This window comes from Pseudochaenichthys georgianus, chromosome 14 (assembly GCF_902827115.2).
Source record: "Pseudochaenichthys georgianus chromosome 14, fPseGeo1.2, whole genome shotgun sequence".
Taxonomy (NCBI): domain Eukaryota; kingdom Metazoa; phylum Chordata; class Actinopteri; order Perciformes; family Channichthyidae; genus Pseudochaenichthys; species Pseudochaenichthys georgianus.
In genome coordinates this window covers 32,350,041-32,417,300 of record NC_047516.1, presented here as the reverse complement: position 1 = coordinate 32,417,300, position 67,260 = coordinate 32,350,041, and the positions used below count along the sequence as shown (strand labels likewise).

The window sequence follows — 67,260 nt, the reverse complement described above, 5'->3', positions numbered from 1 at the left end:
ACGCGTACAGAAGGACCGGAGGCCAAACGTGCGCGAGCATGTCCACGCCTAACGGTGTGTTTAAATCGCGCATTGAAAAGAACAGCTGACATTGAGCATTTTCTTTTGATGCGAACAGATCTACCGCGGCTCGGCCGTAACGCACCCACAGCTGACTCCCAACTATTGGATGTAGAGTCCAGTCTGCATATAGTGGTGCACCTCTGGACAGCAGATCTGCCCCGAGGTTCATCACTCCTGGTACGTGCGTCGCTCTCAGAGAGAGGAGACGGCTCCATAAGATCAGTTTGCGTGCATCTTTTCTGTGTTTATTACAAAAACCCAGGTCGAGCAGGTGTTTTACGAGGACATTCGTCTGCGTAATAGCCTCTTGCTCCGACTGTGCGAGAAGGAGCCAATCGTCCAGATAAGTTGCCAGGTGAATACCCTGTTATCTTAACGGGGCTATCGCGGCTTCCGTACACCGTACAAACACTCGCGGGCTGAGAGACAGACCGAAGGGAAGTACTCTGTACTCGTAACAGACACCCTGAAAGGCGAACCTCAGATATTTCCTGTGTGGGTAATATACTGGGATGTGAAAATCTTTCAGGTCGACTGATGTGAACCAGTCGTTTTGGTGCACGAGACGCAACAGATATGTGTGAGTGAGCATTCTGAATTTGTATCTTTTGAGATATTTGTTCAGAGCTCTCAAATCTAGTATAGGCCGAATTCCGTTCCCTCCCCATTTGGGAACGAGGAAATACTTTGAATCAAAGCCGCTCTGACTCTGTTCAGAGGGTATTATAGATATAGCCTTCTGTTCTAGTAGCGAGAAAATCTCTTGCTCCAGAATATGGGCCGACTCTCCCCGGGCCTGTGAATACAGAATGCCCGAGAAGTGAGGGGGGGGGGTGACAGCGAATTGGAGTCTGTAGCCCCGTGTTACTGTCTTGAAAACCCAAGCAGAATCTGTGAGCATCCTCTACTTTTCGCTTCTCAAAGTGAGCGGAGATGTCACAGCTCTGTCGTCTGCCCTCAGTGTCTCTATTTGTTGTGTTATGGAGCCCTCTAGTGTCTGAACACGGTGGTACCCAAGGTTGACAACCCCGGCCGACACTGCGCATGTGCGTGGCGGTGGTGCCTTCACAATCCCGTCTATTGTCCGCCTTTTGAGAGAGGCCGTAGCCGCTCTCAAAAGAGGGGCAGACGACAGACTGTTTATTGCTTTTATTGTTTTTCTTTTAATTTTTATTGACTGCGCCCTTGGCTTCAAGCCTGGAAACGACAGTGGAAAATGATTTATTAGGAAACAACAATGATGACATGTGTTTGACTTAAACAGGCAGCGGAACTTTCTGTCTTTGATGTTAAGTCCATTTCCCTGATGGCGCGAACTTGAGGATGACGTTCTAGCATCACTCGAGGCGACGGGAAGATGGGGGCATGGTGGCACCCCGAAAACACATGAGCATCTAACACTGGAACGTGCTCTGGAGCTGGGGAACAGGGAGGAGGCTGTCAGGCCGCCCGCTCCTTCTTCCTCGCCTGGTGGCTGAAAACCTGGGTCGGCTGCGCCTGAGCGGCAGCTGCCGGGACCGGAGTTTTTCTTGGCCAGCTCCCCCTCGCCTCGTGCCTGGGCTGGGGACCCGGGACGGGCTGTGGTCTCTGCTGCTTCGGTATCTTGAACCGGGCAGGACGTGAGGCAGCTTGAGTGAAGGCGTGCGGCGGGACCATTGAAGGTGGCGGCTGGACCCTTCCTTTTTGATTCTCAGCTGCATCGAAGCTAGAGCGGAGCCAAATATGCCCTCGGGAACAATAGGCATGTCCAGAACATCCTCTTTTTCCCGGTCTGGAAGGTTCGTCAGGTTGAGTCACCTGGCTCTCTCCTGTACCACCATAATTCCCAGTGCTTTGCCCGTGGCTTGGACTGCACAGCGCTGCACAGGGAGGCAAATGTCCGTGATCGCTGCGATCTCGTCCCACACGGCAGTCTCAGGTCTGCTCGACAAGTCTTCGCAGAGCTCCGCCTGGTAGGCGGTCAGCAGCGAGGAGACGTTGAATGCCCTGGCGGACAAAGCTGCGGCTTTATAGGCTCGTTCGGTCATCGCTGACTGGAACCGGTCTGCCTTTGCCGGTAGCATGGGGTTCCTGCTCGGTGTCGAAGCCAGCCTCGGTTGGAGGTGGGCTGCCACCAGCGGTTCCATGGGCGGCATGCGGAGCAGGCCGAGCCTCTCCATATCGTCACAGTCCAGGGAGGAGGCACCCTGGATTGGGGCCTTGCTGCTAAAAGGGCGGTCTCTCCATGAGACCGACACCTCGTCCAGCATCTCCGGAAAGACTGGAAGGAGCTGCCTCTTCGTCCTCGCTGCTTGGGGCAAGTTCTTCCCCTCGTAGCGAGATCTGGAGGTCTCCTTGGCCACTTCAGGCCATGGGATGTCCAGCCTGAACGCAGCGCGTTGACACACGGCCTGCAAGTCCATACTTAGGACGGGCAAAGCTGGTGTGCTTTCGCCCGGGAGAGCGGACATCGCTCCCGGCTTTGCAGCCTGAGCCGATGAAACGAAGATGTCATCCGAGTCCGAGTCGGACAGGAGGAACTCAGAGGTATCCTCTTCGTCCTTCATATAGTTCAACTCCAGGACATCCTCCGCGGGTGGAACCATGGTGAGGTCCAGTTGGGAGCCCCAGCTTAACACAGCGCGGGGCTCCGCTCTCGCAGCTCTTGTCCCCACCGGGTCCCAGCCTGACACGGCGTGGGGCTCCGGTTCAGCGGCTGCCGCTGTTGTTGAGTCCCAGCCTGACACAGCGCGGGGCTCAATCTCTGCGGCGGACGCCACCATGTCTTGATTGCCGGCCGGCGAATCAGCGGACATGAGGGGGTCCCGTCCCGACAAGCTAGCTTGGCGTGCTAACCGTCGGCGGAAGCTCTTAATGGTGAAGCGGGTACAATGCCCGCACGAGCCGGGGTTATCGATAGCCTCCCGGGCGTGTTCCAGCCCAAGGCAGGACGAGCAGACCTGGTGTGAGTCTGTGCCTGAGATCTTAAACCCGCAGCCGCATAGCCGAGCCTCCGAGTCCCTGACTCCTCTGGTGTGAGGGAGAGAAGGGTCCATCTTCGTTCGCCGGGGTGCCGGCGTGGAGTGGACACGCTAGTAACAGGTACGTTACTGAGAACAAAATCTGACCTTGCTGTTAGTCCGAAAGGAAAAAAGCGACGGAGTAGATTTTATTCTTTAAAGAATATTAACTGGTGTGTTAATACCTTTTTTATCTTTGACTCCTCTGGTGTGAGAGAGAGAAAAGAGAACGTCCTCGTTACCGTGGTGTCGGTGTGGAGGGAAGAAAAAGCTAGCAAGAGGTATGTTACTAGCTTGAAGAAAAAAATCAAACCTTACCGTTATTTCTTACAGAAAGAAACGGCGAGGCAGATTACAATATTAACCGGTGTGTTAATATTGTTCAGTCTTCTTGCAAAGCAAAAAAGTAACCGACAAGCGCCCATCGACCGAATGTTAGTTTTGGGTTCAGTCTGTGGACCGTTAAGCTAGCCCGGTTACTGATAATTTGAGATGTGCTCTGAAGTGAGAAGAGGTGTTTGAATGACGCTGCGTCGTAGCGCAAGCTACTTAAAGGGTGGGTGGATTCCCTGACGTTGACGTCAAGATCACCAGCCAATCAGGATTGGCGTAATGAGATTGATGCTTCTGTTTGCATATGCGTTGAGGCGCATCCCATAGTGAGACATCGAACGGAGTGTTATGAATGAGAACACATTTTCTTTGGAGAACAATCCCATCTTCATGTGGTGTTAATTGCTCTCTAATACAACTTGGTGTCAGACCCATTTTTTCGCCATTTAAAGTGAGACAGTTTTAATTAAAGCTAATACATGTGTTGTGTACAAACTAAGAGTGCAAGAAGAGTTTGCAAAGTCACAACCTTAAGAAAAGTTAAGTGCGGTCTCAGTTCAGCTCGATTTTAGAAACATGATGGTGCCCCGGAGGTCTGTCACCATACACTAATAAGTCATGGTATTTATTTTTAGCGCTTTTCCAAGTGCTTAACTCCCTCTGGATGGAACACGTTCATTTTAGCCCTTATTAACATAGTTATCAGGAATTATAATTGTGTAGTAAAAATCAAATATCATGACGGCCCAACAATGAGCCCTGTGGTATCCCAAACTAAATGTTTAATGTAAAGAATAAACGGTTTCCCACTCAATGTTTTCTGGAAATGTTTGAATTGAGACAAGTCTCAACTTTCTACCTGCCAATGTAAGTGAGGAACAGATGGTTTTACAATATGACTGAGGAAATCACCAGCGGTGTATGTCAGCTAGTGTCAAAATGTTCAAATCTATGAGTTTTGTGTACTCCATCCAAACAAGAGAGAAATGTATTTGTATTTATTTATTGATGAGCATAATTGACGAACTGATGAGTAACGATGCTCTATATCTGGTTGCCGGTGCACGTAAAAATGTAAACATATAACTACACAAATAAAGGAGGATATAATTAAAAAATACTGTCGTAAAATCACTTTTGAGATTTGTTTTTAATTAACCACATTTTTTTTACTTTTTACTATGGCAGACATTTATTTTCATGATGTTTGGAGGTTTAATCAGTAACAAATTTTGATATACTCTGGGCTTCATTTTTGAGAATTGAAAAACCTTGGCTGGACAGTTTGTGAGGACAGTCTGAATATGCACTGAAGCAAGTTTGGTGGCAATTGGGCAAAGAATGTGGGAGGAAATGGCTTTAATTAGTTTTGCAGCTTTTGAGCAAAACAGAGACCGCTGCCTCCCAATAAGTAAATTACGATGTGTTGAAAGTGCCAGATAAAAAAGGGGATTACCAAGGTCATTAACTTGTCTCCTGACTGGACCAAAGTAAACATCAGAGAATCCCTGATGGCTTTAATCTGAGGGTACCATGAATGACCATGCATTTGGCACAGCCTAAAACACCCAAAGCAATGCTGCAAACATGTATAATAATATAAGAATAATGTTGGCCTTACAATCCGAAACGTTTACTGTGAAGTCTCTGTGTGTCTCTATGGTCATCCCCTGCAGTGTTTAAAACTTGAAAAACATCATGGAGCTATCTGACTGTGAAACCCAACCACATTGGCTCCAGGGATATGATTTATGTGGTGGGTTTCCATTATGTTTGGCCTTTATTCACTTCCATTCAAATATCTTGTACAACAGGAAATGAATTCATAATTTATGGAAAAAGATAAGATGGTAAACGCTCACGCTTAAAACCAAATGAAAAACGCAGAAGTACCTTGCATTATGCCAGGGCCGAATTCACCATATACAGTTGCAAGAAAAAGTATGTGAACCCTTTGGATTCTCCACACATAGCGTTGTGTGTTCCTTCCAAACAACTCAACTTTGGTTTCATCTGTCCACAGAATATTTGGCCAGTAGTGCTGTGGAACATCCAGGTGCTCTTTTGCAAACTTCAAACGTGCAGCAATGTGTTTTCTGGACAGCAGTGGCTTCCTCCGTGGTGTCCTCCCATGAACTCCATTCTTGTTCAGTGTTTTACGTATCGTAGATTCGTCAACAGAGATGTTAGCATGTGCCAGAGATTTCTTTAAGTCTCTAGCTGACACTCGAGGATTCTTCTTCACCTCATTGAGCATTCTGCGCTGTGCTCTTGCAGTCATCTTTATAGGACGCCGGCCACTCCTAGGGAGAGTAGCAACAGTGCTGAACTTTCTCCATGTATAGACACTGTGTCTCACCGTGGACTGATGAACATCAAGGCTTTCAGAGATACTTTTATAACCCTTTCCAGCTTTATGCAAGTCAACAATTCTTAATCGTAGGTCTTCTGAAAGCTCTTTTGTACGAAGGCATGGTTCACATCTGGCAATGCTTCTTAAGAATAGAACATTCAAAACTTGTGTGTATTTTTTATAGGGCAGGGCAGCTTTAACCAACACCTCCCATCTCGTCTCATTGATTGGACTCCAGGTTGGCTGACTCCTGACTCCAATTAGCTCTTGAAGAAGTCTTTAGCCTAGGGGTTCACACCCTGCACTGTGAATGTTTACATGGTGTGTTCAATACAAACATATAATTGTTTGTGTGGTATTAGTTTAAGCAGACTGTGTTTGTCTATTGTTGTGACTTAGATGAAGATCAGAACACATTTTATGACCAACTTATGCAGAAATCCCAACCCAGTCTCACATCTAAACGTGTAATAACTACGTTGGTCCACAACGTAGGACGTAGTATTTCTACAAAAACGCCTCTGAAATTGTAGGATCCCTATGTTTTTTTTCACCATTCATTCCAATGGCTGGCGTCTATGTCACGTGATCTTCACATTTCTCCCTGCAGAAAAAAAAAACATGGCCGAACTTTGTTTTATTCTCTGTGGAAAATGCCTATTTTAAAGTTAGTTTGGCCATTAAAATGCATTTTGATGTCATTTGATGCGAGAAATATGAGTTGTTATTTCAGATTATGTGTGCAGTGGATGTACATGATCTTTAGTTTGCTAGTTATTACGAAGATTACTTCAGGAAATTGTGTCGATACAACGTTTTCATTGTTACCAAGGTGGTTGCTAGGGACGCTGCTATCGATATTATTTCTGCTATGTTGTGTAACAGTTTAATGGTGTAATCTTTATTGCTACCCCGTCAATGTATAGTGTTGGTCCACAGCGCAAACGTATTAGTTTAACAAAATCCGCATCTAAAATTGTGGCATAGATACGTTATTTTCCCCTGTGCAATTCCAGTCTCACATCTCACATCACATCGTCATAAACAAATACCGGAAACAGACTGAAAACACTTTATTCTGAGTGTGCTTGCTTTTCTCTTTGAAAGTCATCACATAACGGCATTGTAATACACGGTTCGGCTGCATTACATATTACATATCTGCCGTAGTTCGGTATTTATAGCCCTGATGAGAAGACTTCTAGACAAACATGAGGAACTGTCGACAACACTGAAAACGTGACGTGGATCATAAATATATCAGCCATTAAACAACATCTTACATTTCTTTCCAAACAATACGTCTCCTTGCAGTATCAACACTAATTCGGCTCACTTTTATATTTGATCCAATTGGTAGATAGGCTGTATTTACACCATAACGGTGCACAGCTGATATAAAGGGACACCTATTGGTTAAAGCATGTTATTGAATTTCATTATTTTTATTATTAGATATTAATAGGATCCCTATAAAGTATATTCATTACTCGTTATTCTCTACTAATAGTTGATTAAAGACTGTATGTAATGACTATTTTGCACATCCCTTTCAAGATTTCAAGATTTTCTAAGGTTTATTGACATATCATATAGGCCTACACAACTATGGTGTAGTTATGCAATGAATGAAACACTTTGTGTATACCTCCAGCAATGTTAAGCACTTATTTTAACTGATATTATACATATGTATTATACTCTTATATAAGATGTATGTAGATAGTATAAGAAATGTGCAGAATACGACAGTTTAATGGTGGAGGTACACACATATTGATAGATGTCTTGTTGTGTCACCAATGTTGAGGAACCTGCGACCAAAGTTTTTCATCTCCGGCCTTGTCAGGTATTGAACAATCAATAAAGAACACAGAATTATTAAATATAAAACACAGAATTTGTGTGATTATACTAAATGATTTACAAATAAACACCACTGCATATTTACAACTGTTACACATGCTGATGTAACGCAAATGTTTCCAACTTGGGATCAATAAAGTATATCTTATCTTAAGATGATCGATGGCTACTGCCATATTTGCAAAATGTGCCTCTGAACCTTGACAAGTGCATGTTTCAGGCTTATCAATTAACAACAGGAGGGGTCACAGACATAAGACCAGCTGTTAAATAAAGCTCTTCTGACCTTAGCTGGCATGTGGGTAATGCTGCCCATGATGGGCACAAGCAATTTTCACCCATTTATTAATTATATGTTTTACATTTGAGTGTTTCCTATCCCCTAAACCTTCAGAGATGTACACAGTTTAATACTGGCCACTTCTTATTATGGGAAATACGAACACGTCTTTTAAAACTACAACTCCCAGTAGAGGAGTGCCATAGAGCATGTTGCGAAACACAATAGCCAGCATGTGTAGTTCTGGGGACGGGGTGGTTATATAGCCTAACTGATATAATTTTTTTTAAATAAAATTGCTATTCTATGACTTTTTTATTTTGGCTATTTGTATACTTGAAAATCTTTATTTTCTGTTATTGTGAACTTCACCAAAATGATATAATCTTTTCATATGTAAATTGGTTCCGCCTTTGATTGTTTATGCATATCTTTATTTTGTACCTGCTGGGTGTATTTAGCTGTCGCACGTCCGAGTCCAGCTTCAGTTAGCGCTGATGCTCCAAGCAGGTCAGTCATGTTTTAATTTTCCCTCCATCAGTTCTGGTATCTTTTTCTAGTTAGCTCTAAAGTAATCTATATTATTGTATTTCGTAATGGTAATGTTAATGAACCCTCCGGTTTAGCTTCTTTGTGTAAATAATTTGTAGTTCTGATGTTAAAACCGAAATTTTCAGGAAGAGTAGCTAGGGGAGTGATTTGTAAAATATGCATAAAGAAAAAGTTAATCTGTGTACAGTTCTGTTTCATATGGGTGTTGAGAGATGTATCTATAGATTTAGTCCCTAATTTTGCACCATATTGATGCATTTAACTTCAACATTTAAAAAAAAATCTTCCTGGGGGAGCCTACCCCCGGACTGAGGTCCACCACCTGCCTACACCCACCGTCAAATTGTCCCACCCACATTGAGGATGCTTCCTACGCCCATGCCTGAGACACAGTTTCGTGAATATTGTTGTTTTTATGGGGTTTAACAGGTTTTAAAGTATCCCATGTGTTAGTGAATTTTTATATATTTTCCTTTAGAATAGCAGGAAATTAGTATTCAAATTTTGATTTAATTTGTGTTCCCCCTCAATGTTGACTCCATGGTTACGGCCTTGCATTATGCACTCAGTCAGATAACTCCACCAGTTTAATAAACCCTTTTTAAACTCACTCAGCAATTTCTTTGCCTCCTCCACATTCCAACCTTCGCCACCTATTAGAGCCTCGCCACCCCGCCTCAAAACTTTCCATTCCACATTCGGTTTGTTCCTCAATTTTGCAGAATGTCTTGCTAATGTGCAGCCCCAGTATTAAGACTTGGACTTCTTTTCCCACACAAATCACCGGCAGAGATTCCCTTGCCAAATTTGTGCCAATTCAAATAACCTTGAGCTGCAAATTAATATGCGGCCAAGTGCGAGACTCTTGATGAGAGGAGCATCCATACAAGAACAAAACAGTGTGTGTTCTCACTGAAGCAAGCACACTGTTTACTGGATGTCCAAGATGAATTAAACATGTATTTAAGTACCATCTGACACTTGTTAAATATGTTTTCGATTTTAAGATAATGTCATCGTGCTTACCAGATACTGTATATATGGCACTTGTATCCATTTACGAATGTGTTATTAATGGGTCTTATCCTTAAATTCCCCCGTTTGCCCAGCTTTCATGCATGTTGGAATCCAAATAATTAAAAAAGGGAAAAAGCCTATTCGTGACTAAAGTCTGAGATGAATTAAAATTCCTTTTTTGAAACTCTACTAAATATCCCCTTCATATCAAGTACAATGACTTCAAACAAAGAGTCAGAATTATTTTTAATTGCCTTTAAAAGACGATGCAGCTTTACACCTTTGATAAAAACAAATATTGAAAAACACAGAGTCACAAAAGGTATAAATCCTACAAGAGATGTCTTTAAAAGTTAAGAACTGGGACACCAAAACAGACATTAAACAGATACTCTAGCATGTACAAAGAACCAGGTTAATATGCAGTACATTGGGCACACAGTGTACCAACTAATGTCCATCAACATTATACACACACTGTAGCCTACTGTGACACAATCATATTCAAAGTGAACAGAGCAACTGGGTGGCTCATTGACTGGCAATGCCTTGAAATAAAGCTAAAACAGCATTACAAATTACAACATTCTTTAAAACCAGTGTTCATTTCAAGGATTACAAAGTGTTATCGGCAACAACAGTCTTACAATATAGTGCATTTGGGAATTGTGATAAGATTTCTGAATATTTCAATTTAATCAAAAGTTGACCATTATGTTGTTACTTAAAGGAATATCACCAAGAAAATTACCATTTTAATATAAATGAGTCACCCAGTGCTACCTTTAATGTGTTGCATGCATAAAAAAAGAGTATTGAACAGTCTTCAGGGGTAACACAGGATGAGTCGTTTTCCAGTTCTTTTACATGTTTAGATTTATATATGATATACGGAACATGTTTGAAGGACATTTCTAATGTTTAATATCACACTCCATTACTGCTTCCTTAAATAACGGTAGACACATTTATTTAAGTTGTGGGATCAATGTACATGGATCACCTGGATTGGTCCATCCCTCCGTTCATTTTCATTTAGTAAACATTGTATAAAAACACAATATGAAGATATTAACTTGCAGATGAAGAAAAGTACTTTTGACGCACAGCTGAAGGTAGTGAATGGGTCCGAAACAAAACACTGAAGCTGGCGGTTATTGCCAGCTCGTTACTGTACAACAAGATGGCATCATGCTTCCTGACAGACGGCTCATGCATTGAACAATGACAGAATACACAGGAGAGACTTCCGTGGATGTCCATGCATTGCTTTGTGTAAAGCTAAAAATGATGAATACAGTTCTACACACACACAATGCATGCATCTACAAGCTAGTGAAAGAACTATAGAATTGTTAAAAGTGTTGTATTTACAGAGTTATAAAGCATTGCTGCAGGACGTGAGCTGAAGTTATGTTGAAGTTTTGTTTGTTCTGATGATAAATACGCTAACCTTTCCACGTTTGGTTCATTTACTGACAAGATACTATGTCAGTGTGATGCACGCTCTGCTGTATGGACAAAGTGACATAATACGCTCAATTTGTGTTAAAAACTAAAAGTGATAATAGAATTCGGCTCCATGACTGAATGCTTTTCAACAGTTTTACTCAAGTGTTTTTGAGTTATCTTCAAGGCATTCCACAGATTTGTTTCCTTGGTTCTGAACTCCAAGCGTTGGCAGGGCTATTCAAGGACCTTTCAGATTGTGCATCAGAAGCCCTTCCAGTTCTAATTTGGCTGCACGTTTCTATTTGTTGTCCTTTTGGAAAATGACTGCCCTAATCTAATATCGCAGGCACTTTGAATCCACTTCTCATTGTGTGTCTGCCAGTCTCTGCTGCTGCTGCTACACACAGCAGGACGCGTCACTCCGTGCTGTCAGTTAGGGATAGCTCTGTCCGCTGACTGAGTAAACACAACTTTAGTTTTATTAATTAATCTTAAAGGGTTAGCTTTGCCTTAATGAACTTTAACTTTAGTAGCTGCAAAAGAGTCTGATACCTATTCAATGCACAATTAAAACCAAAAAGGCATGATATCTTGTTGGCCAGATCTGCAAAATTGCTTATTTTATTGTCGCTGTGCAGTGGAGGAATAAACTATGAAAGCAGCTTACAGTCCAATTTTCTCTAATTTCACTCATGCCAAGTGTCCGCCAGAACAAGTTTACCCTCGACATATTTCTAAGTTAATGCTCTAACATCAGCAAACAACTCTACACTCAGCGACAGTAAGCACGCGGTGTGTTCAGGGGAGACAGTGCAACAATGGCAACGTACCATTTAAAATGTAACTTGTTTCAGTCATAGCTGGAATTTCACATCCTTCTGTGTTTTATACGTTTTATAACTGATTGTTTGATATTTGATTTCAGAATTTGGCAAGAACAAATGGTGATGACTAGGGGAAATGCTGCTAACACTTTCTATTACGGCCATTTCTATAATTCATTATTCAAATACTAGTGTTATGTTAAAGCCTTGTGTAATTAATGTTACAAGTTCTAATAACTACTTATAATGCATTTTAACAATAATCACAATACATTTTATAACGCGTTTGAGTATCATAATGCTTCATAATTGCTGTGAACTCACTGATATTTTTCAGCAAAGGATCATTTTGAATTATAATTCCTATAGCTGTAATAAATTATAATCTTATTTTAAGGCATTATAATCATTCATTTAGATGTGACTATTAGCCAGTACAAGTGGTCCATGTTGGATTTTAGGATAGTTAACAACAAACTGAATGTTTTTAATTTATAGTTTATACTGTATTACAACTATGGGAATTGTTTTAAAATGTTATCCTTGCATAAAGAATCTTAACCCTTGTGTTGTGTTCAAAAGCTGTTACTGTTCATGGTGTTCGAGGGTCAATTTTGACCCACAATTTATCTCAATCCAAAACACTACATCATAACTAACTTATTATGCATTCATAACCGTAGAATCCTGTTATGGCCCCAAAAAATATTACACCACATATTTAAGTAAAACATGTGATTCAATTCACTCATTATATTCCCTATAGTGAAGGCAGTGGATCATTACGTTATCTGACTATAATAGACTAATATTAGAATACAATCTCCCCAAAAAAGGTTTTAATATTGTTACAGTGGATGAAGGGGGTGGGGCTGGGGTGTCTAAAGTCAAAGATGAATCTTGATTGGGCCAAATTTGACCCAGAGTCACCCAACACAATTCTGCTGGGTCTTCCCAGACCCGAACCCGAACACCGAATTATACACTTTTTTTTTTAGAGACCTTCAGACTTGGCTAAAATTGTCAAAATCAGTTTTTTTTTGTGTATATAGCTGTTGTGTTGTGTTGTCATGAAGCCTTGTTCCGATAAAAAGTTATTATATAATTTTAACTTGAAACGGGTCACGGAAGACCTGAACACAACGATTTATGAGTGACAAGCAATAATGACGTTTTATGATAGTTATGATTATGCTTATACGATCATGCTTTATGCGTTGTGATTGTTGTTATAATGAATTATTTACATAGTTGTTATATTTATGAATGCTCATAGCTATAATCATACAGTACAAGTATGTTATCAATGCTTATTACATGGCTTAGTTGAATACTCGATTCTGATTGGTCAATTCAGAACACGTGACACGTTGTTAATACCGAACAGACAGACCGCTGTCAAGGACTTATTGACCGTTGTTAAGGACGCTCACATCTTCAGAAAGAAGTCCGGTCGATTGAACTGTATACAGTTGGGAACTGGGACAAGAAAAACAGCGGAGAAGTAACGGGGCAGAAACCCTCCTTTTTACGCAGCGGTCCAGACATAGACATCAAACGGCGACACATATTCACTTGCCAGTTACTTTGTCATTAGGGCAGGGATATCTAGATACTTTCCAATGTTTGACATCATGAATTGTGCTACTTTTAAAGCAAGGAGCGATGTTTTCAAATCTTTTTCAAAGCTCCTCAAAAACGCAAGCAGGTCCTACCGTTGGCTTTTCAAACTGACAAGAGACGCTCTCACTGTTTTTCAAATGTAACAGTTTGAAAAGCAAGCAAACTGTCTGATTGTCTTTAGTTTTCCGCTGTCGTGTGATAGCAACATGGAGGATTTTAACATTCATTTTAATATATTTGGAGAGCACAGTAATTTGGAGTAATAGTTAGTGGCTGATGAGTCCCCAGTGAAGAAAAGAAAAAGACAAGAGGGACAAGAAAACAGCGGAGAAGTAACGGGCAGAAACCCTCCTTTTTACGCAGCGGTCCAGACATATACATCAAATGGCAAAACATACAGTGTGCAGTTACTTTGGCATCAGGGCAGGGATATCGAGATACTTTCCAAGGTTTGACATCATGAATTGTGCTACTTTTAAAGCAAGCAGCGATGTTTTCAAATCTGTAATCAGAAAGCTCCTCAAAAACGCTATCGAAGCAGTTCCTGCCGTTGCTACGTTAGTTCAAACAGTAACATCGGACTATTTTTCTTCGCGGATGCATGTCAATTTAAATCAATACATACAACTATTTTTTAAATCAATAAAATAATTTTCTAAATCCATAAAAGCATTTCAATTAATATTGGGAGTCATAACGTTACTTTGTTGAGAATGTGGCCATGTAATAAGCGGGATAATGTGCTGCGACGCGTTCGCGTCGGGCTCCTGATCAGCCTGTCGGTGTTCTTTTCCCCATAATGACCGCGTCGCAGCACATTATCCCTTACATCATAGACATGAGTGAATAATAATGTTACCAGAATTGAAAAATCTTGCTAAGCTTAGTTTAGTTTTTTATTTTAATTCAAACATCGTTTCTTTATTGTTTAGAGGGAATAACAGCTGCAGGCGAGTTTCATCTTCAGTTATTATGTTTTGATGTGAGATGTGAAAATGTGAGTCAAAGTGGTGGCAACAATGATGTAATGTATCATTACATATCTAGTTTTCCTTAACTTTCAATTTCACTTTTGAGTTTCTCATTAAGACATCAACTGTCCTCAGTAGATTTATCCTGGATTAACACCTGTTCAACTAAAACTACAGTACATTCTCACAGCAGGACAATATGATGTTTGACATACATTTTAAAATATGATGCAGGACATCAAGTTTGTTTTGTAATCCTTGACTTCCTTATCTTTGATTGTCTCAGCAGTGGATTTTGTCCATTCATTCGAATGCTTGATAACAGTTATCTTAAAGGTACATCTTAATTTCTGTGTTTAAGGCACTTTAGCTCTTAGAAACGACAGCGTATTAGGGCCACTGAAGGTAAACATTAATAAATGACTGAGCCATGGGAGGGGGTAATATTCTGAGAGACTTGGATATTCTCTGCAAATGTAATTCACATATTTATGAGAAGAAAACTTGAGATTACGTTTTTTTTCTTTGGTTAAGGAACCAAAACTTGTCGTTGATCCTGATGCTGAGAAACTGAACCAAACTTTCTTCTGTCCAGGCCCAATTGCTATTGAGTTCAACTGCTATGATAATATGGTGATTCTGGTATTTCATTATTGATGTATCAAATTACACTATGTTTTTAATAAACATGCAGTACATTTGTAATATACAAGTATATTTGATTAGGGCATCCACTGTCGACATAATAAATGGTAAGTGTGGTTACCATTGCAGGTGTTCTCTTTATATCTCTCTCTCCCCCAGCTCATAATGTCATTTATTTATTTTGTTACCTTAGTAATCCTAATACGCCAACATAATTAAATGCCCACCAAATTGTACTAACTACATTCATAAGCAGGAAATGAGTAGATGCACCTGAAGGCAGCATTGGAGCTGTGTTCAAACTCCAAACCTACATACTGCATGCTACATACTCACTCCTTATGTAGTGCATACTGTTTGACAAATAAACAATTAGGTGTATCATTACCAGCAGATTGTTCCCACTGTAGAAAAGTGCAGCAATTCTTCTTCTCTGCATCAAATAGGTGCATATATCAACAACTACACTGAAAGAACTGAACCGTTGACTTTAACTTAATGTATTATGTAAATGAATTTCACATAACTGTATTAGGTTAGTTGAAAGCAATAATATTAAGTTGAACCTAATACTTTTGATTTAAATGTAATATTATTGTTTTCAACCAACCAAATACAGTAATGTGGAATCTGTTGATAGAATACATTTAATTAAAGTCAATGTATCAGTTTGTCAGTGTGACCGTCCCAGTTATAGTTTAATTAAAATCCACCCAATTGAATATTTTCCAGTATTATTTGAAGGCAATTTCAATGTTTTGATATTTTAATTAAGTTAATATGTGCATTTTTTGAATATTTTATTCATGGTTATTTATTTTAATTGTCTGCACCGCCTTCTGTTAATGAACAGTTTGAAGAGCTCCAATGCATTTTGGGATGCCTGGGTATGTCCAGTAAAATCATCGTCAAAAGGTCTTGCTTATTTACGAGAAAGAGTATTTCTCACGTTCACAACATCTAAATACTCAGAAGATATATTCTTGATTCGGCATGAATCGTTATCAGTGTGCAATTTTGAGCACAGATTTTGGAAAGTAAAAGGGTATAAGTATTGGTTTGTTTCCTTATCCAATTCTCATCTGCTATTTGTGCCATCTCTTGTTCTTTTGGTAAAGTTAATACCTTGTCTAGTGTTTTAATGTCACATGCGAAAAAAGTTTTGAACCCTGCTACTTTTAGTGTCCTGTAATCGTGAACCACAGACTTATATAAAGTAACATCTCTGAAAGCGGAGCTGTCAACAGACGAGGCCTCGCAGCGCTTCAGATAAAAGCGTTAACAGTTCTGAACAAACAATCACAGTTATTGCTAAAAGGAATAAAAAAACTTGAACAACAAAATAATGATTACAGGACAGGGCTTTAAACTGACGATGTGGGGAAGCAGAACCTTCGTTAAGGTTTACGTAGGCAACAAAGATGAGTCACTTTTTGATAAATAAAAAAATCCTTCTACTGGTGAAACAAGATCGGTTTAGCCAAACCTGCCAGGATCTTTGGTACGTGGACGGAGATGATCTCTCCGATCATCTCCGGAAAGCTGACCTTCGTGTGGAGAGACTGAGCCTGGACAAAAAGGTCGAATGTAAACTGGTGGAGCTTCTTTACCGTCTGAAACAGAAGAACAAATGCCATGTTTTAGAGATTCACTACAAGCAGTGTTTCGACAATGACTCAGAAACATGACTCATTAAAATAAATTGTACACACATCTAAAGCAATAGGAAATTGAGGATTAGAGATCTGAATATGAGATCGAGTGAGGCGATCTCATATTCGCCTCACCCATTAGCCTTTTCAAAACCCTGATTAAAGGGAAGAAGTTTTTAGATTTCAGTTGTCAGATTCCCCTTATACTAACTTAAATCCCTTTTCAGTGTCCTAATAAATCACACAACATCCCTTCCAACTATTTTCAAACACAGATCACTGATTGTGAATGTGTACCAGAAGCTGTCTAATTGACTTTAGCTCCAGTTTTTTCACATTTTGAAAATTCTGCTCCTATTGAAAATCTACTGATTTATGAAAACTGAAGAAATCTGAACCAAGATAATCTAAATGCAATGGTGGTGAAGACAACAAGTCCCATGATCCCTTACTACAATCTAGTCCCTCTACTGTGACATGTCTCCATGCTCTAATGTTTAAAAAGCTCTTTATTTTTCTCATGCTGCAGCACCTCTTTTCACCCTCTGTCTCAAACCAGAGCCCAGTCTGCTCTGATTGGATAGCTGGCCGGCTCTGTTGTGATTGGTCAAGTGCTGAGAGATGCCCCGCCCCTTAGTCATATGTGTCGGAGCACTAAGCCAATTGAAGCATAAGTGTTACGTAGTGATGTCACTATTTAATGGAAGTAAACAAAGGAGTTCAATGGAGGCGTTTCAGGCAGGGGGGGAGATTGTGTGATAGAAACTCCCTCTGGAGGGAACACAGGGATTTGAGCCTTGGCAGACCATTTACATGCACAAAAACACAACACACAGGAAAGGGAAGACCCAAAAAAGCACAATAGGGCCTCATTAATACGATGCAGAGAATACCTCTACACTAGGGATGTGCATCTCCATCACTGAGGCCGATACGATGCGCATCTTGATTCGTTGCCACGAAACGATACATTAACGATACCTTTGAAACACCAGGCGATGCCATACGATTCACCCCTGTTGCGATGCAGTTCGATACGATTTGATTTAATATTATGCGATACGATGCGATTCAACACGATGCAAAAGTAATGATACAATTCAATATGGTACGACAGAGGATTTTTGTTTTATTCCTCATATGCAGCAAATCATAAATTAACAAAAAAGTGATTTACATACAGCTGCCAGCCTGATGTGCTTAACACTCATCCATATGCTGACTCACCAGTGAGCAGAAAGCAGTGGTTTCTATAGGAACAATAAAGAATACAAATAACATTTCACAAACAGCTCTTTCATAACTGCTTACAGTGAGGAAGACATTTAAACTGTTATTGGCTGTCACAGGCTGCTGTAAACTAAACACCACTCTCTGACAGAACACCTCACTGAGTGATTGAACTCATATGTCTAACTTTGAGGTTTCTCTTTTCAGCCGCAGACCCCATGTCGCCTCTTTATGTGCGTCGCTAAGTTCCTCGGACTACTTGTGTACTTTAAAGCGGCTCGGCATCGTTTACAATTTGCGAGCGATTTTTCAAGTTGACCGTCTTTCTTGAAAAATCCGAAGTGTTGCCAAACGTTTGATTTGTAGGTATTTTTCGGTGCGCTGTGTTTCTCTTTCTCCTCGACTTCCATAACTGAGACTCTCAGCCTCCGTAGTGCGAAGCAAAGATCAAAGATCGTCTCTGCGGAGTGCTGACAGGATGAGAGGATTTTATTTGAATGAATCGGTTTTTTTACCGATGCAAAGACGCCACAATCGATGCATCGCGAGTTCAACCCAAACTGTAGCCGATGTGCACTCTTTCAACCGGTGCACTCGCATCTCGAACGTTTATGCCGGTGCACCGATGCGAATCGGTGAATCTTAACATCCCTACTCTTCACAATTAGATATAGAGTGCATCAAGTGATGAGGACCACTTCGATCAACAACATGAAGTCATCTTAGAAAATCTAAACATTTGATTAAATAAAGACTCATGTAATATACACAATTTTGTATATACAACTACAACAAGCATACCAACATTTGAAATTCAAAAAACTGACAGTTTGCTTTAAAAATGACACATCGTGAATGAAAGCAGTGTCTCACCATCTGGAGAGAGTCCAGGAGTCGGGTGAGCTGGTAGAACCTCTGAGGACGATTGTTGGCCATCCCATAATTAATGAGGCGATCGAGCTCGTTGATGTAGGTGAGGCGCAGCTCATCGAAGTACTTCTGACTCTTCAGACCCTCAACAGGAACTGGAGAAAAAGACAGTAATGGTTAAGACTAAAACCTTGACATTTGTTTGGGGTAAGGTACATGTTGATGCCCAGGACACAGAGCTTACGAATGCTGAAGAGCAGCAGGGCCTTCATGCAGAGGAACTCTTCGTGAGTGATCTGCAGCAGCAGCAGCTCCTGGGAGAGATGTCTCATCCGTATGCAGTGCTCATACATGCTGGAAACGTGCATCCGATTCCTGCGGGTGTGAAAAGGTCAGGGTGACAAATGTGAAATAAAGTAAATGTTCCAACCATGAGAGGCGGAGGAACAAATTGCCTTACACCTCGGACATTTATTCTGTAATGACTAACTTCTGCAGAGGTAGAAATGTCAGAGGTGGGCTCTTTAATGGTGTAATGGGAACATTTATGAAAATACAGATCTCGGCTGGGTGATCTTTGACATTTGGAGCAAGATGTTGAAAACACACAACTCTGTAACACTAGAATATAGTACTCGTGCCTTGTTTGCTACCGTCGACAGACTAACAAACCCCCCAGTGTCAGTAGCCTCTGGATTTCTATCCACCATGGCGTGCAATGATTTTTGCCTCCTTCTTCACTGACACAATTCAGAAAATCAGACAAGCAGTCAGTGCCTCTGCATCAGGTACAGCACATGTGTTGTCCCTATGCCCACTTAAAAGCAATTCAAACACCATGACACAATTCCATCAGATTAATGATAAAAACCTAGAGGACATTATTCAACTTCTGAAATCCTCCTCCTGCTGCCATGATATTATTATTAACAGGATTTTTTTCAAAGATGTTTTTCGTTGCATGGCCTCAGATCTACTAAATATAGTAAACAAGTCTCTTCACTCAGGTATTTTTCCACAGGCCCTGAAAACTGCAGTCATTAAACCGCTCTTAAAAAAGAATAATTTAGATGCTTCAGTAATGAACAATTACAGGCCCATATCAAACCTGCCATTTCTAGGTAAAATCATTGAAAAAGTTGTTTTTCAACAGTTGAGTAACTTCTTGCATTTTAATAACCGTTTCGATGTGTTCCAGTCAGGCTTTCGTCCAAACCACAACACTGAGACTGCTCTTGTAAAGGTCTTCAATGACATCCACTTAAACACAGACAGTGGTAGAACTTCAGTGTTAGTATTATTAGATCTCAGTGCTGCGTTTGACACTGTTGACCACAACATATTACTAGACCGACCGGAAAACTGGGTGGTACTTTCGGAAACAGTTCTAAATTGGTTTGAATCCTACTTAAAGACCCTGTGACACGAGTTTCCCCCATCATCCAAACCCATCAATTTGAGTAAATATTGTCCCCTTGAAAACCGTTACTGAACTGATTTTGGATATTTGTACTTTGATAACCATTAATCTGCCCTTCAATATTGACCATTTTCTGGATCTTCTTGGGGATTCTTCAAGTCCCGCCAAATTATGTGTGACGTCATTGCAGGCACAGTGCTCCAGCTGCACCGTTCAGGATCCCAGCTTCTGCCTGTAAACGCACGACGGCGCACACAGCAGCAAGCTCAGACAGCGGCGACAGTTTAATTTTGAACGTGTCTGAGAGCTCAAATGAGGCTGAAGGATCGGTTTATGTTGTATCTGTTAGAAGTTTAGGAATTAGGTTCGTCAATATGGGCGATAATACGGTCATGTAGCCAGTGGTGGAATGGGACTAAAAATCATCCTGGAACTCTCGACCGGCCCACTTCGGTACCGCTAGTAAGTTGTCAACGGGGGGAGTGGGGGATGTGCTAGTGACTTATCCGACCGGCCCTCTTCGGTACCGGCCCATCGGGATTCGTTCCGATGGCCAGTCCGCCACTGCACCCAGCCCACGTAAACTGTCAACGGGGGGAGCCTCGCTGCGGAGAAACGGTGGACCTAGTGTCCCGATCGGAGTGGGAATAATAATAATAATAATCTGTGCATTTTACCCATTAATTTCCCCAACATTGTGGTAAAAAAACCACACGTTTAATCCATATTGGTGTACTACAACTACAAAAAGCATCGGTTTGTTTTCTCATCAGGAAATGCAGACCGGCTCAAACAAACGATTTTTAATCATCATCCTCACGATCATTTAATGTATCATATGTTCGCCGAATTGACATGAAAGCACTAATAAATGTAGTTTCATCCACTTGAGTTTACAACTACAAAAATAATCGATTTGTTTTTATATCACATCCTACGGGAGGAAATTCAGCAGCTCTCACTACCGATTTTTAATCCTAATTTAATCATCATCTTCACCACGATCATGTATGTTTATGTTCACCGAATTGACAAGAAAGCACTGACAAATATGAATATACTGTAGTCAACTTCATTAAAACGTTATTAATGTGCCTAAACTCAGTAATTCACCATTTCTACAGTACGCATGACAACACACTTTGTCCGTGTTTGGCTCTCTCGCCGCACAGTGAAGCGTTCCCGCATTGACGTCACTTCCGGCTTCCCCCAAAACTTCAAAATGAGTCTAAGGAATTTCCCCGCAATGTTCGAAATTATTGATATTTATCGGAACGGTATTGCACCTTCTTTTTTAAACTGACGGTTCGAGATGACTAGTAGCCCAATATTTCATTGCACAACAGTTGTTGGGATGCTGTCACAGGCTCTTTAAAGGACAGAAACAACTTTGTTTCTATAGGTAAATACACATCTGAGTTGACAAATATGACATGTGGGGTACCTCAAGGCTCCATCTTGGGGCCTCTTCTCTTTAACGTATACATGCTACCACTGGCTCAGATAATGAAGAACAACAAAATAAGTTACCATAGCTATGCGGATGACACACAAATGTACCTAACAATTTCACCAGGTGACTATTCTCCAGTTAAAACACTGAGTAAGTGCATTGAACAAATCAATGACTGGGTGTGTCAGAACTTTCTCCAATTAAACAAAGATAAAACTGAGGTAATGGTTTTTGGAGCCAAGGCAGAACGTTTAAAAGTTAGTGCTGAGCTTCAGTCTGCAATGTTCAAAACAACAGATAAAGCCAGAAATCTAGGTGTAGTCATGGACTCTGACCTGAGTTTCAACAGTCACATTAAAACAGTTACTAAATCAGCCTACTATCACCAAAAGAATATATCTAGGATTAAAAGACTTATGTCACAGCAGGATTTGGAAAAACTTTTCCATGCTTTTATCTTCAGTAGACTGGACTACTGCAATGGTGTCTTCACAGGTCTCACTAAAAAATCTATTAAAAAGCTGCAGCTGATTCAGAACGTCACTGCTCGAGTCCTCACTGACACTAAGAAAGTGGATCACATCACTGTTCTGAAGTCTTTACATTGGCTTCCTGTGTGTCAAAGAATAGATTTCAAAATACTGCTGCTGGTTTATAAAGCACTGAATGGTACATTTCTGACCTCCTAGTAAATTATGAACCACCCAGATCTCTCAGGTCTTCAGGGACTGGTCAGCTTTCTGTCCCCAGAGTCTACTAAACATGGAGAAGCAGCATTCAGTTTATGCTCCAAATATCTGGAACAAACTCCCAGAAACCTGCAGGTCCGCTGCAACTCTTACTACTTTTAAATCCAGGCTGAAGACCTTTCTTTTTGTCACTGCTTTTAATTGAACTATTCATATCTTAGACTGCACTGTAACTTTTATCCATGTATGTTTTCTTTTAATGTTTATTTTATTATCTTATCTTTTTAATGACTGATTTTAAATGCCATTTTCTTAATGTCTTTCATTTTTTGTAAAGCACTTTGAATTGACTTGTGTTGAAAGGTGCTATATCAATAAATGTGCCTTGCCTTGCTTTAACTTGCCTTGCTTTAACTTGCCTTGCCTTACTCTATAATTGGCTATAAAGTTCAGTAGTGTTTTAGTCATTAAAGTGCAATATTATAAGAAGGGATATTTCATGTTCATCTTGCCTGAACAATCTTCAGTTATTTCAATAAGCTCGGGAGAAGACGAGAATAGACATCGTGATCCAGGTGCGCTCTCTCTGTTCAGTCTAATGAAATGATTCTGCTTTATTATGAACAATGAATACGAGTTTTTATCGTATTCTAAGGCTGTGAAGAAATAAATGAATGTTCTCCATCCCTCTGGAAATGGAAGCAGAGTTTCAGACATGTGGTTTTATAGATTTTATAACAAAATCAGACCAGCGTATACGCAAACTATTTGAAACGTTTCTGGATAAGTTCATATGAGCAAATCATGCAAGGCTGATGCTTGGGTTTACAAAAGGACAAATAACTTTTCGTCTTGCAACATTTTTGAATTTAAAGATAATTCTGTGAAAAACCTCCAAGATCCAACTTTTAAAATGGGTACCGCGATTTTATTTACTATGATTAAAGATGCAGTCTGTATTAATTGTAAATATTTTAGTAGAACCTGAATTAATTAAGGGATCTATAGTGATGATATAATCAATAGTTCTCATGTAGCTATTTCCTTTAAGTTCTCCGACAGCTAAACCTGTCTGTATGACAACCTGCTTCTGTATACAAACCTAGACTCAATTTCTCACAGCATTTATCTTCTATCACATGAAAAAAAAAATATTTAAACTAAAACACAATTAAAGTAAATCATAGAACTGTATGCATATGATTTTCTAAATATGAGGTGTATACATTAAGTACACCTGCAATTTAAGCATTCAATTTCTTTCAACTTTCAAATACCTACAACTATCCACATTTCTGATTTATATGGCCTCCGCCAGCCCTAATTCCATCCTCCACATCTGAGCTTCTAATCCACTTCACTTAATATGAATTCTCTTCTTTCTTTGTATGAAACTTTTTCTTGTTAGTTTCCAAGCTCCCAACTTGAATCTGTTTGAGATTCCATGATGTATTCCACCCGCTGTCTGCCCAGTGCAAACACACAGATATTTTTCAGCTCAACGATGATACACACCTGCTGTGACATCACTGAAATGGGTGTGGCCAGTAGTGTGAAGCAAGGTAAGTGTGCATACATCAGTGTATACAGTAATCAATAACCTGTTATTATGTTGTTGAGTTTTTACACGCTTGTATGAGTCAGGATGCAATATTATTTGTCATCAACTGTTTGAATTCTCTTTTCTGTTTCTTTAATTGTATTTATTTATTCCTCTTAATATGTAGAAATGTTAAACCTTCAGTCTAAATTAAATTATACAACACAATCTGTTAAAATCTAGTTTAGTGCGACAGTCAGCAAATAATCATACGTCAATGAGAGCTGCGTGATCAGTGCTTTTGCAAAATGGCGTTTTTATTTATATTAATATGCTTGATTTATACTATAAAGATGCAAAGGAATTAGTTGATTAGCAAAATATAACACTTGTGAAATACGATTAAATAAATGATTAAAGGCGCACTTCACTGAATACATCAGCACGTTAAGTATACTGACCACAGAGAGTAATGAATGTGGAAAGAGCTTTAAAAGGTCTGGCACAATAACCAGTGATTTCATCTGTGTTATTTGGGGTTTGGAGACGTATGTTAGATTATAAACTAATACAAAATATTAATCAATTATTAAATGACTTTGATAAAGTTAAAACAACCAGCAGCATAATACAAAGCAATTCAAATTAGCTCTAAATTAACCAGCTGTGGGAAAAACACTCTAAAACGTTAATAATCATAAACCAGTTATTAAATAGATACAACTCTGAAATGGGTCATAGTGCATAATGAATCATTTTACTTGTGACACCTAAGTATATTTTGATGCGAATACTTTTGTACTTTTACTTGTTATATAGTAGTATATAGTATTTTTACAATTTAGTATTGCTAAGTGTACCTCAGTCAAACATGTGCATAAATAATGTGATCAGAGATAGAATTTGAGGATGAAACCCCTCTTTAATAGCCCCTACTGACTGAGCCACTGCCGCCATTGACTGAAGGGTTTCATGGAAAATACCATATAGGGGATTTGTGGGAAATCATTTGAGGTTCAGTGTTTGGATGGAGGATTGAAAGCCAGGAGAACTGTGTCTCTGCTGCTGTGTCTTAGCGTCTGCCAACTTTATGGGAGTACCATACTAAATCACTAGAATCACCCTTTAATTCAAAATAAGCATATCAGTGAGATGGTACTGAACTAAGCAAAACTAAAATTATACTAAAAAACACTATTTCTTCCTCCTTTGTTACAGTATATTTACACAAACATTATGGTAACTAAGTCATACATATGGTAACTATATAAGTTGTAATTTAAAAAGAGAAAATAATTGCATCTTGATGATTATGTCTGAATATGTTTCTGCCTTTTAGATTCATTACAACTAAGTCCAAACTAAAGACTGACTGCTATCCATTAATATTCCTCACTTACACTCAGTCAGACCTGACCACTGTTGTCTGTCAGGAGTAATATTCAGAATTGAATCAGCTTCACCAGCGCTGTGAGAGTTTGACTGCTGGAGACTAATGTTCCTCCCTTTAATCTCACTGTAACAGAAGAACACCTAAGGAGGAAATTGGATGAACAGGGTCCTAAAAAGCCTGCAACAATTTCTACTTCACATTTAGAAAATTCTGGAGATGTCTTTGTGTTTGAGCATGAGTAGGAAAGCAAATGAGAGGAAGATGGGGGAGAGAAAGTGGTGAAGAACTCTATTGTGTACCACAGTGGCGGTACGAAGGCACAGGCTCATTCACTGAAGGGGATATCTTAATATGGTGAGTAGCGCAGCATGTTAAACACAACCAGATACAACTAATTCAGACACTGTCATTTAATTTAATAAATCAGATGTGTACATACTCATTGAACACGAGATCCGGGGCGAAGTAAAGCATCCTGCCGTTGACGTTCTTATAGGACCTCCATCCCAGGGCAAACACCATCACCCCCATCCAAGAATGCTGAATGACAGTCATTTGGTCGTCCACATGGAGATTTCTAAACCCTAAGGAGAAAGATTCAAATACAATACTGTATGGGTTATTTTTTTTATAAAAAACACACAAACTCTTGTACAGTTTAAAGTGTAATTAATCAATATTGCTTGAGTGTCAAACAAATTTGATATTAACCTCCACTTTAGCTTTTCTATAACAGTTTTTAATTGGTTTTCCTTCTTCTATTTGTCTCTGTTGGACAGCTCTTTGTCGGTTTAGACGATTTAGATGACAACTTGTGTGCTTGCTAGTTACAACTACTTTTGATGGAGCATATATGGTACCAGAAATAATAACAATTATTGTTATTTTAAGAGCATTTTATGCCACTAATATATGATGATTGTATAATAACATTATGATGAAAATACATCCTTTCAAAGTCTATACTTTTAAATAAGAGTTTAACATTGGAATTGAGATGTGAAAAAATTCAGAATGTTCCTGAAACTGTTAATCATCGCATCGCTTGAATATTTATTCTATTCTTAGTTACACAAACACGCAAGTATACACAACGGGCCATTTCGAGGTCACCAGAAAGGATCAAGGTCATATCCACATGTAAAATAAGTCGATAACGTATTTATCTTGACAGTCCGACTTGGATAAGGATAGATTTTAGGGCCGCTACTTTTTTATCTGATTCTGTCACTAACTTTGCTTCTGTGAACACCACAGTCTGTGACTCTGAAAAATGTGTTTCGGAAAACCCTTTTAGTTTTACTCCTTTTACTGTTGATGTTGTTCGTGAAGCTTTAACCAAGTTAGATCCTAAGAAACCGGCTGGCCCGGACAACGTAGAACCTTTCTTTTTAAAGATAGCTGCAGATTTTATTGCTCCACCTCTCACTACTCTTTTTAACCTCTCCCTCAGCACAAACACAATTCCAAAATGGTGGAAGTCAGCGTATGTCCTGCCTTTGCTAAAAGGAGGGGAGGCCACTTTATTAAATAATTATAGGCCCATCTCTAAATGATCAGTTCTGGCGAAGGTTCTTGAACGCCTAGTGAGTGAACAGGTAAAGGTGTTTTTATGTACAAATGACATCCTGTCTAAACATCAGTCAGGCTTCAGAAAGCAACACAGCACCATCACTGCCACAATGAAAGTGGTAAATGATATTACGAGTATTTTAGATAATAAGCAGAGTTGTGCAGCTCTATTTGTTGACCTTTCCAAAGCGTTTGACACCGTTGATCATCGCATCTTAAAGCAGAGGCTACTCAGTATTGGCCTATCCAGCCATGCAGTGGGTGGTTTGTGAACTACCTCTCTGAAAGGTCCCAATGTGTTCATTTTGATGGGCTGTCTTCTGAGTGGTTAAACATCACTAATGGTGTACCACAAGGTTCTGTTTTAGGTCCACTTTTATTCTCCATCTGCATCAATAGTTTAGGTGAAAATGTCGATGGAGCAACTTCACATTTTTATGCGGACGATACCGTGATGTACTGTGCAGGTCCCTCCATTAAGGAGGCTGTTGTTAAATTACAGGCTGTTTTTACCATTATTCAGACTCGGCTCTCTGAACTAAAGCTTCTTTTAAATGTGGATAAAACCAAGGTAATGCTCTTTTCAAAAGCTAAAAAGACACCAGAGCCTGTTTTAGATATTGTAACTACGCAAGGAACAAAACTTGAAGTGGTTACCTGTTACAAATACCTTGGTATCTGGCTTGATGATTGTCTCTCTTTTAAACGTCATGTCAATAACCTGCTTAAAAAGCTGAGGGTTAGGCTAGGTTTCTTTTACAGAAACAAGTCCTGTTTCTCGCTTGAGGCCAGGAAAAGGCTCGTCACTGTGACCTTTTGACCTGTGCTGGACTATGGGGATCTGGTGTATATGAATGCACCTGCCAATTGCCTGGTCAAGTTAGATGCTGCGTATCACAGCGCACTGAGATTTGTGACAAACTGTAAAGCATTAACCCATCACTGTACCCTGTATGCAAGGGCATGTTAGGGAAACTTCCATCTTATATCTGCTCCCTGATCTCACGGTGAATTGTAAGTGGCTACTGCCTGAGATCGCATGCTGTAGTTTTATTAAATGTGCCAACTGCTAGGACTGTCTCAGGGAAGACAGCTTTTAGATGTGCAGCTCCTCTGTCCTGGAATAGTCTGCAATTGAAATGGAAACTGAGCAATCTGGTGCCACTAAATGTTTTTAAAGCTTGGTTGGATGCTACTCAATCGGAAGCTGTTGGCACCTGTTCATGTGGATAGTTATGTAAATTGTAATCCCTGTAATGATGCTGTATGATGTCCTTTTGTTGTTCTGTTTATGTTTTGTATGTTTCATGTGGAACCTACTTGAGCAGGTCTGCCTTGAAAAAGAGATAAATGATCTCAATGGGATACACCTGGATAAATAAAGGTTTGAAATGAAATGAAATCTCAATATTATATCAACTTGGCAGTGTCATCAGGAGGCCCACCATCTCTTTCCATACCTATGCAGATGACACACATGTTTCAGTTGGCTTGTAAATTACACAAACAATTGATTCCTAACCTCCTAAGTCTAACTAATGTTGGTCAGTGACTCTCAAGAACAGCTGACCAGACCAGAGAAAGCAAGGAAGTTAGAGATAAAGTCATGGACATGCACATATTAGGAAAAAGCGACACAGTATTATCCAAGCCTTTGAGCACTATTCGATCAATAAGCTGGAAATAGAAGCATGACATCTGGCAGGAATTGCCCAGGTCCCTCCAAACTTTTTTTTAACTAAATCAACTACCCAGTACGGACACCTTTATAGCCCTTATTTAAATCATAAGGGTCTAAAAGCTGAATCAAGAGTTATTTTCTCTATCATTCAGTTCACTGAGCTGAGAGCAGGAGATTGGAGGCGGGGCTTAAGGAAAACTCAAGTGCGCATGCTCCATGGGCCCAGATACAGGTTATTTTGCTCTTGAGTCAGGCCATTTTGTCTTCATGCGCCACTGAGCAACAACGGGGGTACCGCCTCCAACACTGTATCAGGTTCTACATGTATTAATCCATGCGAAAACATACTCAATAATTGTTATTATACAGGGACACATTTCCTGACTCAAAGTACTTCAAAATATAATCAGTACATTACATTATATTTAGCTGCTTTTATCCAAAGCGACTTAAAAATAACCTCTACTGAGAGTAATTTGGGGGTTCAGTAGCTTGCTAAGGACACTACATGTTGACTGCAGGGGCTGGGGATTGAACCACTGACCCTTCAATTGATAGATGACCAATCACACCATGAGCCAAGCCCAATAAATCAAAAATGTACTTGTACCTAAAGCGGGGCACACAGAGTTTTCACCTGACTCTGCAGTTCTGGTGAACAAAGATAAGCTTTAAGAAGCTAACAAAAACATTGTTTCAAAAAATGTAAGTAGCATCCTACCTGGCAACCCTTTTGCCCATTTGACCACTTTGACCAGCTGCCTCTCTCCCAGCTCGTTGAGGCTGGTGAGCAGGGTGACAGCGGTGTCTGGCTGCCCGTAGTCGTGCCCTGCGTTCACCACCTCCGGTTCGATGGACTCCAGGATGTTGAGGAAGACCATCTGGGAGTTGTAGCTCAGGCCTGAAGTAGGAGCGGGGTTCTGGATGACCTCTGAGTGTTCCTGAATAGGATGATCCTCTTCTTGGTTTTTCTGTTGTCCAATCTTCTTTAGTTTACGTGCTACAAACAAAATCACGAAATCGATCAAGAAACAGTTCAGTTATTATTATCAGGTATATGCTACTTTGTCAAACATTTAGCTCACAAGCAATGTGACCTGGTCTTTAAACTCCAATTCACAAGGTGTTTTGCAAATGAAAATGTAACAAAATTACACATTTGATTGAATTTAAATCCAGCTGTTGTAACTGTATAGACTGCCTGAAGCCAGAATGGCTTTTTATGCCATTGACTGTAAAAAATCCATACTGCCTAACTGGAACAATTACAGCAAAATGTTGTTTGTACAATGACAAGCCAATACTCTGGTGTTGATATCAGAGGATTTTCCTTTTAAAAAAACAAAATCAGTCATAGATACCAATACAATTAATATATTCATCAGCCAGACTGATATACTAATACCGTCAAATATATTGAATCATATTCCATTTGAAAGAGAACTCTCTGAACAGATGAGTCTCATCTGGAGGAAAGGCCTGTGCTCATGAATGAGAGCTCGCTGTTGATGTATACTTGGAAATTAGCCCCTCTTATTACATCGTCGCCCAGGGAGATTTTGCAGTTTTCAAAATACTGTTTTTTTCTTTAACCATTCATCTCCATAAGCATGCATATTAACAGTACATTTGTATTCCTTATGCACTGCAGAGCAAATAGGTATCAAGAGATAACAAATGCCAAATACTGAAACAAATCTGCTGCTCCCTTGAGTAATGATAAATCTGTCATTTATAACCCCACAAATGCGATCAGTCTTAAGGAAGCTGCTCAATGTTAGAACCCACAGACCATTGGTGTTTACATATTTTGGTTAAACCATTGGATTATGCCAATATCTCTGTAAACATATAACATCATTACTGTCTAACTCTTAAACGGTTCTCTCTGAGGCTGACAGAGTTTCTTTCATTGCGACCCCATTCACCTCGAGTACGTATCACAGTACGTGTTGTACATTATCCCTTACATAGTGAGCAGTTCTGGACTACGCTGATAACTACACGATGGGGTCAAAACGTCTGTTCATATTTTAAAACTTCATTGTGCACCATCATGTCAACACCTTCATGTCACTGTTAAATTAAAGGTCTCCTATTATACTATTTGTAGTCATATATTATAGGTGTGTGAACGACGTCACTTGAGCGGCCCGACCAAGTAAGGAGACAGAGGCAGAACGTCTTGATACAACCCGGTGTGGGTATTTATTCATCATTTGGTGCCTGGTCGCCCACATCAATATTTCACAATGACTGTCTCCCACACTATTTCCCCCCAAATGAGCCCAACATGCCACCCTTTATAGCCTCACCCATCGGCCCGTACCATCCAAAAGGGGTGGCATGTGCAGAGATGGTCAGCTCAGATAAGGACCGTAGTTATTCACAAAACATCCTTTACTGGAGAATGACAAACATCCTTTACTTACATTCTATTTAATTACGGTATGAAAAGAAAACCCGTTCTAAACTAACACGCCAAATGTACCTAATAACAAATCACCCCCGCCTCCAACCTGCTCCTTTGACCCCATCCGGAACGATAAAAAGGACCCGCTGTTTCCCCGGGGACCCTTTACGATGACGGACCTTGGGACCGGAGACGGGAGAGCAGGCGGAGGTGAGTGTTATGATGTTGACTGTTATAGGAGTAACCTGTACCATTAATGCACCTTATATATCGTGACCTTTACACACTAAACATATCCCTTGCACATAATCTCAACCGCTGTCAATCTACACAAACCAACACTTTTGGCGCTCTTGCTATAACTCCCCTTTCTTTCCAGGTGGAGCCGAGAGCCCGACCAGCGTCTGCCAGACGACATCACAATTTAATACAGTTGACTCATTTAATACCCACTACATCAATGAACAGTATAAAATGTGCAAATAGGCAATGTTTGACTGTACTGTGCAAATCCCCATGTGCAAGATTACACAGCCCGAAGCCGTGGCGGAGTTACCTTCGTCACAAGGTGTTTTGCTCAAAATACCAAACAGATCACCTATTCTAGCCATGCACCATACCCCTCTATTTCAGCCCTGTTAGAGAGGTGCTGATTCTGGGTCTGTAGCTTAAAAAAAAAAAGAGATGAGAGCTCATGCATGTTTGTGCAGGAGAATTCTACCCAGATTCTCAGCTAAATCAGAATACCTTTATTAGTCCCACAGATGGGAAATGTACGTTGTTACAGCAGAAAAAGAGCCAAACTTAATGTTACATAGAAAAAGCTGCCGTGATGAAACGCCATATGATGTTCCAAACCTAATCAAGGATTACTTCTGAAACAATATGGAGCTCAACTGCTTTTTCTCTAGCGGGTTTACCACAAGGACAGTACCTTTTTATTTCCTGCTTTTTTACACATACTCTCTCCAGTACAGGTTAGCTCTGAGTGTTAGCGATGCTTGCTAATGTAAACAAAGACCATATTACGTCCAAAACACGTCGCGCATTGTTTCTGATAGCGACGTTTCTGATAGGGCCGTGGGCGTAAAGCCAGCCAATATTTTAACAATGTCGTCATGACTGCAGCAAATCTGAATCAGGTCCGTTGTAGCCCCATTTTTAGAGATGTGGGTATGGAAAAAAAGAGAGGGTTGTATTTTCTGACACTTTGTGAGTCTCCTTTCACACCGGGGACACATATTTATGTATAAAAGATATAAAAAAGTGCATTTTGCATAATAGGGGACCTTTAAGTCTCTCCTGGAAGCAATGGGAGCAAGGTATTAGAGGAGTAGTGTGTCATGTACATTAGGTACTGAATCAGAAAATAATAATTGAACACACATAAATGTGGTTCTTAAAAGTCTGAACTAAGACCAACACATAACTGTTTTATTATCTTTAAGTGGTGGGGGGTGGCTCGTGTGTCCGGTCAGTGTGTGTGTTATCCGTCTGTTTGCCATAGTTGATCTCACATAGTACGGGACCCTTCAGCCAAATCTCTTTGTGCATATTTATGATTGTATGCTCAAAGACCTAATGCTCTACTTTGTTTGGAAGGTGAATCTGCTCTGTACCGAGTACACTTTTATACAGATACGAGTTGCCAACAGTTAAACTTTAACTAAGCGTGTTTGTTTTTTATTACGGCTCTTCCAGAGATTGAGTAACAGACAAATATAAATTTGTCTTTTTGCCCAACGCATTGAAGAACTAACATGTATTCTGGTCACTAGCTTTTAACTTTGTGACAGTCTCCACAGACATAGTACATCTTTAAAAGAGGCCATATTGTGCTTTCTGTGGTGTTCCCTTTCATGTCGTATGTTTTATATATTTGTGCATGTAAATGGTCTGCAAAGGCTAAAATCTAAAGTTTCCTCCAGAGGACGTTTCACTCTTTATTTCTTATCAATTATATAAACGTTGAGTGACTGTAAAAAGCAGTGCCCTTTCCTCTCACAGCTTCTGTGTAGAGAATGTTTCATTAAAACTGCAGCCTGGCTTTGCAGTTCAGTTGGATACATATCAAATATTGCCAGTTATAGAAACAACTTAAGTCTTTCTCATAAACAGCCGGGTTGAAAGACAATTGCAGATTATGTATGAAAGATAATTGGCAAGTCTCACATTTTCCAAATCTGAGCCAACGACAAACATTTGAAATAAAAATGGTTAATTAAAAACTCCTGCCTGGGATTCTTAACTGTGACACAGACAGGTTCATGATCTTTGTAGAGTGCAGAGTAAATAGATTGGGTTGAGATTACCTTAAAATCCCCAGGCTTGACTTGAAGCCAATACAAACGGGAGATTGACATTCAAACGATTCAAGCACGGCATTTGTTGCAATCACAAATTACATTCAGACAAATTAATTCAAAGGTAATGTCCACTGTGGCGTTAGTATCGTTGATGGTTTCCACCAAACACTGACCTCCAGTGAATACGCTGCAGAAATATCCATAATAAGCCCATTTTCAATCAAATCACACGTTTGAAATTGAATGACATTTTTTTTCTCTATACTCTCACATTTTTGGCCTTGTTCCCGATATGTCATTACCCGTCTCATCACCATTATAATCACCATCTTTATCCTAACCTTCTTTTTAGGTGCCAGGAGGGACTTGATTGTCTCGACAGTCAGTTTAGTATTTTTTTCCTCACTTCTTGCGACGCCTTTGTAATATGTGCCTCTGCAGATCCCACTTTACTCTCACTTTGGTGTCCAGGTTGTCACTGTCATTACATCATTAGCACAGATGTGAGGAGTGTTTCTGGGTGTGAGGAGCAGAGAGGCTGGAGAGAGAGTCACCTGTCACTTCATTGTTCATAAATGATCTCTCTTTTCTTAATGTGGTGGTTATATTATTGCAAATACTTGTAATGCCGACTTCAAGGATAGGTTATTTGTTGAATTTTCACTTCAAAGTAAATATGAAATGCAAGAATATTTACTTGGAACCAATAATTGTAGTTTCTCTGAAAAATGCAAAACACTTGTTTCTCCAGTGACATCTTTTTGGAAATCTAGGGCCATTAAGTCTTAATTACGGTTCTTTATTCAACATAGCACTAAACATAACAAAATAAGTTAACTAGGACAGTTGATATTGAATTGAAATATGCATAAAACCACTAATCTGTATATGGTTTTTAAAGTACAATATCCCCTTAAATCTTTATTAAAAATGTCATATAATATAATGAGTATAAGGATAATACTCTATGGTTACACTTTATATTCAACAAGCTCTCCCCATTATTACTACATAAAGCATTTGTACACTAATATCACACTGACTGATGTTATTTTTGTATCCAGTTATTTAATAAGTGCAATAAACCATGAAGATACAAACTCAGAACAGCAATAAACATGCAGGTAGCTACAAACAGGCCAAACTATTGTAAGGCCTGTTGCATTAGTTTCATATGAGCTAAAACCCTATATTACAGGTTATTTTTCATTGATTTTTAAAAAAATAATTAAAGGTTGAACAGCCATATATTTTGTGGTTTTGTGTAGCTGTGTAGCTCTAGCTTGCTAAACAATGTATATTAATGTGAACTGTTTCTGTAACTTTTAAATGTGCAAAATCAAATCAAAATAAAGCTTGCTCATCACAAACGTTTTTTTTTAAACCAGGTCCCCATAAAAAGATCGACTGGGCACATGCAGGCTTAACAAGCATTAGACATGCAGTCACCATTTCATGAAAAACTCCTCTTTGCCACATGAAATCATTTTTTTTTTTAATAAGTTATATATTTGAACTGACAGTGGCGTGGTGCCAGGACCCTCTCACATCACTTACTGCTTTTTCCATTAGGAGGCTCTGGAAGAATAGCAGCTTGAGTAAATCATTAACCCTCCCCGGGTGCTGCTGAAACAGAAGCTCTAGCAGCTTAGGACGATGTCACACGATGGGTAGACTCTGGGTTGGGAACACAATTTGGAACCATTGTGTAGGACAGGGTTGATGTAAAAAATGTAAAAAAGGTTTTTAGTATGATAACATCTTCCAGATATTTCTGCATTAAGTGCAGATGTGCAGCGGGCCTCTTCAGGTTTCTGCTAAATGACTGAGCGATCATGGTAAGGCAATGGCAGCCTCACTACTTGGCTTCTATTTGTGGATGTAATTAACATTTCAGGAGAAATATGGAATTCTAATTATAAAATGTGAAGCTTTGAGCAATTTATAATAACTTCAAGTCTTGAACAGATGCCAAACACAAGAATCAGACAATTTCATTGCTTCGCGACAGACCTTCTGAAATACAAAGAGTAAAACAAATGTCAAAGATAATATTTATTTATCATTTAATTTATATATCTTCAAATACATAAGCAAATGTGTAATAAATCAATAAAAGTGAAATTATTTGAACTAGAAACTTCCTTTAATTTCAGTATTTTGAGTGAAAACCTCCAGGGATAATAGACCAAATGTATAATACATCTGACACCACTTCTGCAAATGATTGTGGTACATTTTTCCTGTGAAATGCCGCAAGTAAATTACATGTCCAAGATGAGAACATGAGTGAAAGAGGCTCTTCTTAGACACAACTAGAAAAGGTGTGCTTTTTTCCCCGCATCATTAGAACACACTTTCCCTCCATGGGTTTGACGGTGGCTGGCGGCAAAATTACCAGCATGTCTGCTGCTTTAATTCACATGTCTCATGTCAGCTTTTTGCTTCCAGTACAATTTCCACCGTCCACAGAATGAGAAAAATGGAAGAGAGTGAAAATTGAACCCAAGACTAAAATTAGTCCACTACATGTCAATCTTTAAAGACTGACAAACAGTGGGTGACAGTAAGGAGAAGTGAATGGAAGATGTCTAAATTGCATGGCAGCTCAGTCAGGGGCTTGATTATCAGTAACACCCCCTATTGTGATGATGCTGCAATTGAAGAGATCCAGTGACGATGTGCAGTGAAGAGTGAATAAAGTACTCTGTCTGGGGAAGCCATTACTAGTTTCACTTCGAGGACTTTCTCCAGAGTGTGATTTGTTCATACAGTAGTGCACAGAGTTCATCGTACTGCAGAGATGTGAATGAGTTTTAAATGCACATTCGTCTGGAACACATCCTATTTCTGAAGTGACTATTACCAGGTAATACAAATAAAAATGTCAATGTTAAAATAACTGCAATAAAATAAAAGCTGATTTTAGTATGTGTCTCTATCCTACCTCCGAGAGTCATCCCAGCCTCGAAACACTTCCTCAGCCGACAGGACGGACAGTTCTTCCTTCTGAGCTTATCAATGGTGCAGTCGTTTTTGCTGGCGCACAGGTATTTATGTTTGCCTACTTGGATAGAGAAAACAGAGGATGCTGGTAAATATTCTGTTGAAGGTTGAAATAAAATGCAACAGGTTGAAAACATAGGTGTTTGGGTTTTACCTTCTGCTGCTCTTTTGAAGAACACCTTGCAGCTTCCACAGGTGAGCGCACCGTAATGGCAGCCAGAGGCCTCGTCTGAACAGATGAGGCACGTCCTCTGTGGCGGGAAGAAGAACTCCATGGGGAACATGTGCTCTCTGCCAGGCTCAACCCTGCATTCAAACACATGAAACATGACTTTAATAAACCATGAACACAACTACAAGACACTTGTGTGTGATAAACAACAAGTTGCTCATCCTGTGTTTATGCCTGACATGTTGTACCCTATGGCAGTGTTTCTCAAAGTGTGGTCCGCGGACCACTGGTGGTCCGTGAGCACACCCTAGTAGTCCGTGAGAATATTGGTAACATTTCACATTTGAAATAAATAAATACATTTAAGATTTCCCGCACTCTCGCGGGAATATCTCCGCAATGGAACGGGCATTATATACTGTAGCCCAGTGCCACACCTTCATCACACATTTGCGATTTGTAATCTGTTCTAGAAAAACGATGTGTTTTCTTTTAGATTTCAAGAAGCGTATAAAACAAACAATGGATGTCTTTTATGAACATTTATCCATGCTGGAAGTAGATTTAGATGTGTTAGGAGTTAGATAGAGATTATATATCTAATATTTGGATCCAATGAAGCATTGCATGAAGTCTGTTGATGATCAGAGGCTGTTGTTGGGGCTGCATAAACGTTTTTTTATTTTAGTTTTGTAGGCAGACCATGCAGGCCAGCCCGATGGTCACCAAGGTTCATGTTTTAATAGCAAATTTTACAAAAAAAGCCCAGGCGAGCCTAACATGTGAAAAATTGGCTTTGACCTCAGAGAGTTACACTTGGGCCTGCAACCATAGTTTTACTGTATTTTGTTTTGAAAATCCACAGCTGAGGTTTGTGTCGTACTACATGCGGTGTATTTTGCATTTCTCTCAGTAGCCAACGATCTGTGAGTCTGTTGGCTCGGACATAAACTGCGTAATAAATGTAGTCTACATTTCATAAGAGGTGTAAAACCTGTGAGCATTTTAAATCGCATTTGAACAAAATGCTTATATAATCTGTAGTTGTATTTGTATTGTTGATTTAATGTGTGAACGAGGCGATATAGAGAAGGTTAAACTGTCATTATTAGGCTGTCATTTGTTATATACTGTTGGAGTGGTTGTGAAGTCAACTTGAAAAATCCTCACAGGAGATCAAGGGGTTAAAAAGTCGGGCTGATTGACAGAGTGGCAGCTGTCTGAAATCAGTCTCTAATTGCTAATCAGCTTCGCTGCACCTTTAAAAGCAACGCACCTGAAAGAAGGGCAGTAATCCAAGCTGGAAAGGGACAAACTAAAGAGCGTGCGTCCAGTAGCAGCAACGAACCAGCAGAATAAACGTCGAAGAAGCAGCACTGGTGCAGCCATAAAAAGCTGGAGAAGCGGCCGGTGAGAGACGAACTGTGTGTTTAGTTAAGAATCATACAACTTGCCGTTCGTGGCACACGTTAGAGCGTGCATTCTAGTTCAGTGTCATTTGTTTGTTTGATGTCCTCAAGCTAAAGCTACATGAGTGTTGATTTAAAAACGAGTGTGTGTCATTAAAAATGCAAATATAGACTGAATTCTTAACAGCATGCAAACCGTTTTTACCAATCTACATCTCTTTTTATTTATTGTTTATTGAGAGATGTAGATTGGTAAAAACGGTTTGCATGCTGTTAAGAATTCAGTCTATATTTGCATTTTTAATGAGACTGCATCAGTTAAAAACTGTTTAAAACATAATTTATAAAAATACATTAAGAAAGTAAGAACAATATTCACAAGTGTTAAAAAATATATGTAAAGCATGTATTTTTCCATTTATTATTTGATGTGTATTGTATTTACAGTAATTATTTTTAATTTTTAATTTAAGGTTTTTTACCTTACAACTTACAACATAAGCTGTACTGCAACAACAAATACCAAAGTAAAGAAAAACTCAAAAGAAACAAAGTTGTGGTCATTGTATGAGTGAAACCCAGTGAAAACCTCCTATGGACTGTACCATCCCTTTCAAGCGGGGAAAACTGCAAATATACCCAAGGGCTTGACAGTAAAAAACCGGGGCTGTAAGCTGGAATAGTGAAAACAGTGACCTGGAAAAAGATAAAATACCACCCTGCAAACAGTCAGTGGACCCAAATCCAACATGGCTGATCAAACAGTCAGGAAAACAGTTAAAAAATGAGCGGACTGCAGCAAAACAATCCTTCACACGACTAGCTAACAGTATCATCAGAACTCACAACGGCATGTCAGAAGACCAGCTCCAATATAGCTTCAATAAACTCTCCATGGGAGCCGACAAAGTCATGGAAACCAATGACGAAGTCATGGCAGAGGTCATTGCGGTAAAGGAGGCAGAGCTGAAAGAGGAGGAGTCAGTCGAACTAACCAAACAGCAAGAAGCGACATAGCAAGGACCACAAATGAATGTGACTTGAAGCTGAAGGAGGTTGGAGAGCTACTTAGAGACATGCTTTGGCAAAAGTTTGGAGATGAACTGTGCACAGCTGTAGAACTAGCAGAAGCTGAGTGTGAGCGTGTCGCTCGAGTACGTCCTGATGGCAACCATGAGGCCTACGAATTCATGCTCAGCCATCTGAAGTCACTGGTGGGGACCGCGAAGGAAGCTCATTGCAAGTGGCAGCAGTGGGTTCCAGTGGAAAACCAGAAGGAGTTCCGCAATCGGTTGAGAGACATCGAACGGGAAGCAACCAGTCTGGTTTCCAGAAAGGCTGAGTTCATCATGGCGAGACGACAGGAAGACACAAGGTCAGGATCAACAAGTACTGCCAGTCATCCCATCTTTACCCCAAGCATTAGGCTAAAACCCACAGCTCTCCCCAGATTCTCTGGCTACAAGCGTGATTTTCACATGTGGATAAGAGACTGGGAGTCGCTCCAAAAACAGGGAGAACCAACAGGCTCCAGAGAAGTGAAAAAGATACAGTTGCTAGACAGTCTCGATGACAGGATCAAGAAAGACTTTCACCTCACTACTTATAACACCGCAGATGACATTCTCCGTGTCTTGGAGAACCGCTATGGCAATCGAACGGTTATTGCCATTGAAATAGTGGAAGACCTTCAGAAGATGCCATCTGTCAGAAGTAGCCAACCAAGGAAAATTGTCGAGTTGATTCAAGCCGTGGAGAAAGCACTCTGGGACCTGAGTGACCTCGGAGACACAGGCGCCATAAAGAATCCTCTCGTAACAAAATCAATAGAGAGTAAACTCCCTGAGTCCCTCAAAAAAGAGTGGCTTGTATATTAGGGATGCCAGCGATTATTCGATTATTCGAATATTCGCTACAGTCTCCATAATCGAATATTATTTTTAAAAATCGATTTTATTTATATATTTTTATTTTATTTTTGTTTTTTTTTTTGTTTTGTTTTTTCTGGCTTAGTTTCAACCAAAATATATATTAATATATATATATTAGAGATGTCCCGATCACGTGATCGGGGATCGGAGCCGATCACGTGATTTTCACAAGATCGGGGATCGGGAGAAAAAAATCGGGGATCGGGATTTTTTTTTTTACTTTAATGTTACAAAACAAAAATGACCATGTTCACGTCTTAAAGTCATCCTGAGGACTTAGTTTTGGTTTAAAATTACACAACATCATGTATGTGTCTTTTGGGCTTGTTTTCAGACCTGGTTGCTTATTCCTCTCAAAGCAACAGAGTGGGCGCAGTGTCTAATAGTAGCAGCAAGCTAACGAGAGGCTACGTCCAGCTGGTGACTCGGGACTCGGGACAGAGAACATGTCAGGAGTTTGGAAGTATTATGAAATTGAAAGCGAAGGCAGTGTAACAGCCAGATGCAATGTTTGCAAGGCAGAGGTTCCGCGTGGTGGAAAGAACAGAGCTACGTTCAACACGACCAATCTAATACGCCACCTGAGAAACAAACACCAACAACAACACGACGAGTACACAGCGGCCACTCAGGTAACGGCACTGAAACAACCGACACTTTCAGAGACTTTTAAAAGGAAAGAGAAACTGCCCCAGAACAGAGAAAAGGCCAAACAATAACAGCCAAGATAGCTGACTTCATCGCGTTGGATGACCAGCCGTTATCTGTTACCTTTTCTTTCTCTTAACGCATTGCATAAAGATCGGATCGGGAAAAATCGGTATCGGCAGATTGTCAAAATCAAATGATCGGAATCGGATCGGGAGCAAAAAAAGGTGATCGGGACATCCCTAATATATATGCTAATAATAGTAATAGTATTAATAATTGTAAATGGCCATTGGTCACACCACCAGTTTGTTTTACTGTAAACTTGGAGTAAGCCTGCATGCAGAGCAGACTGCTGCTGCAGCACGCTACACCCGACCCCGCCCCCACCCCCCTCTCCCTCACTCGTGCGACTAAAGATGAACAAAGCGACAGGTAAAAAGAGTTCCTCCTCGTGGAACTACTTTGAACTTACAAGTCCAAAGGAAGTTAAATGCAAGCTCTGCGAAAAAACGTTGGTCTATCACAGCTCAACCTCAACAATGCGTTGGCATTTGAGTGCGAAGCACGCCAAAGAGGTTACAGAGAAAGACGCAGCACAGCTGGCCATTACCAACTTCACTTCAAGGCCACGTCGTTGTGATGACATGTTTGTTTGTTGTTTGTACTGTTAAACATGTTCTAGTAAAGAAAACAACGGAATTCCTTTTTCTTTTTTTTCTTTTTTTTCTTTTCTTCTCCCGCGTGGTGGGGGGGAGGGGGGTCGGTCGAATAATCGATTATTATTCGCCAGGACTGCCGAATAATCGATTTTGATCATGGTCAGTTTCTGGCAACCCTATTGTATATGTAGCCGATCCAACAAAAGGTGTGAGGCCAGATAAAAGGTTTGATTATCTCTTGGAGTTTCTCAAGCAGCAAGAGACTATCTATGAGGAGCTCGAGCAGCTACGAGATGAGGAGCCCAGTAAACCAAGTAAGCAGAGTTGGAAAGACACCAGAATTGAGCAAAAACGTGCCAGAACCAAGTCTACAAAGTCAGCTGATGACCAAGGCTGTGTAGTCTGCGGCGATGTCAAACACAAGAGGAAGCTCTACTTCTGCAAGCAGTTCAGGGCTCTGAGTGCAGCAGAAAGGAAGGTGTAAGGAAGTTGGGTGCATGTACAAGGTGAGGTTCACGACGACCGGTCATCCTGCAAACCTGGCTTTCTATGCAGAAACGAGGACTGCAGAGATGGAGAGGCTGAGCATCACTACTACCTCTGTCCCAAGTCTGTGTCAAAGAGGTCTGGTGACAGATCTGAAAAGGATGAAGGCAAAAAGAAGTACACAGAGGGTCAAGAAGATTTCATCCTAAAAATCTCCCACCAGACCTAGCAAAGCAGTGTAGGGAGGTTTTCTCAAATGTTGCCTCCAGAGTCTTCAAAATCAGAAATGACCAACAAAGTCTAATTAAAAAGAGTGGAATGCAAGAGCTTCCAGTGATCATGATGCTAACGCCGGACAGAAAGTCGGAACACTCATCGACTTAGCATCTGACACAAATTACATCACTCACAGAGCGGCGAGTCGTCTGGATCTCAAGAGTGAAGATATCATGCTCGTTGTACATGGAGTTGGCGGAACTCGGAAGATTCAAGTAAAGACAAAGCGCTATCTTCTCAAAATCCGTGTATCCACCCCCAAGGGCACACTGAGAGCACATCAATTGGTTTGCTATGGGCTTGACAACATTGCAGACGTCCACAAAAGTGTGCCACCTCAGCAACTGCAGCCATTTTTCCCAGACGTACCTCTTGATGAGCTTGTGAGGCCCAAAGAAGTCGAGCTTCTCATTAGCCACAGAGAAGGCCAGTTAGCTCCTCAGAGGATCAGAGTCGTGGGAGACCTCGTACTGTGGGACGGACCACTCGGGAAAACAGTTGGAGGAACCCACCCCAGACTGTTTGAGGAGGTTGAAGTGTCAGCCCACATGTCAAAGACGCACTTTGCGAGATCAATGAGAGCAGCAGCTGTGAAATATGAAGAGCTCACTAACCCCATTCCAGAACAAAACCCCTCAAGCAAAGAAGCAGCTGAAATACAGGGATCAACTGTTTCGACAAGCAAAGAGAGTTTCCTGAAATGGTGGTAATGGGACAGCATTGGCGCAGCATGCAAGCCCAGATGTGGAGGCTGCCGGTGCGGAAACTGCCAGCCCGGTGGTAAAGAAATGACCCTTGCAGAGGAAAGGGAGCTTGAGGTGGTAAAGGATGGACTCACCTATGTCATGAGCGACCATCACAGCAGAGAACCACATTGGCATGCAAAGTATCCCTGGCTAGAGGATCCGGCCTCACTTCTGAACAACAGAGGTGCAGTTGAAGCAACATTCCTAAGAACAGAGAAGCAGCTAGCCAAGGCACCAGAGTGGAAGTCTGCCTACAAAGCGCATGACATGATCGACAGAGGAGCTGCAATCAAGTTGACTAAAGAGCAGATCATGAACTGGAAAGGACCAGTATGGTTCCTGAGTCACCTTATTGCACCAAACCCACACTCTACAACAACCCCAGTAAGGCTCGTCTGGAACAGCAGTCAAAAGTTCAGAGGCACCAGCATGAACGACTTGCTGATTAAAGGGCCAGACGTCCTTAACCAGATACGTGCTGTCCTCCTGAGGTTCAGAGGGGGAACCAACGCTGCCTTAGGGGACATCAGGAAAATGTAAAATTCTGTATGGTTGGAAGATAGAGAGATGCACCTCCACAGGTTCCTCTGGCAGGATTCAACACCAGAGTCAATATTGGTGACAAGCCTGCAGGATGCATCGCACAGCTCGCAATGCGAGAAACAGCCAACCTACCTCCTTTCGCCCACCTTGAAGAGGAGCGAGCGGTATTACAAAATGATAGCTACGTTGACGACATCCTCACGTCTCACAACGACGGAAAGGGACAAACTAAAGAGCGTGCGTCCGTCCAGCAGCAGCAACGAACCAGCAGAATACACGTCGAAGAAGCAGCACTGGTGCAGCCATAAAAAGCTGGAGAAGCGGCCGGTGAGAGACGAACTGTGTGTTTAGTTAAGAATCATACAACTTGCCGTTCGTGGCGCACGTTAGAGCGTGCGTTCTAGTTCAGTGTCATTTGTTTGTTTGATGTCCTCAAGCTAAAGCAACATGAGTGTTGATTTAAAAACGAGTGTTTTGTTTATTGAGAGATGTAGATTGGTAAAAACGGTTTGCATGCTGTTAAGAATTCAGTCTATATTTGCATTTTTAATGAGACTGTATAAGTTAAAAACTGTTTAAAACATAATTTATAAAAATACATTAAAGTAAGAACAATATTCACAAGTGTTAAACAATATATGTAAAGCATGTATTTTTCCATTTATTATTTGATGTGTATTGTATTTACAGTAATTATTTTTTATTTTTCATTTAAGGTTTTTTACCTTACAACTTACAACATAAGCTGTACTGCAACAACAAATACCAAAGTAAAGAAAAACTCAAAAGAAACAAAGTTGTGGTCATTGTATGAGTGAAACCCAGTGAAAACCTCCTATGGACTGTACCATCCCTTTCAAGCGGGGAAAACTGCAAATATACCCAAGGGCTTGACGGTGGTAAGCAGGCCTTTTTGTTTTGGATATTTGGGGAGTTAGGTGGTCCTTGGTATGAAAAAGTTTGAGAAACACTGCCCTATGGTATTATATCCGTTTATAGAGTGGGATGAAGTTATTTTGCAGGTCAACCCAAAATTCCCTTGACGAAAATCCCAATCAGATTTTTTCCATTGGATTTCTTATTATCCTAGAGAGTAAACTCTGTGCTATAAAACAGTTCATGACCCTCTCAGGTTTTGTTCAGCAAGATAATCTTCACAAATGATCAAATACTTTTTATAGTTTTTAGATCAAAAGGTTTTTGCCAGGAGTAAAAAGCGTCAGTTGGGTTGTAAATTGCACAACATGACGTCACCGCCGCTAAGCTAAGGGAGAAGTGTTCTGTCACAGTATTTGATAGGATGAAGTTTACACCGCATTACCTCAGGGGAGGAGTGAAGTACTGCTTACACTGACATGCAATCTGTGCATTGCAGACAAACTTAAAGGGACCCTGTTTTGCACATTTTCAGGTTTTATAACGTTATTGTATTTGGTTTCTCTACTGTGACATGTCGCCATGCTTTAATGTTCAAAAAGCTATTTATTTTTCTCATACTGCCTGTGCTGCAGAACCTCTTTTCACCCTCTGTCTGAAACCAGAGCCCAGTCTGCTCTGAATGGTTAGTTGGCCGGCTCTGTTTTGATCGGTTAACCGCTTAGAGATGTCCCGCCCATAAGCATATCACGTACAATGTGTTGGAGGGCTAGGCAATAGAAGCGCCAGTGATACATAGTGATGTCATTATGTTGCGGAAGTAAACAGAGGAGTCTAATGGAGGTGTTTCAGGCAGTGTGTGGGAGAGAAACTCCCTCTGGAGGGAAATTTTGGATTTTTGAATTTGCAGACCATTTACATGCACACCAACACACCACAGGAAAGGGAAAACCCCAAAAAGCATAATAGAGCCTCTTTAAGGTTGGTAGTTTTTAAAATGTTACACGGCCAGAGTACCCACAGCCACACAGCAAACATATTTTTGTGACTCCTGTGAAATATTGAACTCTTTTACAAAAAAACCTATTGCGTGTCAGTTGTTGTCCCAGAAAATATCTGTATTTTCATTAAGTGACTAAAAACACATATTACACTTGTAGCGTATTTACTTTACTGCCATAAATGAAATTGTAAAACACAACATAAATAAGTCTTGTGTTAACCTGATAAATTATTCTAACCATCCAACCAAAAACCCATTCGGAAAATCCATTGACGTCAAGACCAGGGAACCAGATGTGCACAAATGCTGACTCATTTTTTTTGTTTTTGGACTAATTGCTGTAGCACTCTGGATAATGTATTTTCATTAGATAACCACTGTCAATGTTCCCCAGCTTGAATGTCAATTCAATTATTCATTTTGGTTAGGTATTTTATTTTTGTGTATTCTGTCTAGATTATCTACTAAAGCTAATAGCATGTTTTAGGAAAAAGCTCATGTCCATACAGTACTTACTTTTCATCAGAGGTGGGAAGTAACTAAGTGCATTTACTTTACTAAAGTAACATTTTGAGAGATTTGTACTTTATTTGAGTATTTCCATGTTACACTACTTTGTCCTTCTACTAATAATTCAGAGGTTAATCGTGTACTTTTACTCCCCTACATGTATTTAATACCTTTAGTTACTTTACATATTTTGTTTAATGATGTGAAATATCATCCAGAGACTACGCTTCCCTGCAGTCTCTGGATTTCCTTGCTCTCACTGAGACGTGGATTACTCATTCAACACATCCACCCCAGCAGCTCTCTCCACAGCATATTCCTTCTCCCATACACCCAGACCCACTGGCAGAGGAGGTGGCACTGGTCTCCTGCTCTCTCCCAAATGGAGCTTTTCCCTCTTCAAGCTACCTAACTTCACTCCTTCCACCTTTGAATTCCATGCCGTCACTGTGACCCATCCTATACAACTGACCATTGTTGTTCTCTACCGTCCACCAGGAGCCTTGGGGGACTTCTTGGAGGAATTAGATCATCTCCTCTCACACATCCCTGAAACTGGCCCTCCCGCTGTACTTCTCGGAGACTTCAACCTCCAGACAGGGAAGATATCTGAACTAACCGCCTTTGCTTTCTCACTGTCTCCATCCCCACCAACTCATAAAGCTGGCAATGTCCTGGATCTCATATTCTCAAGGAACTGCGCTACTTCTAACCTCTCTGTAAACCCGCTCCACACATCCGATCACTTCTTCATTTCATTCTCTCTACCCCTTTCCAAACATAACAAACTAATCTCTTCTCATCCTGCACCTGTCCGCCGTAACCTTCGTTCCCTCTCCCCCTCTACCTTTGCCTCCTCGGTGCTCTCAGCCCTCCTTTCCTCTGACTCGTTCCAACTCCTGCCTCCAAACTCTGCTGCAGAAACTCTCCTCTCCTCTCTACTCTCCTCTCTACTCTCTCATCCTCTCTGGACTCTCTCTGTCCTCTCACATCTCGGCAGGCTCGTCAGTCCCCTCCTGCTCCCTGGCTAACTGGCGTCCTAATAGAACCGTCCTTCGGGCAGCAGAGCGGAAATGGTGGAAATCCAAACACCGTGACGACCTCCTAACCTATCAGGCTCTCCTCTCCTCTTTCTCTGCTTCGATCTCTCAGGCAAAAAGCACTTTCTTTCAAGATAAGATCCAATCTTCCTATTCCAATCCCAAAAAACTATTTTCCATCTTCTCCACCCTCTTGGACCCTCCCAAAGCCCCTCCCCCTCCTCCCTTCTGTCAAGCAACTTTGTTAACTACTTTGAAAAAAAGGTTGATGATATTCGCTCTTCTTTTTCTGACTCACCTTTACTCATCGATGGGTCACCAGACCCTCCTTCCACCCACACTAACCTCCTTTTCCCCTCTCTCTCCAAGTGAGGTACCCTCATTACCTCTGCCCGCCCTACCACCTGTCCTCTGGACCCTATCCCTTCAAACCTCCTTCAGACTATCGCTCCTGATATTCTACCATTTCTCACCCATTTCATCAACACTTCTCTAACTTCTGGTCACTTTCCAAATAGTCTCAAGGAGGCAAGAGTAAACCCTCTCCTAAAGAGACCCACTCTCGACCCGTCTGATGTTATAAACTACAGGCCTGTCTCTCTCCTCCCGTTCCTGTCTAAAACACTTGAACGCGCTGTCTTTAGACAACTCTCCTGCTATCTCCATCAGAACAACCTTCTGGATCTGCACCAGTCTGGTTTCAAGGCAGGTCACTCCACAGAAACTGCCCTCCTTGCTGTCACTGAGGAACTGCACACTGCCAAAGCAGCCTCCCTCTCCTCTGTCATCATCCTGTTGGACCTGTCTGCTGCATTCGACACGGTGAACCGATAACTGCTAGAATCCACTTCAAGACACTGGTACTTGCGTACCATGCTGCGAATGGATCTGGCCCTGCCTACATCCAGGACATGGTTAAACCGTACACCCCAGCACGTGCACTCCGCTCTGCATCAGCCAAACGGCTCGCTGCACCATCGCTGCGAGGGGGACCCAAGTTCCCATCAGCAAAAACACGTGGGTTTGCTATCCTGGCTCCAAAATGGTGGAATGAGCTCCCCATTGACATCAGGACGGCAGATAGCTTACACATCTTCCGGCGCAGACTGAAAACTCATCTCTTTCGACTCCACTTCGAGCGATAGAACTATTAACAAAGCACTTGTATACTAATAAAGGGCTGGCTTATCAAAAGCCAGTTGAGTAGCACTTGAAATGTTTTTGCTCTATGAAGCCTGATGTACTTATAGTACTTCAAGTTTGTATTTTGTTGGTCGAATGTACTTATTGTAAGTCGCTTTGGATAAAAGCGTCAGCTAAATGCAATGTAATATAATCAACACTTAAATCAGACTTTAGTTACACCTGGAGTAAATTCAAAAGCTACCCTGCAGTATACAAAGTCATTAAAGGTCCCATGTCATGGCCATTTCTACTGATCCTAATTCCATTGTTGAAAATGACACCAGTAATGACAAACAGATGAGAATGGTGTGTGTGTGTGTGTGTGTGTGTGTGTGTGTGTGTGTGTGTGTGTGTGTGTGTGTGTGTGTGTGTGTGTGTGTGTGTGTGTGTGTGTGTGTGTGTGTGTGTGTGTGTGTGTGTGTGGTGTGTGTGTGTGTGTGTGTGTGTGTGTGTGTGTGTGTGTGTGTGTGTGTGTGATATAGATAGATAGATAGATAGATAGATATTGACGGACGGTCAGGGCCCCTCCCCGTCGCTATATTACGTACAGGGTACCCCTTTCCCGTCATTTTCTACGGGCAGGGCGTCCCATAGACCTTCATTGCGGACACAGCGGACCCCTTGCCCGTCAGGCTTCTACGGGAAGGGCGTCCCATGGACCTTCATTGCGGACATAAGATATAAGTGCTCCCACTCCACTCTGGATATAATAGTGGCGAAGTCACGCCCATCTACTTCCGGTCCATGGGACCTTATTTCAGAAAAATTATGTATTGAAGTCAATGGAGAGAGAAAACGTATCTTTCGATCCCGTTTGAATTGTGCCACGAATTCCACATGTTTGTCAATCTTAAAAAATCATTTCCATGTCAAAAAAGTCACAGTTTTTCGTAAAACTGTTGAAATATAAGACTATGAAAAATACGCAACTAGAAAGACTACAAATCCCAGAGTAAGTGATGTCATAACTGATGTCACAATTGTTTTCCTCTGCTAAATATACACTGAACAAAAATATAAATACAACACTTTTGTTTTTGCTCCCATTTTTCATCAGATGAACTCAAAGATCTAAAACATTTTCTATATACACAAAATAACCATTTCTCTCAAATATTGTTCACAAATCTGAAAAAATCTGTGATAGTGAGCACTTCTCCTTTGCCGAGATAATCCATCCCACCTCACAGGTGTGCATATCAAGATGCTGATTAGACAGCATGATTATTGCACAGGTGTGCCTTAGGCTGGCCACAATAAAAGGCCACTCTGAAACGTGCAGTTTTGCTTTATTGGGGGGTCTGGGGGGGTCCGAAAACCAGTCAGTATCTGATGTGACCACCATTTGCCTCACGCAGTGCAACACATCTCCTTCGCATTGAGTTGATCAGGTTGTTGACTGTGGCCTGTGGAATGTTGGTCCACTCCTCTTCAATGGCTGTGCGAAGTTGCTGGATATTGGCAGGAACTGGAACACACTGTCGTATACGCCGATCCAGAGCATCCCAAACATGTTCAATGGCTGACAGTCCGGTGAGTATGCTGGCCATGCAAGAACTGGGATGTTTTCAGCCTCCAGGAATTGTGTACAGATCCTTGCAACATGGGGCCGTGCATTATCATGCTGCAACATGAGGTGATGGTCGTGGATGAATGGCACAACAATGGGCCTCAGGATCTCGTCACGGTATCTCTGTGCATTCACAATTCCATCAATAAAATGCACCTGTGTTCGTCGTCCATAACATACGCCTGCCCATACCATAACCCCACCACCACCATGGGCCACTCGATTCACAACATTGACATCAGAAAACCGCTCACCCACACGACGCCACACACGCTGTCTGCCATCTGCCCTGAACAGTGAAAACCGGGATTCATCCGTGAAGAGAACACCTCTCCAACGTGCCAGACGCCATTGAATGTGACGAACTGGAGTCAGGTCGAGACCCCGATGAGGACGACGAGCATGCAGATGAGCTTCCCTGAGACGGTTTCTGACAGTTTGTGCAGAGAATTCTTTGGTTATGCAAACCGATTGTTGCAGCAGCTGTCCGAGTGGCTGGTCTCAGACGATCTTGGAGGTGAACATGCTGAATGTGGAGGTCCTGGGCTGGTGTGGTTACACGTGGTCTACGGTTGTGAGGCCGGTTGGATGTACTGTCAAATTCTCTGAAACGCCTTTGGAGACGGCTTATGGTAGAGAAATGAAAATTCAATTCACGGGCAACAGCTCTGGTGGACATTCCTGCTGTCAGCATGCCAATTGCACGCTCCCTCAAAACTTGCGACATCTGTGGCATTGTGCTGTGTGATAAAACTGAACATTTTAGAGTGGCCTTTTATTGTGGCCAGCTTAAGGCACACCTGTGCAATAATCATGCTGTCTAATCAGCATCTTGATATGCCACACCTGTGAGGTGGGATGGATTATCTCGGCAAAGGAGAAGTGCTCACTATTACAGATTTTTTCAGATTTGTGAACAATATTTGAGAGAAATGGTTATTTTGTGTATATAGAAAATGTTTTCGATCTTTGAGTTCATCTCTTGAAAAATGGGAGCAAAAACAAAAGTGTTGCATTTATATTTTTGTTCAGTGTAAGAGATAGATAAGATAACTTTAACAAGATGCCTGTGTGCTTAGTATCAGGTTGTTATCATACCAGCAATGGGTCTTGCTCGTTCTTTCGCTTCCCGTCTGATGAAAGGACCAGGAGTGGCTGGATCAAGTTAGCTACCTAGCTAGTAGCAAGCACGTTAGTTAGCATTACAGCCTTACGGCCCGTCCACACACAGGCATGAAAAAAATCTTTCAAAGCTTCGCCCATTCACTTGAATGGGTGACGTAGAAGATTTTGAATCTTCGCCGAACTGCATTGTGCATCGTTGAGCAATGTTCAACTTTTGATGTTCCCGATGCTTTCGAAGCTGGCATCAGCCAATCAAATCCGTTTATGCAAATCCCGCCAGTACAAGCGCTAGCCAATCAAACCGCGTGCAAGCTGGGAGAGCCAGACCGCAGTTCATTTCCTCATATTCCAAACGAGAAATTACGGTAGCAAATCACCCGGTTCTTTACGACCAGACTATTTACCGGGATACAAACCGGAGGAACCAGGCATGGAGGGAGGTGGCAGAGACAGTGGGTGAAACTGGTAGGTTTTCGCCTGTTTGGGGAGTTTATATCCAGCTTACTTCGTTTTAACATTGCTATTGCTTTGTATGTCGGGGGCGGGAGATTAATGTGATTGGTTGTTGGTCGCGTTGCTCGCAAAAAATCGCCAAGCTTCAGACACGCCCAGCATCAAGATTTTTTTCATGCCTGTGTGTGGATGGGCCGTTAGCCTTGTTATTTTTATTAGCCTTAACATGAAGTAACATGAAGTAGCCCAAAATGTTAAACAGTAAGAGTAGTAGTCATATTTCATGAACCCTTTGAAGAGTACTGTCACACCGGTGTGATCATTCTATAATACACCATTTAAGCCCGAGGGAGAAATGCTAACGCTACATTAGCATCGGCGATCTTTTGTACTTCATGCTATCTGCACAAATGGTTGACATTAAACATTAAAAAGATCAGGCAGTTCAGGGAGAATCAAAGGAAGGCAGGCAGCTTTGCATGACATTCTTCTGGACGTGTTTCATTGTGGTGATAGTGAGGGTAGTCAATCCCTTGTTTAGCAAGACAGTAGTGATGGCCATGTTGGTGTGTGGTGCGAGACGGGAGATGTAGTTCATTGACCGTTTCACACAAAAAATGTGTTACTTCACAGTTTTATGACACTTTTTTTTTTTTTGACTGGCAAAATTATCTTTTAAATTGACAAACATCATATGTGTAATTCGTGGCAGAATTCAAACGGGATCGAAAGATAATCTTTCTCTCTCCATTGACTTCAATACATAATTTTTCCGAAATAAGGTCCCATGGAGGTCCACCGGAAGGGGAGGGACTTCGCCTCTCTATTCACCTGCCTTCACACACAGATGATAGGAGCGTACACACACCCCTTCTCACTCTGCTCTTTGCCCCTGTTAGTCTTCAAACTGGTTAAAAAGAAAATGAATCACTTCTGTCTGTTTGTGTAGCAGTTTTAATAAAGCACAGACCATCCAAAGCAATCCTAAAAAATTCTAAAAAGTGTTTCAAAATTACAGGAAATGAAATCTGTCCAAGACTGTAATCAATGATATGGTGACAGACAGCTATGAGTCACTAAACTCAACGGCCATGTCATGAACACAGCCAGCTGTGTGATATATTTACTTAACCCTCCTGTTGTGTTTGTTTCCCTCCCCCCCTTACTTTGGTGTTTGTGGTCAAATTTGACCGATCCTGTTTTAACTGCTATTACATTAACACAAAAAAACATTAATCATCACCACATTTATTTTAACAACCTTTCAAACTGTACATATTGTATCAGACTACTGGTATACATGAACAACTGCAGTATGCAAAAGAAAATGCAAATATTCTTCTAAAAAAGTCAGATATAAAATATTCTAGATTCAAGGCTTTATTGTCATATAAACGGCTACAGTGTGGATATGGCAATGAAAAACTTAAGTCCCAGGCTCCTCCAACAATGCAACATGAATATATATAGGACTTAAAACAGATAAAAACAATAAAAAATATCCCCTGTCAGTGCTCAACTTTTATTTATTTTTGCATTTAACATACTGCTTTATTGATGCATTGATTTTGGTTATAAACCTTCCAATAAGGAGGCATTTGAAAACTGATTCAAACCATAAAAGAACATTTAACAGTTAATTCAGTTAGTTATTTACAATTTGCACATACTAACACTACATCACTGCATTTAAAATGTTAGAAAACTGCAATTACTTTGAACACTTGTATAATGTTAATATTGTTCTATGTTTATATTTGTCTTATTTTGTATTAATGTTTTTTTTAATATTCTATTTAAACTCATGCACAATGCATTTCCATGCTAATGTGACAGCAACAATTTCCCCGAAAAGGAACTAATAAAGTAGCCTATCATTTGATTGTATCTAATGTACCTGCCTATAAAAGCAAATAAGGAATCTAGGATTGCCTTGCTTAGCTGTCTGAAAGACATAAAATCATGGATGGAAATCAACTTCCGGACTCTCAATGAAAACAAGACAGAGATTATAATGAACTCCTGGATGGCTTTAATAGTGTACTCGGCCCCTTAGCCTCCTACAGCCATCCCTCTGTCAGAAATCTTGGAGTCATCTTTGACAACTGTTTTAAATTTGACAAACAGATAAGCTCAGTTGTCAAGACAAGCTTCTTCCAGCTGTGGCTTCTGGGGAAGGTAAAAGCCTATCTTCCTAGTCAGGAATTTGAACAGCTAATCCACTTATTTATAACGTCTCATTTAGACTATTGTAACTCCCTCTATATTGGTGTTGATACGTGTTTGATCTGTCGCCTGCAGCTGGTCCAAAATGCTGCTGCACGCCTTCTTACTGGGAAGAGACATTATGACCACATCACATCTGTTTTGGCTGACCTTCATTGGCTTCCTGTCAGTTACAGGATCCAGTTCAAGTACTTACTGTTGTTTTTAAATCATTGCATGGACTGGCACCTGTCTGAGTTGTTGCACCACCATGCTCCAGCTAGAGCATTGCGCTCAGCTCAGCAAAATATGTTGGTGGTTCCTCGGTGCAGGAAAAAAACCAGAGGTGACAGGGCTTTCAGTGTTGCAGCTCCCAGACTGTGGAACAGCCTCCCGGACTGCTGAGTCTATTGAACTTGTTAAATCTCAGCTAAAAACTCACCTCTTTGCACTGGCTTTTAATACTAATTGAACATTACATTTTTATATTTGTATGTGTTTTTTTTTTTTTTATTTATATATATATATATATATGTTTCTAGTTATTGTGCTTTTTATCATGTTTTTAATTATTGTTTTACTATTGCACTCCCATTGTGTTATTTAATATTGTAGTTATTGCCTGTACAGCACTTTGGTCAACGGAAGGTTGTTTTAAATGTGCTATATAAATAAATAAAGATTGAGATTGATAATGTAATCTATCTATCGGAATAATCACATTAGAAAAATACCAAACTTGGAAACACATGTTTCTAACTGGACAGGAAATGTAAGGAGTTTTTATTCTGAAAAGTAAATGGACCTGTCAAACAGACGTAGCGGAGTAAAGAGTTTAATAATTTGCTGGTGAGGTGAGGTGGGGTATAAACTGAATACAATGAAAGTATAATACTGTAGGAAATTAGCTACATTCCACCGCTGCAAACATTTGAAAAACCCATTGTTGTCTTCCTCAGGTGGCACTATCTGTATTAAAGTGTTCATGTTCAGCATGTTGAGATACTGCATATTCATCTACTGCACAGATTTTTTTTCAAATATTATTAAGACGCACATAAAGCCTAACTCAGCAGCAGCTGCCACGACTCTCTTTCATCTGACTTAACGTCTTTAATCCCTAATTACCCCCACAGTATTTATACCAGCTCATCTCATCCTGCTTCAGGTCGGATTCTAAATGTTAACCCAGGCTTTTGTTTCTTTAAGTTATTTTTTTGTATGCCTCGTACACACCCTGCATGACAAGTAAAAACAAGACGCAACAACTCATTCATGGTGGAGGGGATCTTTTTGGCAGATTATCATTTTAACTTCGTAACAACAGCAGAGCATCAATTAAATAATTCAACTAAGTGTCCATGGGAAATAAGCTTAACAACAAATTATTAGGTATGTCTAATTGTCTATGATACTGATGTGAGCGCTTTGGATAAAAACCGCAGCTAAATGAAATTGTTTATCTGTCTTAGAACTGAACTGATGGTAGCTATAAAAGTCCAAACTATATAATATGTAAATCCACAGGACCAACTCATCAAAAATACCTAGAAATAAACAGGCATGTGTCTATTGCCTCTAGGTCAAATGTGTGATAAGGGTCAGCTGCAGTACACTGTGTCTGGGGTACACATGGTCCTTTGTGGAACTCAGTCAACATATGATTGAGGGCATCATTTTCAAATAAATTGTCAAACCCAACAGTACAACTCAAATGCTCTTTAAAACCGATTGTATAGCCACACATGGCTTTAGGTCCATTCCAAGTGTATTCTGTGGAGGCTATCTGGTCTATTCATGAAATCACCCAATAAATTCAACAAACTTTTTCTCTCACAAGAAAACTAGTTATCATGGCAAGCAAAGCTGGCGTGTATTAGAAGACAGAGAACACATTCCAGAGACATTTCTTTCATGGGAGCCATTTAGTTATTACAAATTATAATCACCAAACACTGAAAGGTATTTTATGTTTGATGAAGGCCAAACTAAATAATTGTTGAAAGTAACATTATAGATGTTGTGTTTAACTGAAAGATTATTACTTTATTGTTTTTTTAATACTGTTAAAATTGATTAAGCACATCGTTAAAATGGCTTTGAGAATAACTCAAACTAAAGGAACATCTAAGTGGAAAATGTATTTCATCCAGTAATCATATGAAAGAACTTCATTTAGTAATATACAAAATTTAAAAATATAATGTATTGGGGGCATATGCATCTAAACTGCAACGATTGGAACTAGCAAGACAACAAATATGTGTTTTCAAAATGCAGAACTTAGTTTGCAAGATATTTAATAAAAGCAACCTGATATCATAGATGTACATAATGTCATAAAATACCTCTGCTGTCGGTGCAGTAGAAAACATGATTCCCCCAGCCCCCCTGCTGTTACATTTGACATTTGGTTGTTAAATTAAACAAAAAGAGTGAAGACCTTAAATATCTGTCAGGAAGAAATAAAATAAGAATGCACGAGGAGAGACTACATTATTTTTCATTTGTGCTACAGTTGGGTTAAAATGATGATAGAGTAAATAGTATATGTTGTTATAATGTATGTAGGGATTACTTAACAGGTGACACTCAAGGTGCCCATGGCTGGGATCAGATGAAGGTCACACATACGGTTCACATTGGACACCTGTATGAATGAATTAAGATCAGAGTGCAATATGTTCTAGAAGTCAGAGAAACTCACCCGTCTCTGCTCCATTATAATAATGGCATAAAGTTCCACTTAATAAGAAAGACAATGTAGCCTAATATAAACCTATTGTTATCGTCTTTATTATGTTCATTGTTATAGCTCACCTGGTGTCATTGTAGGCGACATCCAGCCACTCACCGACTTCCGGCTTCATGTAGTTGGAGTTGGGATACGGCGGCCTCATCATCCCGCCCGGGTGCCACTGCTCCGGACGCACGGCGCTCCTCTCATGTGGATGACATATGAACGCGGTGTTGGCCCCTGTGCTGTAAGCGTTCATGCACGGCCTGGAGCCCCAACACTGCGAGTTGTACTTCTCATTAAAAGTGTGATTACTGTCCCACAGTGCTCGGCCAGCTTCCCCGTCCTCACATTTCACTTTGACGCTATATTGGTCCGGCTGATAACCCCGGAACTTGTTCTCCATAGCTTCCCCGAAGTCTCTCTCCTCGTCGTGGGGCTTGTAGCCTCGGCACGGTCGCTCCTCGGCTGCGTGTCCGAAGTGTGCCAAGTTGTTTGGCGCAGTTGTGGCATAAGGACAAGAGGCTGCACTCGTCGTGTCCAGATGATCCATCTCCTCTGAAGTAATGCCACCAGCCTCGCACAGCGCGAAGTGTGGCTCCTCCGTAGATGTCCGAGTGCAGGCGATGTGTTGCAGGCGCGAGTCAGTCTCCGAATTTTTGAACATTTCCACCAGTTGCTTCTGGCCGTACAGAGAGTGCTGGTCATGGCGCGCGTACTCCGCCACTGCCCCCTGAGCTCCGGGACAGTTCAGAGGCAGGGATCCGAACAAATACTCTCCTCGCATTTGGTCATGGAGAGCAGCGTCCATGTCTCCTGTGTCAGCGGACTCTATGGCCAGTCCCAAAGAAACGGACACAGCTTTGCACAGCTCCCTGGTTGTTTCTGAGATTGTGGCGCAGGCAGAAGAGGAGCTGTCGCCCACACGGCTGTCTGCGTCTGACCGCTCCTCCCGAGGAGCAGCTGTCTGACGGAACTGCTCCATGTCACAGGCTACTAGCGGATTAACGTGTCCGGAGCCGTACATGTTAGCGTCTGCATTGTCGGCTTCTTCCAGGCTGCCCACACCGTTTCCTGTTGAGTTTTTGATTAAATACCCCAGACTTTCTTCAGTTTGGCGCGCCATGCTGGGTGCCCGTGTGTGTTCTCCCACCCCAAGTGATGTGCAAACTGTCCGTTAGTTTGGCTAATTTCCCTGAAAGTGTGTACTCTTCCAACAGACTGGACTTTGAACGACAAATATCTCTGCAACTATCACCTTGTGAAAAACACGTTTTGGTGAAAGGTCCCAGGGGAGCTACAGGAGTCACTAACTCCTCCTGAAGTGAGATCCTCGGAGTCAGAGGCGCTCACAGCAGATTTGATAAGAGACTCTCCCCTATGAAATAAAAGCAGGGCGTTGATTCATTTATTTGTCAAATGTAAGATTTTTAGATGCCTCAGCCAACGAGAGGTGTGCTTCCACGTTGATTATTTACGTGTTGGCTGTATGCTGCAACAAACTCACTAAACTACGGTGGCCCTGAGGGACCGACGCGCTAGAACCAATGATATGAGCACGCAGGCAAAACAAGCACATGATGAACACATTGACCTAAAGTATCTCAATCCGTTGCAATTGTACAAATAACAATTCAACTTTAAATTAAAAAGATAAATAGATCAATACAAAAGCAAATGATGGGGTGAACATAAATAAAATAGCTTAGGGCCAAACAGTAACCAAACATGTTAGGGTCCTTATAAAGTTTCACAAATGTTTATCTTGGAGACATGGTTTTAGTTATAAATTCTATACATTTATGAATGTGTATAGTACCCAGGAGTAAATTAAACTAACTAGACCCCACCTCACAGTGATACAGATTTAAACAACACCAAACAGAACCTTTAAAACAAGTGTTACATAAAAAAAACCTTATTATTTTTAGAACTTCTTAAGTTATGACAGAGTGCATGCACACCCACCCTCACACTGTATTTGGGCAATTGTGTGATAGGTAAAGTGTATGATGCTTTAGGTTGTGCTTCTGCTGATGTACTGGATGTTAAAGGACATGGTGAATCGATAAACCCAGAGTCGGCCCGACCCATTAAGCGACATAAGTGGCCGCTTAGGGCCCTGCAGCCACTAAGGGCCCCCTAGCGAAAAAATGGAAAAAAGATGGGCCGGAGAATCGGAGCAGCGGGAGCGGTACTGCAGTCGCTTTACCGCACCGTTGTGACGAAAAGGGAGCTGAGTCAGAAGGCAAAGCTCTCTGTCTACCGGGCCATTTTCGTTCCTACCCTCACCTATGGTCATGAAGGATGGGTCATGACCGAAAGAACGAGATCGCGGATACAAGCGGCCGAGATGGGTTTCCTCCGCCGGGTGGCTGGTGTCTCCCTTAGAGATAAGGTGAGAAGTTCGGTCATCAGGGAGGGACTCGGAGTTGAGCCGCTCCTCCTTCGCGTCGAAAGAAGCCAGTTGAGGTGGTTCGGGCACCTAGTTAGGATGCCACCTGGGCGCCTCCCTAGGGAGGTGTTCCAGGCACGTCCAGCTGGGAAGAGACCAAGGGGTAGACCTAGGACCAGGTGGAGGGATTATATCTCTTCGCTGGCCTGGGAGCGCCTTGGGATCCCCCAGTCAGAGCTGGTTGATGTCGCCAGGGAAAAGAAAGTTTGGGGCTCTCTGCTGGAACTGCTACCCCCGCGACCCGACCACGGATAAGCGGGAGAAGATGGATGGATGGATGGAGTACACCGTCGCTGTGATAAGTATGTTTAATTAATTTTGTTAATATGGCTAGATTGCCTACTCTTAAAGTCATGTATATTATTGAGTCAATAATATAATACATTAACTGTACTTTACCTGAACCTCATCATGACACTAGAGAGGAGCCCTCTCTCAATGAGGACGGCAGGAGTGTAATTTCCCGTATCCAGTGAATGCAACAGAGGCAAGACACCAGACCAACCAGAAAGTTGAATGGAAATAAACATCTGTCTTATAGAGAACCGCAGTGACGCGTCCTAAAACCCGGAAGTAAACTTCTTCCGGTTCTTTTATAATTTTCTAATCATAAATCTAATCGATAGATTTATGATCGATAGATTTATGATTAGAAAATGATAAAATATGGGTAGACATGTAGAGATTACCCGGCTGAACAAAACGTGATCTGTCTCTTAAATGTGTGTCAACCACAGACCTTATTTCAAGTTATTTTCCAAAATCCTATGGAGAAATTGCATTGCATTTTTGTCGAAGGAACCGGAAGAAGTTTACTTCCGGGTTTTAGGATGCGTTTTTAGGATACTGCGGTTCTCTATTGGCTGACAGGTACCTATCCTGTGAGCTGTGACAATGTTTAAAATAAACTGTCAGTCGGACTCAGAGTTTTTGAAGATGGACATAATAAAAACATTTCTTAAAAAATACGACAATTCTCAAATGGTGGCTCACACAACAACCCCAGAGCCACCACTTGAGCCAGGTAAACAAGGTATGTAAATGTCAGTAAACTTCCAAGTTATGCAAACATGTAAGCAAAGCATAAATTACAGCTACGTTGACGTTACTTTGAATCGTGGGGGTAAGCTAAACCATTAGCAAGTAGCTATAGCTAGCCAGAGATATTAAATAAACACTTGGTCATACTGTCACGATCTGTCTTTTTGGTTTCCTGTTTTAGTTTGAAAAGTGTTCAACCCCTGTCTTGTCTGTTGCTTCCTGTCTCTGTGTTCCCTCCTGCCTGATTACCCGATTGTGTTCACCTTGTGCCTCTGTGTTTTCTCCTCCCTCCTCACTTGTGTCTTATTTGTTTGATTAGTCCTGTGTGCATTTAGGTTCTGCTTTTTCTGCTAGTCTTGGTGAGATCCTTGACGTTGTTGACTGTGTTCACGGGGGAGAGAGTTCTGCTCTGTATGTTACTTGTAGCCTTGAAATAAAGGTATTTTCTGTTAAACCTGCATTTGGGTCCTGCCTGCTTCGCTCAACCCTGACAGAAGGATCTCACCAAGAATGGACCCAGCAGACAGCCTGTACGAGGTGACTTACAATTTAATGTGCTTACAAAATGACTGTCGATACGCCTCCAGTAGAGAAGAGAGGCAGTCTATCATCTCTACGGCACGCCAAGAAGTAACCTTGAGGCCCTGGTTAAGGGAGTTACTACCCGAGTGGGTGGAGGACTTTTTCGGTAGCCTGTTTCCCTGGCATGCTAGGCTAGCCCCTTGCCTGCCACAGTTCCCAACATGGCTCCTTTCAAGGACCCTTTCGCTGGGTCTCGTCTGGCCTTTGGAGGACCTCTGAGCCTCCACAAGGCTTCAAGGCAGCATGGAAGGAAACGCAAGGCCAGGATTCCAGCCCGTGCCCCAGTACCCATGGTCCCGGCCCCAGCAGCCATGGTCCCGTCCCAGCAGCCATGGTCCCGGCCCCAGAAGCCATGGTTCCGGCTACAGTTCCGGCCCCAGCAGCCATGGTTCAGGCCCCGGTTACGGCCCCAGCAGCTATGGTCCCTTCTCTAGTCCCTTCTCAAGTCCCATCTCTAGACCCTATTCTAGTCCCTTCTCTAGTCCCTACTCAAGTCCCTTCTCTATAGTCCCTTCTCAAGTTCCTTCTCGAGTCCCTTCTCTAGTCCCTATTCTAGTCCCTTCTCTAGTCCCTACTCAAGTCCCTACTCAAGTCCCTTCTCAAGTCTCCTCTCAAGTCCCTTTTCAAGTCCCTTCGACTCATGTCCCAACTTCATGCTTTGTTCCGTTGGGGGTTCCGCTGGGGGTCCTTCCAACTCCATGTCCTGTCCCGACGGCTCCGGTTCCTGTCCGGCCGACACCAGTTCCTGTCCCACCGGGGGTCCTGCCATTTCCAGTGCTCCCGATCCCTGGGCTCCTGCTCCGGCGATCCAGCTGACCCCGGTGGGTTCCCATCGTGGCCTACGCCGTCTCCCTGCCCATCCTCCGGAGCTGTCCCGGCACTGCCTTCCTGCCCATCCTCCGGAGCTGTCCCGCTTCCGTCCTGCCCGTCCTCCAGAGCTGTCCCGGCGCTTCCTTCCCGCCTGTCCTCCGGAGCTGTCCCATCGCCGCCTTCTTGCCTGTCCTTGTGCCCGGCCCCCTGTGTTCCCCAGCCGCAGCCTTCGCCCTCGAGCCCGGTCCTCTGAGTTTTCCCGCCGCGGACTTCGCCGCCCTTTTGCCTTGCCCCCGGGCCATCCGCCGAGTCCCCCTTCTCTGCTTCTGCTTTGCCCCCAGGCAATCCGCCCGAGTCCGCCTTCTCGGCTTCTGCTTTGCCCCCGGGCCATCCGCCCGAGTCCCCCTTCTCGGCTCCTGCTTGGCTGTCCGCCCTCCTCACCTGTGTCTTGTTTGTTTGATTAGTCCTGTGTGCATTTAGGTGTGCATTTAGGTTCTGCTTTTTCTGTTAGTCTTGGTGAGATCCTTGATGTTGTTGACTGTGTTCACGGGGGAGAGAGTTCTGCTCTGTATGTTACTTGTAGCCTTGAAATAAAGGTATTTTTTGTTAAACCTGCATTTGGGTCCTGCCTGCTTTGCTCAACCCTGACACATACAATCTAAATGTTATGTTTTTTATAGGGCTGTCAGTCGATTAAAATATTTAATCGCATGATTGTCCATAGATAATCGCGATTAATCGCAAATTAATCGCACATTTTTTATCTGTTCTAAATGTACCTAGAGGTATATTTTACCTAGGTAAAAATCTTCCCGGGGGAGCATGCCCCGTTAGGTTCACAATGTTTTCATACTTATTTATACAATATGTGTGCTTATGCTAACATCATAAGACAAAAGTTGGTTCCGTGTTGTGTGTAGTGAGAACGCGCTCGAGTGAGGGGGGCCCCCAAGCCAAAGCTCGCTTAAGGCCCCCAAAAGTCTAGGGCCGGCTCTAGATAAACGCCCACACAAGTGCTGAATTTATCTTCATCTGAACCTAATCTCTCATCCCCCAAAGGCTAAATTGATCTAGTTCATTTATTGTTCGACTTTTACTGTTTGTGTTTATTTACCATCATAAAGAAGTGGAAATTGTCACCATGAAGTCCCTCTTTGGTTTGTCGACTACCTTTGAAGCTCTTTGGTTGACATCTTGTTTTTTGGAAGTGACCATATTTTGATGAGGGTGAAGCCAGGTACAGTAGCGTTAGCAAAACAAACCTTAAGTTACAAGCGTTAGCTAGCACTAGCTAGCTCACTTGGTTAGCAAGGCGCATCTGTAATTACAGTTAATCTGGATATCAATTGGGATGCTTATCTTGGCTGGCAAGAAAAAAAGGCTTGTTGTGATATAGGCCTTCGAATCAGATTACAAAAACTTCCCACTACTTCCTTTTAACTCCTAACAAGCCAGCTATGGTGGAAATCAATAATGCTATTGAGAGCTAACCTATAAATAAAATAATACCACCACCAAAAAATGGATCACTATGGAAGCCCATTTCCGCCACTTGAAAAAAATAAAATCCCCATGAAAAGTCATAATTATGAGATAAAAAAGTCGAAATAATGATATAAAAAGTCATAATTATGAGATAAGAAAGTCGAAATTATGAGATAAAAAGTCATAATAATGAGATAAAAAGTCATAATTATGAGATAAAAAAGTCGAAATAATGAGATAAAAAGTCATAATTATGAGATAAGAAAGTCGAAATAATGAGATAAAAAGTCATAATTATGAGATAAAAAGTCACAATAATGAGATAAGAAAGTCGAAATAATGAGATAAAAAGTCATAATTATGAGATAAAAAGTCATAATAATGAGATAAAAAGTCATAATTATGAGATAAAAAGTCATAATTATGAGATAAGAAGTGCGCATGCGCTGCAGTGGCGCTGTCTTCAAAGGTCCCTTCATCACCTTGCTGCTCTCCACCATGCAAACGGCATCTAGTAGAGATGTTAAGATTCACCGATTCGCATCGACATAAACGTTCAAGATGCGAGTGCACCGGTTGAAAGAGTGCACATCGGCTACAGTTTGGGTTGAACCGGGTTGAACTCGCGATGCATCGATTGCGTCAACGCTCAGCAGAGACGATCTTTGATTTGGATATTTGCTTCGCCCGAGGCCGAGAGTCTCAGTTATCAACACACACGGAAGTTGAGGAGAAAGAGAAACACAGCGCACCGAAAAATACCTACAAATCAAACGTTTGGCAACACTTCGGATTGTTCAAGAAAGACGGTGTAATAATCCTTTATGCTATATAGTTGACCGCAGGTCATGGAGAGTAATAAGGTATCCGTAGACCTTTGTATGAGGTATCTTTATTACTCAACAGGTCTTCAGCCATGATACATAGATCCGTCCTAGATGCGGGCTTGCATACACACAGTATCACTCCGCAGCCGCACCCCATCAGTAACGTCCTGATGGTATATGTGCGCGGCACTATATACTACAGTCAACTTGAAAAATCGCTCGCAAATTGTAAACGATGCCGAGCCGCTTTAAAGTACACAAGTAGTACGAGGAACTTAGCGACGCACATAAAGAGGCGACATGGGGTCTGCGGCTGAAAAGAGAAACCTGAAAGTTAGACATATGAGTTAAATCACTCAGTGAGGTGATCTGTCAGAGAGAGTGGTGTTTAGTTTACAGCAGCCTGTGACGGTCAATAATAATTTAAATGTCTTCCTTACTGTAAGCAGTTATGAAATACCTGTTTGTGAAAGGTTATTTGTATTCTTTATTGTTCATATAGAACCCACTGCTTTCTGCTCACTGGTGAGTTAGCCTATGAGTGTTAAGCACATCAGGCTGGCAGCTGTATGGGCATTGCACTATGGTAGCTGTTATTTGCACATTGTTAATCATGAGCAATGCATCCTTACATTGTTTAACTGTGAGGTGTTATACAATTGTACTGTACTCTGGAGAGCTTTTAAAGTTAAAAAAATAAACGGCATGATGGGATGTGCAGTACCAAATATGTAAAGCACTTTTTTGTTAATGTATGATTTGCTGCATATAAGGAATAAAACAAAAATCCTCTGTCGTACCAAATTGAAGTATCATTATTTTTGCATTGTGTTGAATCGTATCGCACCGAATCGCATAATATTGAATCAAATCGTATCGAACTGTATCGCAACAGGGGTGAATCGTATCGTATCGTATCACCTGGTGTTTCAAATGTATCGTTAATGTATCGTATCGTGGCAACGTATCGAGATGCGCATCGCATCGGCCTCAGTGATGGAGATGCACATCCCTAGCATCTAGTCCTAAATAAGGTAACTATTACAGGTGACTTTTGTAAATGTTAGATGTTAAATATAGCCTATATTGCAGCTACACTACAACAATGCAGTTTATAGCTTTGACATTACCTGTTATGAATAGAATATATATGCCTATAGTTTTGTGGTAACGTTCACGGGTTAGAGTTAGAGCAACTCACAGCAGCAGTATGCCTACACTATTGTCATTAGTGGCGTGAACGTTACCACAAAACTATAGGCATATATATTATAGTTCATAACGGGTAATGTCAAAGCTATGAACTGCATTGTTGTAGTTTAGCTGCAATATAGGCTATATGTAACATCTAACATTTACAAAAGTCACCTGTAATAGTTACCTTATTTAGGACTAGATAGATGCTGTTTGCATGGTGGAGAGCAGCAAGGTGATGAAGGGACCTTTAAAGACAGCGCCACTGCAGCACATGCGCACTTCTTATCTCATAATTATGACTTTTTATCTCATTATTATGACTTTTTATCTCATTATTTCGACTTTTTTATCTCATAATTATGACTTTTTATCTCATTATTATGACTTTTTATCTCATTATTTCGACTTTCTTATCTCATTATTATGACTTTTTATCTCATTATTATGACTTTTTATCTCATTATTTCGACTTTCTTATCTCATTATTATGACTTTTTATCTCATTATTTCGACTTTTCATGGGGGATTTTATTTTTTTCAAGTGGCGGAAATGGGCTTCCATAGTTCACAGAGTAATTCAATCGATCAATTATTTTTTTTCGTCATGAAACAAGGTATAACTCCAATGATGTGCAACCCTGTCCCTACTTCCATTTGAGTATGATTCAGATACAGCGGACACCCAGAGGCTGCAGGCCCCAACCTGTGACTCGTAGCAGCCACACCCTCAATAAGGCATCACTTAATCTATAATTAATTTTCAAAAGGTGAGTTGAAAAACTGTAATGCCACCTGGATTCTGTTTTTAAAGCATGTATAACTAAGGCTCCATGTTTTCTAAAGGTAGCCTACATATAGTTTATCAGAAAAAGGACTTACCACTGACCCGGTGTGCGTTAACACACAGTTTAAGGCATATTTATAGCGCATGTACCTTTACATATTTAACATCTGTTCTCCATTGCCCCAGCTCGTGCTCTGTCCTTGGTTCTGGGAATTCCTTTCAACATTTATCATGATTGTAGATCTGAGGGTTGTTTTTCTCATAAGGTTGAGAACTGATGTTAACTTTTCTTTAAGGATGGCCTTCACAGAGATTTTTATAGCTATGTTATGTGACCATTTCACAAATTGCCAGCTGGGAAAAGACAACTTGGTGTGGGAGGCAGCCTGTCACTCTGACACCGCAGCCATTCCAGATTAGCTGTATCTACAAGAGCAGGGCCTCGGTGCTCGTGCTGTTTGTCTCTTAAAATATGCTGGCCTTTTCCACAGCTCTCCCCTCAAATGTCAAGGATTCTCATCACTGTTGGATCCCTTCAAATGTCTTGAAACAAGAAGACTACACGGGACGTAGCATTACACAGAATAAGTCAGAAAATGCACCTTTTAAATGTTCATTAAAAGTTTTAGAAAACTAACAATAAAGGAAGTCATAAAAGCTCCAATTCCGATGGAAGGAATTTAAGTATGTAGAGCAGTGTTCACCAACCTTTTTAAGCCCAAGATCACCGACCTCGGCCTAGGTGAAAGGCGAGATTTACCTATTGCAGAATTGAGTGAAAAAGACGGCCCAGACAGTGCTTCCAGTTTGAGGCCTTTTATATAGGCTCATTGCATCTGAATTACTGTTACAATGAAGGCTCCATAATCAGCTCACGGCATATAGGCAGGGGTAAAGTGCTATTTTTTATGAGTGGGGGGCGGACTTCACCTCCTCTAGGTCGGTCCTCACCTCCTCTAGGTCCTCACCTTTAAATATTGAAGTTGAAAGCATCAATCTGGTGCACTTTGAGAGCAACATTAAGAGATCTATGGATACCTCTCTCAGCACCCATATGAAACAGAACTGTAAACAGATTTTCTTTTTCTTTATGGATATTTTACAAATCACTCCCCTTTTAAACTGTATTTTTGTTTTACTGCCATATAGTATTTCATACCTGTTTTTCATTTATTCTCTTATTGTTTGTATAACTATAATGATCATATGAAGGTGTGCCGCGGAAATAATCTTTTGAATAATTTGTGACAAAACCGTTCTAAACACTCAGAGAGTCCTTTGCTCACCTGAGCCCCTCAGTCTGACAGGGGAGGACTCTCCTCAGCTCCTTATGTCCGTTAGTGCAGCTAGCTAATCGTGACGTCACCCCATTCACTTTGAATGGGCAGAAGCGTTGAAGCGGCAACGCACGCCGCCGTGTGTAGGGGCCGTAAATGCGCTATTGCCACACACACAGAGCCGAGCTTGAATGACACAAGCACACGTGTATTTCCATGCAACTCTCCGATTGGTCTGGTGACTGTTGCATTCACTGAACACGTCCTGCCATCCTCTCTTGTGTCATGATGAGGTTCACATAAAGCACGGTTAATGTATTATATTATTGAGGTGTCTCAAATATACGTCAATCAAGTGGCACCTGCTAACGGGTTGGCGGATGATAGGTTTACATCTAAAAACTTATTTTTCAAACATTATTATTTTAATTTTCTTTCTTTTGTTCACATTTTTTTTGAACGGTCCGCGATCTACCCGCACCACACTCGCAATCGATCGACTGGTTGGCGACCACTGATGTAGAGGCTTAACGGTCCATTGTCCAGCATGCATTTGTTCAAAAAAAGACACAAATGCATGTTGATCCTTTTTGACATAGGTTTCCCAGTGGTCTTTGTTTTTAATGATCAAATAAAAAAGCCAAAAATCCTGTTTTTAAATACGCTGAACTTTCAGCCTTAGGCGCTTTCACACCGGAGTACTTTTCCCAGGAGTAGTTCCGATAGTTTTCCCAGGAATAGTTCCGATAGTTCGTGGGATTTTGCTTTCACACCAAAAAGATCTGGAACTAGAACCTATAGTTCATGCAAACCTTTTCACCCCTTGTCAGTCCCTGCTAGAGAGGTGGTACTTTCCTGGGAAGGAAAAGATTCCAATTTCTGATTGGCTGGGCGAATTGCAAACCATGCCCCGTAAAACTCAGAAAAGTTTTGTGAAGCCGTCATTTTATTTGCTAGCATTAACATTATTAGCATTAGCATTAGCCCAGCGCACCAACGGAGAGAGACTAACTTATGGCAAC

The 67,260-nt window shown here is 41.2% G+C and overlaps 1 protein-coding gene and 1 long non-coding RNA gene across 2 annotated transcripts; one reads left to right on the top strand and one right to left on the bottom strand.

Moving 5' to 3' along the window:
• Nucleotides 1-9,692: 9,692 nt before the first annotated feature.
• Nucleotides 9,693-57,188, bottom strand: LOC117458341 (androgen receptor-like). Its single transcript, XM_034098741.2, has 8 exons — nt 55,864-57,188; nt 36,358-36,509; nt 36,145-36,264; nt 29,200-29,478; nt 25,665-25,809; nt 18,975-19,105; nt 18,734-18,885; nt 9,693-16,591 (listed from the first exon to the last, which is right to left on the bottom strand). The coding sequence occupies exons 1-8, from the start codon at nt 56,904-56,906 to the stop codon at nt 16,433-16,435; spliced, it is 2,181 nt and encodes a 726-aa protein (XP_033954632.1). The 5' UTR covers nt 56,907-57,188; the 3' UTR covers nt 9,693-16,432.
• On the top strand, nt 30,685-33,791 carry LOC139435082 (uncharacterized). The gene is made up of 2 exons (XR_011644356.1): nt 30,685-31,101; nt 31,271-33,791. It is a non-coding gene; the product is annotated as an uncharacterized lncRNA (long non-coding RNA).
• Nucleotides 57,189-67,260: the final 10,072 nt, after the last annotated feature.

Coding starts and splice junctions, on each gene's coding strand:
- LOC117458341 (XM_034098741.2), bottom strand. CDS start 56,906: ATGGCGCGCCAAACTGAAGAAAGTCTGGGGTATTTAATCAAAAACTCA. Junction 36,510..55,863: donor GTCGCCTACAATGACACCAG/GTGAGCTATAAC, acceptor GTTTGAATGCAG/GGTTGAGCCTGGCAGAGAGC. Junction 18,886..18,974: donor CCTGCTGCTCTTCAGCATTC/GTAAGCTCTGTG, acceptor CTTTTTCTCCAG/TTCCTGTTGAGGGTCTGAAG.